This window comes from Erithacus rubecula (assembly GCF_903797595.1).
Source record: "Erithacus rubecula genome assembly, chromosome: 11".
Lineage (NCBI taxonomy): Eukaryota > Metazoa > Chordata > Aves > Passeriformes > Muscicapidae > Erithacus > Erithacus rubecula.
This window is the reverse complement of record NC_136663.1, coordinates 2,315,377-2,387,273: the sequence shown is the minus strand read 5'-3', so window position 1 is coordinate 2,387,273 and position 71,897 is coordinate 2,315,377. Positions and strand designations below refer to the sequence as shown.

At 40.4% G+C, this 71,897-nt stretch overlaps 1 protein-coding gene across 1 annotated transcript; it reads left to right on the top strand.

Annotated features, from left to right (window-relative positions):
* The first annotated feature begins 17,513 nt into the window (after positions 1–17,513).
* Positions 17,514–60,226, top strand: SI (sucrase-isomaltase). The gene is made up of 48 exons (XM_079315309.1): positions 17,514–17,590; positions 19,017–19,137; positions 20,319–20,392; positions 24,309–24,429; positions 24,891–25,000; positions 25,944–26,095; positions 27,342–27,513; positions 28,825–28,924; positions 29,543–29,655; positions 30,595–30,720; positions 31,086–31,217; positions 31,393–31,512; positions 32,148–32,261; positions 32,507–32,591; positions 33,169–33,286; positions 33,655–33,826; positions 34,360–34,476; positions 34,928–35,082; positions 35,350–35,434; positions 36,109–36,165; positions 36,558–36,682; positions 37,036–37,124; positions 38,328–38,377; positions 39,668–39,838; positions 40,277–40,420; positions 41,486–41,692; positions 42,470–42,621; positions 44,220–44,388; positions 45,256–45,352; positions 45,755–45,867; positions 45,955–46,080; positions 46,780–46,908; positions 47,013–47,120; positions 47,218–47,280; positions 47,517–47,648; positions 48,259–48,343; positions 49,246–49,384; positions 52,369–52,502; positions 53,310–53,344; positions 53,436–53,552; positions 54,758–54,906; positions 55,427–55,511; positions 55,602–55,658; positions 56,264–56,388; positions 56,577–56,665; positions 57,338–57,387; positions 58,514–58,684; positions 59,600–60,226. The coding sequence occupies exons 2-48, from the start codon at positions 19,017–19,019 to the stop codon at positions 59,660–59,662; spliced, it is 5,418 nt and encodes a 1,805-aa protein (XP_079171435.1). The 5' UTR covers positions 17,514–17,590; the 3' UTR covers positions 59,663–60,226.
* Positions 60,227–71,897: the final 11,671 nt, after the last annotated feature.

The following is a 71,897-nucleotide window of genomic DNA, read 5'->3' as shown; positions in this document are numbered from 1 at the left end:
AAAGAATTCTGATTGCTTTTCCAGGGCATGGTTTCTCCCATGACTTTGTGTGGGCACATCCCTGTGGACACACAGAGCCCAGGAAAGCGAGCTGGCTGCTGCAAGAAATTCATGGAAACAGAAAGATCCTTTCAATGAAAGAAGTTTCTTTCCAGCTACTAAAGCAGTTTGCAATGCTCAGAAAAAGCACTGAAATGATTTCCTGGTGGACTCCTTCACCATTTTATCATGTTGTGTCAGATTGTGCATGTTGCTGATGAAAAGCAAAAAAGCTCCCAAAAGTTATGTAGGCAAAAAATCCTCCAAATTCCTCATTGTCTTTTAAAGGCTAAAGGTCTGAAAAGTCAGGTTGCAGTTGGGTTTGTCTCTTTTGTAAGAGTATTTAGTATTATTCAATAGACTTTCCCATCTGCTGGGCTGGAAAATCTCAGTAGAGGAGGTGGATTTGGGTCTGATCAGAAATCTGAAATTCCAATGAGGGTAACTACAGTCAGAGGAAGGGCTGATGCTGCATCCATCTTGAAGGTTTTATTTCTGCAGCTAGAATAGAAAATATGTTGTGATTCAAGGCATGCATTCAACAGAAAAATGTATAAACATATACAAAATAGGGGGGAAAAAATAAAAATTTGCTTTATGCAAAATCCCTACATTTGTTGATATTTTTGTCTGAGTTTAAACAATAAATTGAGACAACTTGATTGACTTGACCTTGACTTGAAAAACCAGAAAGCTTCCAAGAAAATAATATCAAATGTAAAATCTGTGAAGTTCTTTGGAAGCTCTAACTGTGTACAAGTTGTTGGATGTCACGAGTTTGTGCATTATTAATAAAAGTTGGAGCTTTGCATCTTCCCAGTTATAATTACTTCTCTAAATATCTCCAGGAAACAGAAGCATAAACTAGCAAGCATTTAAAAACCCTGGGTAAGCATCTTTTGGAGAAAGTGCCTATAAAATGACTCATGCTTCTGTTTACAGTTTGAAATTGGTTTTGGAATCATAAAATAAGCACAAGGTTCCAAAAATGGCCAAATCAAGGCTGTGACTGGGAGGTCACAAATCTGAGTGGAGAGGATCTTGCTGACCTAGGGATGAGAATTTCCAGCAGGTTTGTGGATAACTCTTGGTTATTGGTGAAACTCAACAAAAAAATAAAGTAAGGAAAATTTCAGGAAAAAAACCCGCATAAACTCCACACCATATCACAGCAGCTTTAAAATAAAATGTCACCTCTCCAAAGTCACTCATTTTAACATGTGAACAGTGTATCCAAACCCCAGTAATTTCATTTATGTGCACATGACTATTATTAGATGTAAAACACACAGACTGCAATCATCTGTGAGATGTCCTCAGGACTCCCAGAGATCTGTGGCTCTTGAACTCTTCTCCAGGATGATCAAAATCTGTTAAAAATATCGTTGGGCTCATCGTAGCCACAGAGACACAAATTCTGCTTGTTGGCCTCTGATGAGATTTGTCATTGTTACATGAACTCCCTGACTGAGGATTTTGTCTCCCTAAATAAAATCCTGTCTAGGGCTGATCATGTCCTATTTTATTGCCTTCAGAACCACACTGTGCACTCTGTATTTTCCTTAAAGGAAAATGCTTATGGTGGCTTTACTCTTTCTTAAATATCACAATAGGAAAGTCAAACCAAATCAATTTCTTTTAAAAATAGATTTATTTTTAAGTCCTTCTCTTCATTGGGTCGCATTCTATGGTATAGAATACTGACATAGTCAACATAGAATTGAAAACAGAAATTCCATTTTAATTTATAGAGATGTTGCAGCCTTTGCTGAAACACCACCCTAACGAGCTGAGTTACTTTGATGTTCATTTTCAGGAGGTGTGACTTGGATGCAGAGCTCTGAACTGTCAGGAGAAAATTCCCAATGTACAGGTCTGGTTATAAACAAGAATTTGTTCCATCAGATGCTCACTCCTTTTACAACCTTGCGTTGCTGTTGAACATTTTTCCTGGGAAATAAACAGATGTTCAGCTGTGGTTAGCCAGAAACAGACAGGAGTTGGGAGAAAATCTGATCCCCAACATGAAAATTATACTGAGGAACCCCCCTCACAAAAGCTCTACCTTTTATGCAAGATAAGCATGCCTAGAACATACCAGAAAAAAAACCAACAGATTTTAAATTAAAAATTGGACTTAAAAGGTGGCAGGGCTTTAGCCTTGAATTTGGGCACAGGGATTTTAGTGCACTTCGTGGAGATATCTTAGGTTTAATTATACGTTTAAAAAGCATATTCTGTATTTAAGTACCAACAGTCATTTGCTTGAGAACTCTCTGAATTTTGTGTAAGTGCCACACAAGCACAAAAGTGAATGTAAATGAGGTGCTAAAGCACAAGGATCAGATATTTCATTCAATAAAACACTCCTGGGGTGCAGGAGTTGTGCAAGCACAGATGGACTGAGACAGGGATCTGTGTGGGGCTTTTCCAGCTGCAGTGATGATTTTTGGGGGACCCCAAAAACAACACACAGAAGTTAAGCCTGAAAGATTTCTACAGTTCTCAGTTTCAGACTGAAGGTGTGGATCTGGACAGGGAACTGTCAAATGTCAGGGCAGACAGTGAAATTGTGCCAAAAGTTGGATCTCCAGTGTCTGTCAGGGCTGGTTGTGCAGGGAGGACACAGGGAATGCTCCTGGCAACAATAACTGAATATTTATGATATTTCCATATTACAAACTTCCTTCTTCTTCCCTTTTAATCAGAAGATGAAATATGTAGGATTTTTGAAGAAATATCAAGAACTTAATCCTTTTAGAGATGACAATATTTTTTTTTTTTTACTAACATAAGACCCAACTACTTACATTTTTTCTCAATTAATTTATTCATTCTGGCAGGTCCAAACCTCCCTAATAGACACCCAGGAGTTATGGCAATTTACAGAGTAGATCTCCAGCAATGTTCCAGCTAAACTTCAGATGATTTTCTGAACATTAACAACACCCACCTGAAAAATGGAACTGGCTCCTCATTTAGAGCAGGAGCTGACCAAGCATCCTCTTATTAAATCAACAGAAATAACTCTCCCACCCCGGGCTGCAGACTGTGCTGCTCTGTTTATATCTGCTGTTTCCCTGATTTCCAAATACCTCAAATCCCAGCTGGAGCAGCCTTGATCGTGCTCCAGGCAGGGCTGGGCTCCTCCTCTGGCTCCAGCAGGGATTCCCGCGGGGAAGAGCCGGGATCCTGTCCCGAGGCACAGGAACAGAGCTGCTGCTGGCTGTGCCTGGAGAGGCTCCCTGGGCAGAGTTACAGGAATAAAGGGGATTTATTAAAATCCTTCCAAGGATTCACCTTGGGCACTGCAAGAGCCCAGGACCCAGGTCAGGAGTTTTCACACTTTTATCAGTTTTGTTCCATTTCCATCTTGAGGTTCACTGTCCCATCCCAGCTCCAGATTATCTCAGTTCTCTCTGTTTGCACTTTTTGGGGCTGGAAAAGGATTGTTGTGTGTGACTGAGCTTGTGACACTTTGTGTGGAGCTCAGAGTCACACACCAATGCAGTGCAGAGTCTGGAAATTATAAAAACTCAGCTTAAAGCATCAGTGCCACCAGAGCTGGGTGAGCCAGGACAGGCAGCTCCTGGGTGTTGTGACAGCCACCACCCTTGGGGAGGTCCTGGCATATTCCTGATTATGGAGAATAGACACAATTTCAAAATATGGGATTGGCAGGTGCAGATCTGGAGGATAAAAATCCCACCCTGCCCTATGTGGGTGACAGTGGCTGCTTTAGTCAGGTGATGGAAACTTCAAAAGCAAAGTGAAGGAACAATGGCAAATTGAAAAGTTTTGTTGCTGCTTCCTGAATGACACGTGAAAAAAACAAAGAGTTTTTTTCCATCATCCTGGTGATTCTCCACCTCAGCTCTTGGTACATGGAGGGTAAATGAAATTCATTTAAATGAATCAGGCTTGGTCCCTCACCTCCCTGACAGTGCATCTAACCAGCTTTGACTTTCACTCTTGGGGTAGGATTTATTTTAGAAAACTAGAAAAAAAGTGTCTTTGTTATTCTTCAGACAGGAAAAATTATATGTTAAGAACCAACAGTTCATTGTCTAAAAATAATTTACAATTACATAATGCTTTCCTCTTTCAGAGCAAGATTCATGTTAATTAGGCTTGTTAGCAGTTTGGGGTTTTTTAGTTTAAATTTAGTTTAGGATTGGTCAAAAAGTTGTTCTGGTTCTTTGTCTGTGCAATTTGAAGAGGTGGCCTGGATCAAATTCCTTCTATCCCAGTGCCTGGAATGTCATCATCCCTTGGAGGCAGCTGATGCCTTTGGGGAGGGATTGCCCAGCTGGAGGTGAAACAGCTCCTGAACTTTCCCTGCATTTCCCAACCAGGCAGGGGACAGGCATGTGGTCCCTCTGCTGTGCTCTCTGTCACATGTACATCCATTTGTTTCATTAAAGTGGTTTTGGGAGAAATTGCTGAATATTCAGATATTTTAAAATGTTTGTCATTCCCTTTGGAACAGCTGAGATTCCCCCAGCAGCCAGAGTGCTCAGGAAGGATGTCAGGACAAGCTGTGAATCCTTTTAGTCCCAGGGCTGGACAGAGTGTGGGGTTTGAGCTGAGCAAACCAGCAGGAAATTCCATGTGCTGATTCCCCCTCACCCTGAGGAAGCCACTTTTTCACTTGTTCCCTTGTCAGAGGATGGAAGAAAAGGAAGAGAAAGCAGCAAAAGAAGAGATCCATCAATGTCACCGTGGCAGGGCCAGGTCACTGCACTCAGTGTGGCTCTACAAAGTGGGGCAGTGAAAAGCAGCTTTGTGAAAGGTGTCAGCCAGCTGGGAGCTGCAGCTGAGAGCTGAACAGGGGAGAAAGGCTGAACCCTCACCTGGAGCTAATAGGAAATGGGCTGAGCCTGTGTGTGAGGCAGGGACAGGGACAGGGACAGGGACAGGGGCAGGGACAGGGACAGGGACAGGGACAGGAGGTTTTGACATCTCTCATTTATCTGAAGCACAGCAGGAGGGTTCTGACAATGGGCTGTGGCTGCACAGGCTCAGCAGAAAGGCCACAGCAAGCTGTGACAGCAGCCCTGGAAGTCAAGAAATCAGGAATCCATGGAGCAAGGGCACGGTGTGGCAGCACAGGTGACAGGAACCACTTAGCTTCTCCCCTTCCCAGAAACATGAGACATCCAAGCACAGGAGCACAAGAAATAATCTTATTTCTGATGTGATTTCCACTCCTGGTTGCTGCCTTGAATGGAGCATTTTTAACTCCCAATAGTTTTGTACCAACAGCTCAGAAAGTAGCCAAAAGAAATATTATTTTTTTTTTCTCCTGTTTCTTAAGAAGATCATGGAACAGTTTGGGTTGGAAAAGGGACCTTAAAACTCACCTTTTTCTGCCCCCAACACTTCCCCATGTTCTCCCAGCCCCATCCAGCCTGGCCTTGGACACTTCCAGGGATGCCACAGCTGCTCTGGGCACAGAGACTCCCACCCTCCCTTAACTAAACAGAGCCAATTTCTCTGTGTTTAACTCTCTTTTATGAGGTTAAATGCTTTTCACCACAAGCTAAATGCAGTGGTAGCTGCCAGTGTGTATTGATCTGGCTGCTGAGATTAGTTTTAATTAGTTTTAATTAGTTTTAATCAGTTTGATTGCTGGTGCACAGTTCAGAGTTGATGGTTCAGGGCTGTTCTCTGAGCCAGCACAGCCCCCTTGACTCAACACTCATTGCTCCACTCTGCCTCACTGGGAAAAAAAGAAAAAAAACAAAAAAAGGAAATTTTTTTTTACCACATTAATTTTTAACAAATCAACAAGCTTAGCTGGACATTACTTCTAAAAGAAAAAAAAAATTAAAAAAATAAAAGCCTGCAACATAATTTTGTTTCTTTTCCTTTTCAGGAATTTTAGAAACCTGTAAGAAACTCTGTAGTTCATCTCAGGAGAAAATTGTTCTCTGTGTGTAAAGTGCTTTGCAAGGAATAAAATACATTTCTCAGTGCTTGCCCACTGGTGTAATAATGCTGTAATCTGTGCTGGGTGAACTCTTCTGAATTGGAGATTTATTTCACAGAGTCCTTAAAGAGTGTTTGATTTAAACCCTGAGATTGGGATGCAGGATTTAAAACCTGGATTGTTTATTTATGTATTATTTATTGCTAATAAATAATAATAATGATTTATAATAATGATTTATTATATATAATAATTCATAGAGCTTTCAAAGCTGTCACTTGTGTTTTCCTTTTGCCAGTGGGGTTTCTCTGGGGCTGGATGGGCAAGAGGAATTTAGGGGGCTGGAGTTCACCCTGATCATCCTCTTCTGCCTGGTGACAGTCACAGGATGTGTCCTCACTGGATTTTAGCACTGGGACACCCTGGTCAGGGATCAGGAGACTGTGGGAGCAGAAAAACTGTGTGGAAAAAACCCCTGTAAGCACAAAACCATTTCCTGGTACCTCAGACACCTCTGCACCCCAGGGATGGATGCAGAGCACCTGCTTTACTTCCAGCCCCATCTGGTGTAATTCCACTCATACACAGGCACTGAAGCAAAAAGCTTGGAGGTGAAAATGGCAGAAAAATTAAAATTCTTGCTTATACAAGGCAAACACCTGGGTGTTTTAGTAAAACTGCCCATCCAGACTCATATCTGCATATTTTTTTCCTGTTTCCTGTCAAGAGCTGGAGTTTCCCTGAGCAAAAAGCACAAGTGCAGATGATGCAAAGAGGCAAATCTGGGGGTGTGTGACCATCCCAGCCCAGGGCACATCCCTGCACTGCACAGCTCCAGACTTAAACAATTCCCAAATACTGAAAGTAGCTTTCATTCTGAGTGGCTCTGTATGTAAAATATCCAATGAATTGAACATTAAAAAATTATTTCACCACATTTAGGGTCTAAAGATAAATAATTAAAACCAAACCCACCAACCCACAGGTGTGGGTGCCCTCAGAGAGGGGCAGTGCCAGGATGAAGGTGCTCATTAAATCAGCCAGGAATGATTCCCTGTCACAGGGCTGGGCCATTGGATTAGCAAGGCTTGAGTTTCATTAATTAAGGGTTGGTTTTTGCTCTTACAAGTGTTGTTTCCTTGCTTGGAATGCTCTGTAATGATTGATTTGCAATTAGAGAGGGCACAGGAGATGGACCTGGCAGCCAGCAGTGCCTGACTGATTAAACAGGTGCAGGGAGGGGGATCAGACACCTGTGGGGCCACATTTCTCTGAATTATTGTCTAAATTTCCTTAGGCCTTTGTTTAATTTCATAAAAGCACATTGTGGTCTCTAAAGAAAAAATTACAATGCTGCACCAAACCTCTTTATTATCCAGGTAATTAGAAAATCTTCCATCATTATTTGTCACACTTGAGCCCCCAAAAGAGAGTCAGTGTAATTCTCTGTGTGTTTATTTGCTTAAGGCATAAAAATTTTTGTGGTGATGAGATGATGTAGTGATTAATATTTCTATAAGGAACAAAGAACTTATATAATCATATATTAAAAGTTATCTGCAGTTACATCACCTGAAGGGATAAAGACCCTTAAAATTAATGTCTGTGTAAAGTTGAGAAAAAGTTGTGCTATTCTCTCTATGTGAGTTTCATGTCTGTTAAATGTCACAAATACTACACATAAATAAGGCAAAAAAAAGAGTTTCTACTTAAAACTCCATCGAGTGAGTGGATAAAATGCTATTCCTTGGAAACTGTGTGTGGTGTTTATAAACACTGAGGTATTTTGGCATCTCAAAGTAAGCAATTTTCTGTGCTTTCAGGGCAAGGCTGAATTCCTGCAGATCCCTGTAAGCTCTGGGTTTAATGAAGCTGAAAATAACCTTCAAATCTGAGGATCAGCCTCATTGCAGTTGCTCCCTGCTTTAAATCTGCTTTAACTCACAATTGCATCCTATTTAGGATTGTTTCATTCTAAAAGTGATGGTTGATGGAAACTCGAGCCACTTCCAAGTCTGATGCCTTTGCCAAATAGAAAAAAAAAATCAAAATCTAAGAGGAAAATGAACATTATTAACTACAAAAGGAGTGAAGTGCTGTGTTTTGATTGGAAAGTTTGTGCTGGAAGAGCAGAAATAGGATAAAAATTGCTGTGCTCAGCCTCCCCCTCTGGAAAATGGATATTCCTGGCTCTGCTGGTGGACTCTCCACAGGATCTGAGCTCCTGGTTCTTGTCTAGATCCAGCTGGAGTCAGGAAAACTGTGCTGCTAAATTAGTCCCATGTGTGACTGCACTAAACACACACATCCCACACACCCCACTCCTCGTGTCTCCTTCTACCTGGGCCTTGTTTTATTTTTTATTTTCTTTGCACATTTTGATAGCTGTGGGGGAATTCAACTTGAGACACTAATTATGCACTGTCAGGATATAATTACTAAAGAAGGCAATGCAGAGCATGATGTGGCCCAGTGAAACATCATGAAGTTTAATTTGGTTTTCAGGACTAAAATCTGAATTAGCTCACATTTTTTTCTCACGATAAACAAGTTGTAGAAATAATCACATTTATTTCCTGCCTTTACTGATTATTCCTCCTATCAACCGCCTCATCTTAACAATGAGTACACTAAAGTTTGAAGACTTTTTAAAATGCAAAGTGTGAGTGCAAAGCTTTGCTTAGAAGCATTTCTTTTCCCAGTTCCAAGGCCAATGCCATTATCTGTCCCTCTGAATTGTCCCCAGGCTGCTTCAGATAACGCCCGATCTGATGATAACAGAGCTGGGCTCCTCATTTGCAATTCAGCAGTGAGCAAGGAGCAGATTTCCTGGACAGGGCTGAAACGACCCTAAAGCCCTTGGCAACTTTGATATTGCCATAAAGAGAGAAAATATCAGGGCTGTTTGCATTTGTGAGAGGGGGCTCCATTGGCAGTGGAGTCAAGGCAGGTGAGATTGTGACAGGGCAGGAGGGAATGGCTGATCCCTGTGCTGCCAGCCCAGTCTGGGCATTTCAAGTGGGAAATAATTTAACACTAAGAGGAATATTACTACCTTTGCTGCATGTTATGTGTGAAGTGAAATGCAGGGAAAAACCTCCTGCTTGCAGAGGTACCCTAGGAGAAATCACTGTGATGAATTACACAGCTTGTACAGATATCCCTGCACTTAAATTTTCTAGAAAAATGTGAGTTTTGAATAAATGACTGTGTGTCAGCTCCCAAGTTATTCTTTGCTGCCAGCTGAAGAAGCACTTGTGCAAATGAAGACATGCTGTAATAATAATTTATTCTGGTAGTAAACCTTCCAAGCAGGGAGACCTTTTGTATGCAAAACACATAAAACCCTGCAACTGAAAAGTGAGCATCAATATTTTATGTAACCTGGTGTCACTTCATTCCTCCATCCTTTAGGTACAGAAACTTTGGGATATTGCCTTGATGCTGTTCTTTTGTAATGAGGTTTTTGCATGGCCAGAACTTTGAATACAGGAACCATTTGGAGGTAAATGGAAATGCTGGATGGAATCTTACACAGGAATCAAGGATCCTAGAAAAGTTCCTGTTTGTCTTGGAGGAAATAATTGTGGCACATTAGTCTGGTTTAATTGCTGCAGCAATTGAAGTGACTTGTGTGTCTTTGCTGTAATTGTGGTGTCACTAAAGCTGCAAATCCTATAGAAAAATGAGGAAATAGTGTCTTATTGAAGCAGCAGTTTAGGCAATTATGGTGATGATCACACTGGAGAGCAGTGGGATTTAATCAGGGCAAGTTTCTGACATGTTTTGTGCTTGGTTTTTGCTGCAGTGATTCAGGGTGCAAAGGGATTCTTCTGAGGATCCACACCAGTCAGAAAAAGGTGTTTGTATCCCTGGTGGAGCAACTGGGAAACATTAACTGCCATGAATTGAGTGATATATGTAATAATTTGAGAAATTTGAGTTAATTGTTGAATGTGCTTTATCTATGTGACCATCAGCACACCAAAGGGAGGGAAATATAGGGAATTATTTTTCCTTCCAGGTGTGGGACAGTTCAGTCTCTCTGGAATAATGAGTTATTACCTTCCACTGATTTACCTTGATTCTGCACCTGATTTTATTTCAATCAGAAAGTTTTAAAACTTTCACAGAGGAATTGATATCTTGGCTTCTTTAAAGACTCAGAGTATGAGCTGTGTCTTCCCTGGATGTGTTTTACCCATTTTCCAGGAATCACAACCAGAAAGGAACAAGGGTGAGTCCAAATTAAGGGTTTGTGCCCACAGAGCTCTGTGCTCTGAGATTTGGACACTTGAAGGAAGCAAGTTCTAACTTTGCTTTCACTGAATCAAACTCGACATATTTTCCTCTCTGTGCCATTTGGATTTCAATGAGCTGCAGCAGGGCTGAAATGGAGATTTTGTGGCAAAGACACTTCAAGAAACAGAACTGACCTCGGTGCTCTCAGCCCTAATTGCCCATAATTATACAACAAATGAGAAAATGGGCCAGTGTAATAAGATGCTGGAGTGAGACTCAGGAATTTCTGTGCTCTGCACATTTGTCACCATCAGATATTGTATTTCTGCTAAAAGGAAAGGGAAATAATTGCCTAAATGTAGGCTAAGGACTGGAGTGGAGAAAGCTGTAAAACAAGATAACTGGGAAAATTTAAAAGAGGCAAACAGCACTTCTGTGGCAGGGAAAGCTTCAGGTCTAGCAGAGTGGAGCTATTTAGATGGCAAATATCTAATGGATTAAAGTCTCCTTTTCAAAGGCAGCTGCTTTATCTCCCAGCACACACCTTCCACAGGCTGTGAAAGCCTCCAAAATGCAGATTCAGGGTTATCATGGTGCTCCCAGTCTCACCCAATTTGCCAAGGTATTGTTCCATCCATTTAATAAAGATTTGAGGCTCTCCTGCCACCAGTCCTGGGCACCTCGGGCTCCTGCAGAGTCTGGGAGCAGAGGCTGATGGTGATGGACCCTGGATGTGCCACACCTTGGGGACACTGCATTCAACAGTTTTACTTTTCCCTTTTTAGTTCCTTTCTTATTGTTTTCAGTGCTGCTCTCTCCATGATGGAAGAACCATCAATAAATGGAGGTGCTTCAATAATTTGTTGAAGTGACATTTCTGTGATTTCAGTTCCAAATCTCTGCATGGATTTCCACCCTCATGGTTTGAGCTTCAGCAGGGCATCTCCATGATCAAGGATTCCTAAAGGCAGCTGAAATAAATGTATATAACTGGTTTTATATAAATAAATGTGTACAGATATTAAGGAGGTATCACTCCTATGGAGAATCTTCCAGTTAGGAACAGTTCCAGTTAGGAACTTGCCTCAAGACTTTGTTCAGTCTGGCACTGTTTGCTGCTTTCATTCCCACTCCCACTTGTATTACAAGTAAAAAACATCATTAAAATCCCCCAAACAAATACATTTTACAGCTGTTGTGGTTGGAGAGAAAAGCTTGGAACCACTGTGGTCAGAATCTGGGAGGATTTGTGCAAAACAGAGGCATCTAATGACACAGTTTAACACTTTTTCATGAAGGATTGGAATCCTTCATCCCAGTGATACAAAAATTACCCCTGGGTGCAAGTTCAGAGGTTTTCCCACATTTTGGATGGTTTTGGGATGAGCTGCTGGGTTCTGCCCCAGGAGTGTCCTTACCCAGAGCAGCCTCCTGGGCAGTGCTCCCTGAATTACCACACACAAACAGGTGTAAGCAAACTCCTTTCTTGGCACTGATGCTCTTTGCATCTCTCAGTTGTTATTACAAATATCTGAATATTAAACATGCACCCAAAGCTCCTAAGCTTTTAATCCTTTTGTTTCCCTACAATAACCACCTATTTTTATTTTTATTTTTTTGCTGGTAAGAAATGCAAAGCTGAATAATATCTAGCAGTATCATGTCTAAATAAGCAAAAAAGCTGGCAAGGAATCAAGAGATGATAACAGTGGCTTTGTTTTGTTTCCTGCTCAGGAGCAGCAAGGAGCACAGGAATTGGCTGTTGGACCATCTGCAGCAAGGACAGGCAAAGTCATGGGAGAAGCAGAAAAGCTCTGACAAAAAAAAAAAAAAAAACCCAAAAAAAAACCTGCAAAGGGTCAAAACCCTGATTTCATTAAGCAGCTCCTTTCAGAATTATCTTTTCCTCTCTCCAAAAGCTGGGGCATAGTCTGTCATTTCAGCTTTTGTTCAGTAAAAACATGAAAAATCCCAGTGGAATAGGGTAGGAATGGTGGATAATGAAGTTAGGACTTCATAAGGTGCATTTTGAGTGTTATTTATTAACTGGAGGTTTTTATGCCTTTTAGGTACTTGTCAGTATTGCAGATCTGTAATTTCACCTTAAAATACTTCTTTAAAATTATCATTATTATTTTAATTATTAACCTAGATATTAACCTTCATTAAAAAAACCCAACTACTAAAATTTCTGTTTTTCCTGGTTGCAAAAATACTCATTTTACAAGCCAAGAAAGTAACAGTCCCAAATTTATAATTTTTTTAAAATTAGCTAGCAGTACTAAATCCATCCAAGGCTATTTTGGACGTGGCTGATGTATGACTCAAGGATCTTTGGAGCTGGCAGACTCCTGGGTGTCCTGGTGGTCTGTGCATATGTGTCTCCAAACTGGCATGAAGAGGTGCTTGTGTCAATATTTATTTTATGTTAAGGAGTCTTTGACCAGCCTAAATACAGAGGGGTGATTTGGGCTCTTAAATCAATTTGTCCATATTTGGATTATTGCAAAGTATCTGCTTTACTTAAGCACAGCACATTTGAATTTATCCTTTTCTAGAAGGCACAAAATTAATGATGTGCCTTGGGAAATTTAAGAGTTTCCCCTGTTTTTAAGGAATCAAAGGACATTTTTTTAAGGGATTTAAAAGCTGATACATCCTTTCTTAACCAGTTCTTCAACTTTTCACCAGTTAGATTTCATAGGAAGTAATACCCAATTTTTTATTCAAAACTTCATTCAATTTTAACTTGCATATTAACCTTGATGTGTCCCCATGAAGAAAACATCTCTGATGTTTCTAGATCTGCCAGCAGGAGTAAAAATTCTTTCTGTTGGCACGTTCCAGGTAGGAAAGGATATGGAAAAAAAAAATCACATAAAGTTGAAGAAGCTGAGAAAAGGAAGATTTGAGAGTAAAACCTGACAGTTGTTCCCATCAACCAGCACCCATAGCAGGCTTGGTCTGAAAAATCAACAAATTGTGAGTTCAGATATTTGAGGAGGAAGTTTAATGGATTAAACTTCTTGTTTGGGTTTTTTTTTCAGCTTTTGTGTGATTGATGTTTTCATCCAACTGCAAATGAAGAATTCCTTTCTCTCCATTTTGTCCAAAGCAGAGCTGGGGGGATGCAGCTGAGAGTCACTTTCAACTTAGTGCATCATTTGGAGGCTGCAATTAGCTGGAGGAAAATATTAATTGTCCTTTTCCCCTTAATTTACAGGCAGTGAACTCAATTCTGGAGTGAAGATTGTCAGCTACAAATGTCAGGTTCAAATCTCTTGCTCGTAGGATATTTCCATTTCGGAATATCCCTGATGTTCTCTTATTGCAGCTTAAAAAAAATCAAAAAGCAGTTGATAGATTTCAATCAAGTCATAATGTCAGGCACATTTTGATATTTCCACATATTTATGCATGAATAGCCAAAGGAAAAATATTCTCTTTTTTCGTGCAGTCTTGTAATTTCTTTGTCAGTTGAGAAGGTAGATAATAAATACTGACAATACATAAGACTTGGCTCTACTAAGAGCTCCCCTTTGCTGTCTTGAGCAGCAGCAGTTATTAATTTTCAGACATAATCAAGTGATTTATATTCATGATTATGGTTCAAACCATCCTGACACTTGTTCCTTGTGCATCTGACGCCTTCTCGCTTCGTGCTCCTTGTGTTCAGCAGCGATTAAAATAAGAATGAGAGGGTTTGGGGTTTTTCAGGAGTATTGTTATAACATTTCTCTGATTTCAGGTCTTACCCACTGAGTCATCACCTGAGCAGTGTGTTCTGCACAGACTCTCTGTAATTATTTTTGTGTTGTAGAGACTCCCAGCAAGTCATTTCCTCATTTGCACTGAGAATTGCAAAATGTATTCCTCTTTCCACAGATCCATTGGAATTCTCATCTTTGTCATCATTATCATGATCTCTGATCTCTAATTATCACTGGTCTCTAATTTGACCTAATAAAAATTCATAAATAACACTGGCATTCAATTTGGATGTTCATTGCCTCTGCCATACTTTGTTGGATCCAAAGAAGTATTGGAATGAGGATAAAGATCCATTGTTAGAATGTAGAGAAACATATTTATCTAGAAAAATAGTTTCTATAAATGTCTATTTGCATTTCTTAGAGAACTGCATATACTTCAAAAATGAACTTCAAATATGTTCTGCTTTTCCACTGCAACGAAATGACTCAGTTGATATTATTTCTCCGTCTGTTTGGTAAACAAAATCAAAATATTTTGGTTGTCAATTACTATAAAATGAAAACTGCTTTTGTCTGAGACGGAGCTCACAGCATCTGATCTTGAATTGTGATGTGCTTTGGGAAAATGACACAACATGGGATGAATCCAAATTCGTTCTCTCCAGAGTCTCTTTGGGGGAAAATCTGTTTTCAATGCATTGGTGAGGCTTTCACAGCTCCTTGCCTGGCTCGGTTGAGTGTCTGGAGGAGACTGAAAGCAGCTCAGCCTCTTTCCTTGGATGTGGCCACGGGTACCTTGGAGAGCTCCCAGTTTGCAGTGCTGGGATTGCAGGGCGGTCCAGCCACGCAAAGGAGGAATTTTGTGGGGATTGCAGGAGTGTGTTCCCACTGGATCTGCACCAGACATCCTTCCATAACGACAATTCTGTTCCTGGCTGGACTGGTAATGTGCCAAAATATTTTAACAGAAATTAAGGGCTGTAATTCTAACTTATATTAAAAGTGTGACACCCAAACAGTGAAAAAACAAATGTTATCAAACTGTAGACAAAGCATAATCCATTTCTATTTCCTAGCATGGTCTTGTAGCTGAAACCCCAATTTTTACCCAGCTGACTGAAGGAATGCCAGGGTGCTCACCCTGCCCAGCTAACGAGCTTTGCAAGTTGTGTGTGATTTAATTAAAGATGAACCTGTTCAAAGCAAAGAGAGAAATGTCTCTTTTCAATTGCTGCATTTTTAACAGTACCTCATTTCCTAGATTGCTTTCCTGTGCCATTCTCTCCAGCCTAGCCTGTACCCCTGGGGTTCTAACAATTCTTTTTCCCAGCTTTTAGTCAGAAAGGAATCAGCTCTGAATTCCTGGAAACCAAAGCAGGAGCCAGCAGAGACCACGCTGCTCCAGCTCTTCCCTTAATGGAATTCTTGTTGTTTTTATGGCCTCTCAGTGTCCCTGATGAGGAGCCTTACCCTTTCCTCCTCCTTGGAGTTTGATCTCACCCCTTGCCCTGGGAGCTCTGATCTTTGTGGGGCAATGAAAGCACACTCAGCTGGGAATGCTGCTGGGAAAGCCTCCCTGGAGAGCTTTGTGCTGCTGCTTTTGTGCTCTGGAGCAGAGGAAAGCGTTCCCTGGGTGATGGATAACAGAGCTCTGTGGCACTGCCAGCTCAGGGAAGCACTTAAGCAAATGGTTTTATTGATGGCTGGGAGATTGTTAAATGGAACCCATGGAATACACTGTGCTGGGCCCAGGGCTTTCCTGGAACAGTCAAATGAAAGAAATAAACTTTGGAAAACAAAAAAGCCTTCAGGCTTCCCCAGCCATTGCCATCCGCAGAATCCACACTAAACCATTCTGGTGTTTAATAGACACTTATAAAGAAGCATTTTTTTAGAATTTTTAGCAAATTTTCCAGAGTTTTTTTTGGACATGGGCGTTGTTCCCATGGAAATGAGGGGTGAGGTTTGTTTGGAAACTTTGCCTCTTGTTCACCTGAGTCCAGGGGAGATGGAGGGATGGATGGATGGATGGATGGATGGATGGATGGATGGATGGATGGATGGATGGATGGATGGATGGATGGATGGACAGGCAGGGATGGATAAAGGAAAAGGAAGGAAGGAAGGAAGGAAGGAAGGAAGGAAGGAAGGAAGGAAGGAAGGAAGGAAGGAAGGAAGGAAGGGAAGGAAGGAAGGAAGGAAGGAAGGAATGGCAGGAAGGAAGGAAGCGAAGGAGAAGGAAGGAAGGATAGGACGGAAGGACGGAAGGAAGGAAGGAAGGAAGGAAGGAAGGAAGGAAGGAAGGAAGGAAGGAAGGAAGGAAGGAAGGAGGAAGGAAGGAAGGAAGGGAAGGAAGGGAAAGGAAGGAAGAAGGAGGAAGGAAGGAAGGAAGGAAGGAAGGGCAAGGAAGGAAGGAAGGCAAGGAAGGAAGGAAGGAAGGAAGGAAGGGAAGGAAGGAAGGAAGGAAGGAAAGGAAGGCAAGGAACGGAAGGAAGGAAGGACAAGGAAGAAGGAAGGAAGGAAGGACGGAAGGAAGGAAGGATAGGAAGGCAGGAAGGACAGGAAGGAAGGAAGGAAGGGAAGAAGGAAGGACAGGAAGGCAAGGAAGGAAGGAAGAAGAAGGAAGGAAGGACGGAAGGAGAAGGAAGAAGGAAGGAAGGAAGGAAGGAAGGAAGGAGACAGGACAGGAGGAAGGAAGGAGGAAGGAAGGAAGGAAGTGCCCAAGTGTTCTGTGTGTGCATTGATTTTCTTTCCTTAAAGTGCTGACTGAGGAAAGGGGCCCATCCCCTCTGTGATTCATCTGACAAATTATTCCAGATTTCTCATTCCTGGGGCTCCACAGGCAGAGCTGAGGGATGGAGGAATTGCAGTAAATTCATGAGCATTACAAAAAAATACAAGTGGCACTTCTCAGCCATTTCTTTATTATTGAAAAACACTTATAAATGCTTTAATAATATGAACTGAAAGCTGTCCTTTGGAAATACAGATTTACAGATTTTGTGAGAAAAAGACAAAAACCAGCTGGGTGTGAAGGATTCATATAAACGTTATGTTTGAAGCCTCTTTGCTATAAAATTTTAACATTTCTGTGTTAATCATTCATCTTTTTTATCTGCTTTTGACATTTATTAGTAATATCCCCTGAAATCTGTTTATATTGATTTAAGATTAATATTTTATAGTTAATTCCAATAAAAATGTTAATGGTCATCAATTTGATTCTCCTCTGCGATGTGTTCAACAGCTCTTTCTCTCATTTGGGAGTGTTTAATGACTTCTTGTGATGATTAATAATACAGAAATAATACACGAGGAATGTGAGTGTTCCACGAAGGTTAAAGTAACAGAGATATGGAAAAAGCAGAGATTAAAAAAACCCCAGTCATGCAACTGATTGGCATTTCATAGCTGCTTTTCTCTCATTTGCAGAACCTGATGCTTTATATTGAAGCAAAATATTATCAATGAACCAGCAATCCCTGGACTGCAATAATCCCAGTGTTTAGTCCAAAGAGTGTCTGTAATCTGCCTGCACTTCTGCCATTGGCCCAGGGCTTTGCAAACACAGCTGAGAACTGATAACAGCAGCTCATAAAGCCCCAGGTTTGATGTTGAACTTCAGGTCAGGAGCAGCAGATGAAGGAGCCACAGAAATTTTAAGGTAAGGTTTTCATTTTATTGCTTTTGAGGTTCTGGAGAGCTTTGCCTCGCTGGTGGATGCTCATCACGCAGCAGAATTTAGATTTATAAATTATAAGGATTTGTTTCCAATGTTTTAGGGTTTGGAGGAAAACCAGGAGAAGAAAGAACAGAAATTCAGTGAGATATGAGGCTTTAATGACAAGAACTTGAATAAAATCCTACTTTTTGGGAAAATGAATATTAGCTTTTCAAAGTTTTAGGATAATAGAATTTGGGGCAACATAGCAAAAGGAGATTTTAGATTATGATGGGTTAAAAATGGCAGCAGGAGCATACAACAACTTAAACTGTTATTTCCCACACAGAATAGTTTGTTCTAAAATAATTTTCACTCCTGTGGATCATCACTAAAACAAAACATGCAGAAGTGTTCTGATGTGCACACGTGCTCCCACCCTTCCTTAACTAAACAGAACCAATTTCTGTGTTTAATTCTCTTTTATGAGGTGAAATGCCCTTCACCACAAGTTAAATGCAGTGGTGGCTGCCAGTGTGTATTGATCTGGCTGCTGAGATTAGTTTTAATTAGTTTAAAATAGTTTTAATCAGTTTGATTGCTGGTGCACAGTTCAGTGCTGTTCTCTGAGCCAGCACAGTGTGCCTTTTTCACAAAAAAAAAAATCAAAAGGAATTTGGGAAAACCTCGTGTTTTTCACAGGTTTTGAAGGCACTGACTCCATGGAGTTATTTCCCATATTTCAGCTGTGATTCCAGCAGCAGCCACTGTGCCAGGAGCTTGTACACAACCTGTTCTTTCTTTGTACAAATAGATAATTTATCTCTGCTTTGCCTTCCCCCACGTGTCCTGGACACCCTCAGCTTTTCTTAGTTATATATTTGACAAATCAATTTCCTCCTTTTTAAATGAATAGACTTGTGTTTGCTCTAAAGGAGAAAAGCCAGTTTAGAAAAGAAAAAAAAAAAAAAAAAAAAAAAAAAGGGGAGAAAATTTTATTGGTTTTCTGTATCAGGAATTTTAATAATCTGTGGGAAACCCCATGGTTAATCACAGGAGTAAATTTTTCTGTGTTTAGTGATTTTCAAGGAGAAAACTACATTTCTCATTAATAGTAGCATATCTACACTACTATTATACTACTGTAGTACTAGTACTATACTATATATACTACTATTATACTATATTATATATACTACTGTTATAATAGTACAATAATTTCATAATCTGCACTGGGTGAATTATCCTGAACTGGAGATTTATTGCTTGTAGTCTTTAAGGAGCATTTTATTTAAGCCTCAGGATTAGGTGATACATCTTAAAACCAGAATAATTCATAAAGATTGCTAATTTAATAAACCGAAAATGTAATTTATAGCTGGTTTTTTTGTGTTTTACTCTGCCTGATGGAGTTTCTCTGGGTTTCCAGATGGGCAGGAAGTTCAGTGGGCTGGAGCTCAGCCTGATTGCCCTGGTCACTCTGCTGACAGTGGTGGCTTGTGTCCTCATTGGGCTGCTGGCCACGGGAGAGCCCGGAGTGAAATCTCCAGGTGAGTGTTTCCCACTCTGCTCAGCTCTGGCTCTGCTCTTATCTGAATGCTCTTATCATTATCCAAAGGTGAATCGTGGCCAGCCCTTCCTCTGGAAGTTATGAAGAAATGGCATCAATTGGGGTTTATTGTTGTGGAAAATCTTTTATCTCTCCCTTCTCCCGATTGGACTTTCTTTAGGAACATAGAGCTCAGATAATTTCCATTTTCTGTGTATAAAAAATGATAACATTGAAAAAAATCTCCTTGATCCCTAAGTGGGAGTGGTTAAATTGTGTGGAATGTTATAATCCTAAAATCCCAGAGTGTTTCTTGCAAATGCACTGATAAATCAGGAAACCTTGTGTTCCAAGGATGTGATTCAGAGCACCTGCTTTACTTCTATTTTGTCTAAGTAATTCCTTTACTGAAGGAAGCAAAAAAGCTTAGAGGTAAAAATGGCAGAAAAATAAAAATTCTTGCTTATACAAGGCAAATACCTCATTATTTTAGTAGAACTGCCCATCCAGACTCATATCTGCAATTTTTTTCCTATTTCAGTTAAGAGAAGGAGTTTTCTTGAGCAAAAAGCACAAGAGCAGATGATGTAAAGAGGCAAATCTGGGGGTGTGTGACCATCCCAGCCCAGGGCACATCCCTGCACTGCACAGTCCTTGTTCCAGACATAAAAAATGTTCCCAAAAATAGAAATTAACCTGCACTGTTCCTTTAATCAGCTAAAGCTGCCCACCTTAAATTCTGTCCCACAAACCTGAAATTGAAAAGGTCATTTTAATAATTTTAAGATGCTTTTCCCTGATACTCCAGTTCCAGCTCCTGTGGAAAGCTCTGGCTCAGGGGGAGGAACACCATGACAGCCCAGTTTAGGAAAAGAAAAGTTCTTCCAATTTTAATTTTTCACTTATTTTCAATGAAGCATTGAACTACAGGAATCACTGAAAAATGAACTAATGAAATAAAATTATGGAAATTTCACTGCAAATTTTTGAACATCTAGGTAATTCTGGTATCTGAAATAATTGTCATTTTCCATAGGTAAAAATAAATTTCAGAAGCAATGATTGCTGGTGATTTGAATCCCTGTAATTGTTAGGGAAGCAGGTGCTGAGTTCAGAGGGAATCAAGTTATTCCTGCAGTTTAGAGATCCTGGTGCTCACCCATTCCTTTATTTCCCTGACAGACTTTTACCCACAATGTCAGAGGATACCAACAGCAGAGAGAATTGACTGCATCCCAGATAAATTAGCAACAAAGGTAACATTCTGGAAAATGTTAGAAAATAGATTTCAACCTCCTGCTTATTTATAAAAGTGTAATTTGTCTCTACTAGATCAGGTATTTCCTCAACTGTTTAAATCTGTGATTGCCCCAAAGTCTGCAGGGAGTTCAACTCCTGCACAACCATTTCAGAGTTGGCAAATCAATCAGTTAAAAGAGTCACTCTTGGTTTTTAACAACTTTTTTTTTCTGGTTTCATTTGGTGTGAAGGACAAAAACGGGTGTTTATAATAATTCAGAAATGATGGGCTTCACTGAGATGTGCAATTTTACAATGTACAAGATGTGGTCAGAGTTTCCTTTCAAACCCAGTTTGGATCTCACCCCTGGCTGAGGTGTCTGAGATAGCAAAGTATGGAAAAAACCTTTTGGTTTAAGAATCTCTGAGTTAAAATTCCCAGTGAAAAGCATCATGTCAGGCTTGGAGCAGCCTGGGCTGGTGGAAGGTTCCCTGCCCATGGAAGGAATGGAATGAGAGGAGCTTTGAGATCCCTTCCAACCCAGACCCCTCCATGATTTTATGTTGTTCTTTATTTTTCAGTGCTTTCACATTGAGAACCTTCCTTTAATAGTCACTCTTAAAAGACTATTTCTATTATATTTTTTTTATCTTTATGATGGATTTTATTGTTTTCTGGTGGAAGCTGGTGGATGTTTGGTATTTTCTTTGATCTAGGGAGGGGCAGCTTAGGAGGAAAACAAAAAAGCCAGTGTGATGTGGGTTACTTCTGTCTTTTACAGAGGTATAAAGATTGTGAAGCAGCTGTCTGAACCTCGGAGGAAATTCCCACCTAATTCCAGAGCTGGCTGTTGTTAAAGCCTCTCAGGCCATGGGATTTGTTATGATTTGTAGTTCAATAAAGTCCTGCAGGGGATGGGTTAGGAAAGGTTCAGCTCACAGCCTGTTCCTCCACTCCTCAGGTTCCTTCCCTGCCCCAGGAACAGGCAGAGCACTGCAGGAGAAGCCATGCAGACCATTTCCATCTGTAATTGCTTCCTTTGAACCATCACCCCACCTGAAGGGAGGGGAGCAGTGCTGCTCTGGAATTAAAAACAATCAAACCATAGCTCCCAGCAGAAAAGCAAATGCAGCTTGCAACACTGAGAGTTCCTGATCTGGAATTAGAGGTTAAAGAAATGGTTCTGGAATATTAGTGTAGACCAGGCAGCAGATTTGACAGGGTCAGAGATAAATATCACCTTTAATCCATGAGGAAAGCCAGAATCCCACCCCAGTGATTCCATCACTCCTGTGCACATTTCTCCCTGAAGTGATTTTGGTTGTGTCAGGCTAATGCAGCAACCTGTAAAATAGCAGGTACCTGCATCACTCTTCTGCAGTGGTTTGTGTTAAAGGTTTTCAGAACAAACAGCAGCTGGGAAACATGATTTGGCTAAGCTGGTCTAGAAGGTTTAGTATCTGCCTTGATTAATCACTGAAGATGTTCAGGGTGGAGCCAGAAAATGAGTAGAATTGCAGAAAATAGAAGTAAATGGAAGAAAGCAAATGAAAGAAAAAGGAGGATATAACTGAAAAAAAAAAGAGGAAGGCATGAAGAAATGAAAAGAGAAAAGGTGAAGGAAGAAAGGAAGAAAAAGGAGAGGAAGGAAGGAAGGAAGAAATATATGAAAGAGAAAGGAAGAAAATAGATATATTGGTATCTAATCATGTGGTTGGTGAGGACAGAGATAATGAAAAAAAGATATTTAGGAATTATTCACTGCTGTAGAAAATTGCAAGGAGGTCTGATCAGACAAGCAGAACACCCCAGTAAAACCAGAATTTCACTGAGCAGAGCCCAAGCTGGGACCTCTGGAAGCTCAGGGAGGGGGAATTGTTGGCTTGGGTTTGGTTTCTGTGCTTTTCTTCCCAAATTGGTGGAGGCCTGTGTGGATGCACAGGGCAGCAGATTTCAGTTCAGCACCTGGCCATGCTCCTCTTGGAGCCCCTGGTGCTCAGCTCATGCTGTGCCCAGTGTAAAGCTCATATCCAGCCTCATTCCTAATTAAGCTTTGGGTGCTGGTATCTGTTGTGCTGCTTTTACAGCTGGCATCACATCTTTCTTTATAGCAGATGATTGCTTTTACAACAGGCTCCCCAGTGTCTCTGGTGAACTCTGAACTTCCCCTGTGCCAGGAGCAACCAACCCTCAACTCCTGTGTTTACTTCCTTGTGCAGAAAGCTCAATATGCCACAAAACCACAAATCTGCCAGGATAAGATCCAGCTGGAAAAAATATCACTGGACTGTGAAGGGACTGCTGAAAATAGTAGAGAAGTATTCAGGAGAAATAGCTGGGGAAAAGAAAAAGGAAGCTGGGAATGTGGGTGCCAGAGCTGCCAGGTTTTGGGAAAATCAGTTCAGTTTATTCTGTTTCTATGGGATGGTCACTGATCTGGGAAGGGATAAGAAGATGGAAGTAGCAGATCTGTTCTTATATTTAGGATGTTCCCCTATATGTGAAGGAAATGAAGTAAAGGACTCAAGCTGTGATCTCTGCAGCCTTGGAGGGCTTGGTGCTCCCTCTCCTTTACTCCCCAGTAGTTCCTAAATGGGAAATGGGGAGTTCTGCTGGGATCTGGAGAGGTGGGAAGTGAGCCTGAGCTTTTCACAGCCTTACAAAGCTTTTTGTGTCAAAGGGGGGAAATGAATCCCTACATCTCTCCTCCAACCCTTTTTTTGGCTTGGAACCTGATGGAAATGACAGCAAGTGTTTTCTGATGGGATGGATCCACGACAGAGAGAAAAACCTTTCTGTGTGTGTTGAATCTGGGGTTGATTTTGGGTGGTTTTGAGTGATTTCTGTAAAACCACTATCAAATGATTCCCCAGTGGCTTTGTGAGCTCTCTTCAGCACCTGCCTGATTGCTGGGCTGCAGCTGCTTTATCTTTCATCAGTCCAGAGCCTCTGAAAAGAATTTGACCTGCACTGACCAGTTTGGGCTCCCTGACCCCAAAACAAGAACAGCAGCAATGAAGGTCTTGGGTCATGTCCACCTATTTCAGCAGCAGAATATTTTAAATATATATTACCAACACCAAAAGCATTTGAGCACAATGAGATGAAGGCAGAAAGAGCTTCTGGTGGTGGACAGGTGGAAAGTGAGGTTTTGAAGGTGTCCCTTTTGGAATTGGATGCCTGAGATCACTGATGGACTCTTTGCCCTCAGTGAGAGTTGTTTTGCCACTGTCCTTTGCCCTAAGTAATGAATGGGGGTTTAGGAAGAGAAAATGGGTGGAAGCTTAGTGATTAATTGCTCCAATCTTATCTCCCAACATAAAACTCACACACACAGCATGTGTACAAGTTAGTTTCTAACAGCAAAGCAAAGGGATTTCAGCTTTTTAGTGAATGTGTGTGTAAAGGTTGATGCCACTACATTGCAGCAGTGGCTTGAAACAATAGTTGTTTTGGTTTTTTAAAAAATTGCCTCAATTTGACGTCCTGCAGAAGCAATATGGATATTTCTGGTACTGGAAAATTGCATTAAAATCATTATACACAATGTTCAATTATGTATATATGGATGTTTATTAGATGTCAATCCCACAATAATTTCACACCTTCCCCAGTGTGTGGCTTTTGGTCAGACTCTGCTGTATCTGTCACAGCTCAAAAGTTTCAATAATCCTTTTAAAATGTCTATTTTACCTGTGGATCTTGGGGTCTTAAGAAAGAATGCACATCCCGTATCAATTCATTCTAAATCCAGAAAAAATCCTCTTTAGTGCTTCCTGTGCCACTCAGAGTTTTCCAAGTGAGGACTTGACCTGAGAGGCAAAAATTCCCAAGGTTTTTGGTGTTTGGGGTGAAATGTGCACTCTCACTGGTGCAGGGTGGATTGATTTGTGTCAGCCCAGCTGATCTGTGTCCCTCCTGTCCTTGTCCAGAGCATCTGCTCCCTCCGTGGCTGCTGCTGGAGCCCTCAGAATGACACCAGCGTGCCCTGGTGCTACTTCTCTGCCAAGCATGGCTACAGAGTGAAGGGTTCCAAGAGACCCACCCAGGCAGGTGAGCTCTCAATGGGGGGGACATCATATTCTCTGATGTAAAAATGGGCACCTTAACACCAAGTATGTACTGTGCTCATTATGGTCCAAATTGCTGGGAAATCTTGCTGGTGTGTATAACTTTGTGAAGAGGCAGGCAGGCTCTTTTCAGTGGTGTCCACTTCATCAGGATTTTGGGGGGCAGGTTGTTTAGGATTTTTGGGGAGAATTTTTGGGAGGATGGGAATGGGAAAAGTGGGATTGGAAAACTGGGAATTTTGTTGTATTTAGGCAGGGGGTTTGGGGAATTAGGGGATTTTTGAGGGGGAGAGGAATAAGGGACAGGGACTTTTATCCATCTCCCTTTTTCATCTCTCTGTCCATGTCACTAATTCCTGACCCTGTCCCTCACCCCTGGACCCCCCATTCCCACCTCCTGGTGTCCCATTCATGCCACACAACACCTCCTGCTTGTCTCCAAAGGGTTTGAGGCCACCTTGAAGAGGCTGCCATCCCCTTCCCTCTTTGGGAACGACCTGCAGACCGTGCTGCTCACGGCAGAGTACCAGACACGGAACCGCTTCCGATTCAAGGTCAGAGTTTGTGTCCCCTGCCCCAGCTCTGGTTTCTCTGGGAGGTGTGGGAAATGATCTCTAGAGAGTTCTCAGGGCCTGACAAAAGCTCACACATCTGTATGCAGTGGAGGTAAGAAATGCTGGCTTAGGAATGCCATGGGATAGGACAGATGTTGTTGAGAGAGAAATGGAGCTGGGAGAAAAGTTTCAAAGGATGGACTTGCAAATCAGACTGGATACCTTAGAGAAATAGAATTATGAAAGATGCATTGTCATGGAACCCACCAGGGGTGATTTTAGATGATTGGCTTTAAGGCATTTACAGCATGATGTGACAAAAGCTGATAGGCCAAGAAATACTTATATTATAATTAGGAAATAATTGGCTTCTGATTGTGATGGTGATTGTGATGTTATAATTCACATCTGTATTGTCTCACCCTTCATATCAGGCTGAAAATGGAATAAATGGTTTTTTTTTAAATGCCTCTCATTGCCCCATCTCTGGGTCAGAAAAAGGCAAAACCTGAGAGGCTGTGCAGGATTGGTGCCTCTGGAGCAATCTCCTGATTCCCACTAAAGTTCTTTCATTGTCCTGCCTGCTGTTGCAATGCCTCAGGTTAACAGGCACGGTGGGAATTCTGCAGGAAAAATGAGTGAGACCTTTGAAAAGCTCAGCTTTTCTTCTATCTACCATTTGTCCTCATCACAGGAAGATTTGAGGGATAAGTATATTTACTTATTTTTTTGTTTATGGCCCAGTCAGATCTCTCAATCATTTTGACAGACAGCATTAGCTTTTCCAACGGTTTGTGTTTTCTGTGGAGAGCTCAGGAGCCTGTGCCATGGATGTGGGGAAGTGAATAACCCTAAAAGCAGCAGAGGAGACTGGCACAGAGCTGAGCCAGCAGCATGGATGATGCTGGGAAATGGGACTGAGCTGCATTGTGTCCCTGTGCAGATCACTGACCCCAAGGCTCGGCGCTTCGAGGTGCCCCACGAGCACGTGCAGCCGTTCCGGGGCTCGCAGGCCCCCGAGCCCAGCTACAGGGTGCAGCTGCAGCAGGACCCCTTCAGCCTCCTGGTGACCAGGAGCAGCAATGGCAGAGTGCTGTAAGTCCTGCTGGGCTCCCCATTGTCCCTAAAGCCTCACCTGGTGCCAGCTGTGAGCTGTGTCCCCTTGGGTGTAGCTCTGCTTTGCTCTTCTGCGCTGGTGGGTGTCCCTTGGGATGATTTTGGAAGCAAAGTCTGGGGTGGGGAGCTGTGCCTGAAAGGTTTCAGGTGTGGCTCTCTGATCACGTTTTCCCACTGCTGAGGAAATCTCAATGCCAGGATTTTTTTATTATCTGAGAGACTCTTTGTCAGTGCTTCAAACCATGTGGGAAAAACTCCTGATTGCACCTTTTATCTTCTTTACTACACTGGTGCTAAACCACCAGAACCAGGCTGCACTTTGGACCTGTGATATCCAAGGACAGCTGGTTGTGTGAGGCTGTGTGTGAAACATTCAATGGACTTGAACATTGAATTCTCTTACCCATTTATGTTCTAAAAATAAATAAAACCAAACCCACCAACCCACAGGTGTGGGTGCCCTCAGAGAGGGGCAGTGCCAGGATGAAGGTGCTCATTAAATCAGCCAGGAATGATTCCCTGTCACAGGGCTGGGCCATTGGATTAGCAAGGCTTGAGTTTCATTAATTAAGGGTTGCTTTTTGCTCTTACAAGTGTTGTTTCCTTGCTTGGAATGCTCTGTAATGATTGATTTGCAATTAGAGAGGGCACAGGAGATGGACCTGGCAGCCAGCAGTGCCTGACTGATTAAACAAGTACAGGGAGGGGGATCAGACACCTGTGGGGTCACATTGAAACCATTCTCTGGAATATTGTCTAAATTTCCTTAGGCCTTTGTTTAATTTCATAAAAGTGTTTGCATTTAGGTCCCTAAAGAAAAAGTGTCAGTGATGTTGGACTCCGAGATCTCAAAGGAAGCTGTTGCTACTATGGGATAAGGGCAGCCCCTCAGAGATAATCCCTGATAAATTTATTTGCACAAGACTATAATTTCCCCCACTCTTAAACAGTCCAACAAAACAGAGACCTCTTTATGAAAGGGCAATGTATTACAGTTCATTACTAAAATCCTGATTATTCTGATCAAGTTCACCATCATTTGTTCTACTTGAGATCCTAAAAGAGAGTTCTGATCCCAACAACAATTGGAAGAAAACCTGAGATATCTGGGTGCAGACCTGACTGTGCCATCCAGCTCCAGCTGAAAGGAGCAGAAACAGTCCTTGTGACAACTCTTGCTAAAAATCTTCCTTTTCTCTCTTTTTTTTTGGCACTTTTTCACCAGGTTTGACACCAGCATAGGGCCCCTGCAGTATGCTGAGCAGTTCCTGCAGCTCTCCATCAGACTGCCCAGCAGCAACATCTACGGCGTGGGGGAGCACGTGCACAAGCAGTACAGGCACGATGTCAACTGGAAAACCTGGCCCATCTTCAGCAGGGACACTGGCCCCTCTGCTGTGAGTTTGGGCTGATTTCCCCTCATTCTTGGCATTTCTGTCACCCCAAACCTCTGGGGCAGTGAGCACGTTGGTGTATCTGCTGAGTTTTGCTTTTCCAGGCATTGCAGGTTGTTGCTGGAAGCTCCATGGTATTGGTGGTGCTCTCTGATTTTTGTGTTGGTGGGCACTGGAAAGCCAGGGGATAAACCTTAATTAGATGAGTCTTCAGCTTCTACTGATAATGAGAATAAACAACATCCTGATAATAACAACGTGCTCTGCTGCATGCAGGGTTCAGTTCACGTGACCCAGGCTACTCCAGCAACATCCTTGGAGGTCAAATTTTGGACAAATTCTCCTTAATTACTGTTTCTTTCCAAGATAAAAATATGTCTGTCAGCTGTTATTTGTTTCTAGAGTTTTCTGGCTGTCCCTTTATGAGACAATTTCTGTGACACTCATCTTCGGATAAGATTATTTTCACCATTACATCACCTTCATAAAGCAACTCCCTCCTTTGAGAGAGAACTTTTGTTCTGCTGCAATAGGAGATATATGAACTGAAACCTGGGGGTGAGCTGGCTACATGTGGTTAATTAATAATTTGGAATTTGTACCCATTGCCTTGAGATTCCTTCTCACCATTTTCTCTGGTTTGAAGATAGTGGAACCATTCAGTTAAAAACTGAGTGTAGACTCGTGAAGATAAAATAACATTGAGCAGCACCAAGTTAGGCTGGTTTCAAATTGCTCAGGTTCTGGTTCTTGCTCATTTGAGCTGAATTTGCTTTTTCAGGACAGAAAGCACAACTGCTGCAACAATTGTTAGCATTTCTGAGGGGTCATGTTGCTAATAATAACAACAGAAATAAAAAAGGAATCAGAAAGGAAATTAAAAGGCAGAAAGGCACTCTCCTATTTCCATAGATTAGACAACAAAATTATTGCCTTGTAGGGTGAATAGAAATATAGATCAGATGTAAAAATCTAATCTATGGTGAAAGGGAATGGAAGCATCTCTCCAGTTCTCCTTGATGAGCACATTTATTCCCCAGAAATAGATCTGTAATAGCTGCCAGCTTTCCTGGAGATCCATCAAATCTGTTACCTATTTATTGGGGAAATTCTTGTTTTAATGGAAAATAAAGGAAAATAACACCAGGAAAAACAGAACATATAAAACAGGGAAGTGGTTTCAAGGACTTACATTTCTGCTGTTTGCTCCATTTTGAGAGGTTTTGAGTTCTACCTGTGATATATTTTGAAATATTCCAGAACTGATCCTGTCATTAGTTATTAATCAGCTTGCTTGTTCCCTTTATTTTTTAGGCAATGGATAACTTATATGGAGCCCAAACTTTTTTCCTGTGTTTGGAAGACAACACTGGAGCCTCCTTTGGTGTGTTCCTGATGAACAGCAATGCCATGGGTAAGAAATCTCTGTGGCTCTGAGCAGTGGATTTCTTTTGAAATGATCTTTTGGATTGCAACAAAAACTGAGCTGATGTGAGTGTCCCTTCTTAAAAACACTCCCAGTACCTGAGGGCAGCCATTACCTTGTGTATAATATTTCAAATACAAGCAGTGAGTAGTTCCCAGTTAACTGGAGGATTTTGAGGGAAATCTGAGGGTCAGGAGCTTATTCAAAGGCTTTACAGATCTGCACTGGAAAAAGAGATTAAATTTGCATGAACAACACTTGGAAGTAAATGTCCTTTAGTCCCTTCAGATAAGTATATTTATATTCATGTTTACTGAGCTCTGCACCTCTTTGGGCTGGGAAGTTGTACTAAAAATTCAGAGATAAAAGGTGGAACCGTTGGATTTCTTCTGAGTCTTTTCTCTGTAGGATGTAATGGAATGGAATTAGGGACACACAACGAGTTGTCTGATTTCCCCTTCTTTGCAAGTTCAATTAATGATTTAGGGTTCTTTAGGCATTTTGTGGTTTTTACTACTGAAAATTCTCTGCTCTTCAATTAGAAAATGGCCAATTATTTTAGAATTTCCATCCTTCAGAACTGTTTTGTGCACTCTTGTCTGGCAGAGTTTGTGGTGCAGCCTGCTCCAGCAGTGACCTACAGAACCATTGGAGGCATCCTGGATTTCTACATCTTCCTGGGGGACACTCCAGAGCAAGTAGTCCAGGAGTACCTGCAGGTACCTTCCCCTACTGGGATTATGCATTCAACAGATTTTTTTTTTTTTTTAAATGCTGGGGATTTATTTTATAATATTCTTTTTCTCTGGTGCTGGAGAGGAAACCATGCACGAGACCCCAAGAGATCCAAAATTCATTAATCTGTGATTTCCACTGTTGTCATTAGGGCTGGAGATGGTCTTTAGAATAATTTATGTTTTCTTACTCCTGTCATGAGGAAAAATTCCTGTTCATATGGCAATATTATGGGATAGAGAATGTGTTTATAGGATGTGTGGATTTTGTGATCATAAGACATCACTGAGTGTCTTTTGACTTCTTGAGATCTGCCTTGGTTCCAGGGACACCTCAAAGAATGGACCTTGTCCAAAAATACCAGAATTTATTAAAATCAATAAGTCATATGGGAAAAAAAAAGATTGTATTTAGGAATGGGCTGCAATTTACTCGGTGCTGTTGGATAGATTTGAGAAATGTGATGATGCCTTATTGGGACAACCTGAAAACAGAGGCTAGACAGAATTAAGGGAATAAAAAGCAGTTCTATTTATTTAATTATTCAGGTACATTCAGGGCAGACAAAGCCCCCAGGGGCTGCACCCAAAATGGACCAGGGGTCAGGGGGTTCCACACTTTTATAAGTTTGGTCCATTTGCACATTGGGGGTTAATCTCCCAATTACAGCTCCAGGTAATGAAGTCATTTACCCCAAGTTTGCTCCCCCAACTCACTTTTGTTCCCATCTCTGGGTCTGAGGCAGTGAGGTGTCCTTGATTCCCCTGGAGAGGAATTGTTGTGTGTGAGCAAAATGGGAGAGCAGCAGCTGAACTGCAGGGTTACAAATGGATGAAAACATAAAAATGTATGGATGCAGGGGAAGGGGCTGAGGTAGCACAGGCTGTCCAACATCACTTGGGGGTTTTTCTTTTCCCTGGCAGCTCGTGGGACTGCCAGCACTGCCCTCCTACTGGAGCCTGGGCTTCCAGCTGAGCCGCTACGGGTACAGCTCCCTGCAGGAGGTGAAGGAGGTGGTGGAGAGGAACAGAGCCATTGGGCTGCCCTATGTGAGTATGGCCTGGGGACACACCCTGCACCCCCTCCTCAGCCCCAGGAACTCTGCTTTTGTGCATTTTGATGTCTGACCCGTTATCAGAATGTTGGGTGGGTTAACGGCGCTTGGATTGATTCAAATTTTTCATCTCTTGAAACTTTTTTTTTTGTCCTATGGGCAGTTATGGAACCATATATTATTCTTAATTGACAGTCAAATTACAATTAACTTTTAAAACTAGGTTTTAGAAGACATGAACCCGATGTCTTCAATAGAAAAAAAAAAATAATATTAAGGTAATATTTGGGAAGGAAACAGACTAATAAAAATCTTTACCTATCACTTCTCATGGAAAAGCTGAACTCCCTTCTCTTTCAGGATGCCCAAGTCATTGATATTGATTGTATGGAGCAAAGGAAAGATTTCACTTATGACCAAGAGAAGTTCAAAGATCTCCCTGATTTTGCAGCTTATTTGCATGAATACGAAAAAAAATATATCATCATATTGGTAAGCATTTCATTACTCCTTCTTTTCCCTTGTGAACACTTTGATTACAGTTATTTATTATTATTCTTTACTTATTCCAGGTAATTATTGCACTTACTATAATAATGGATGGAATATCCTGATTTTGTTTGTTTGTTTATTTGTTTATTTGTTTGTTGTTTTCTAATTTCTTTAGGATGCTGCTATTAGCACCCAAAAAATGCTTGATGGAAGTGACTATGGAACCTACATCAGGGGATCAGAGAAAAACATCTGGGTGAATGAGTCAGATGGAATAACACCACTGCATGGGGAGGTAAGTGAGGATTTCCACATTTAAATTTGATCTGCTGGCACTGTTATGGTTTAATTCAGCTCAGGGGATTTAATTACCAGGGAGAGCAAAGTTTGTAAGGTCTTCTGTAGGTTATGGTAATTCTCAACCTTGCTTACCTTTTTTCCCCCAATTTTTATATCAAAAAGGGTTTTTTTAAATTAATTCTACATCAAAATGAATATTTTAAAAAAATTTTATTTTGTAAAGAAATATAGAACTAGAATAGCAGTTAAAATTACACTTGTTCACATTAACCCTATTTTTTTTTGCATCAACATTAATTTATTTTTTTTTACATTAAAGGGCAGTTTGAAGGCTCAAGGGACATTTCATGAGCCAGCTCCTATTTATTCCAGTAGCAACTGAAGAGTCAGATCCCACATTCTCTCTTTAATTTATAATCTTAACTTCTGTTGAGAATTTTCTCAGCCATGCATTGTTCCTTGTAGGACTCACAAAAAAAAAAAAAAAAACAATTGAAAAATTCAAAGCTAAAAAATTCATACTCTTTGTGTTCTTGAAGCTCCCATCCAACCTGAGCAGGTCTGTGATCCTGTGAACTCTTTTTAATCTTATTCAAAGTTTCATTCATTATTTTCCTTTGAATATTCCAGGTGTGGCCAGGGGAAACTGTGTTCCCAGACTTCACCAGCTCCGAGGGCACAGACTGGTGGGCAGAGGAGTGCAAATTGTTTTATGATATGGTGCCCTATGATGGAATATGGATTGTGAGTAATCCAGGATTTATATTTTAATTTTTATTTTAAAGTTTAATTTTTAATTTTAATTTTTAAAATACAGGTGATAGCAGATGTTTATTAAGTTGAATTTTAAGATATTTTTGCAATCAGAAAGGAGATGCTGAAGAATAGCTACTAATGATTCCTTAAAGGATGATAGAATAAAGTGGAAGACTTTTTTAGAAAAATGTACTTTAGGCAACTTTATTACAACCTGCACCTTTCCTTTCCAGGATATGAATGAAGTGTGCAACTTTGTTCAAGGCTCAAAAAGTGGCTGTGCACAGAATGATTTAAATTACCCTCCTTACACTCCCAGTAAGTCCAGCTACTTTAATCAGAATAAAATTTAATTTCCTTCAAGGACACAACGTGATTTTAGAGCAGTTCTTATGGGTGGGGTTTGGACATTCTTATTGACAGAAAATAATATTTATGTGCTTGTACTTGTATAGTTCAGATGTGGTTTATGGAACTGCCTCTTTTATCTTGTCAAATAATTTCTGGAAATTGTCATTGCCTTAATTATGTTTGATAATGTAACAATCCTCTTGCACTGTCAGTAGTTTTTCAGCTATTTGCAGAACCAAAATGTTCCTAGTTTCCATTAATAGCAGATTTAAGTAACCTTTGTCAGCTGGTGATTCAGGAATTAGAGCACAGCTCCTTGGATGGGTGCAAAGCTCAGGGGTGGAAATATCCCAAAGATGAACCAAACCAACAGCCAAGAGCAGCATTTTGGCTGTGGAGTGATTAAACTGCCTGAGTGAAAGAATAAAGAGAAAAAAAAAAAAAAAAAAAAAGGAGCTTGGATATCATAAATGTGCATTAATGATTGGAAATATGAATAACAAAAATGTGCCTTACCAGTGCTGTTTGTATTCCACTCTCCAAGGGATTCTGGACAGTCTCATGTATTCCAAGACACTTTGCCTGGATGCAGTGCAGGCCTGGGGCAAGCAATATGATGTCCACAACCTTTATGGATATTCCATGACCATCTCCAGTAGGAAGTAAGGAATGCATCCTAAAATCCTGCAGGAAGCTTCCAGGGCAGTGCATGAGCTCTATTTTCCAAAGCACCCCAAGACTTGGCTGCTAAAGGAATGAGATTTCTGGAAAATGCTGTGTTAGTGTTTGAGCCAATGTAGCCAAGGCAAAATCCTGGGGTTGGTAGGAAAAGCCACAGATTTGTTGTTAGAGCTTTGTGAAGAGATTATTTCAAATTAATATCTTGAACTTGGCTAAAACACAGCTGCAAAGTGGTCCCCATCCTTGGGATGAGTAATTAGTGGAAATCAGTATAAATCTGCTTTGTTCAGAATTATCAACATCTGAGTTGCCTTTTCCTCTGTGTAATTCCAGTCTCATTCCTTTCCAGAGCCATTGAGAAGGTGTTTCCAGGAAAGAGAAGCTTCCTCATCTCCAGGTCTACCTTTGCAGGATCAGGAAAGCACGGGGGCCACTGGCTGGGGGATAATGCAGCCACCTGGGACCAGCTGAGATGGGCAATCCCTGGAATGCTGGAGTTTAACCTCTTTGGAATTCCTTATGTAGGACATCAGTTCCTGCCATCTTTCCAAACCAGATTATCAAGCACTCTCTGAATAACCACTTACATTGGCACCTCAAAATTAACCCTTTCTAGGAATCTCCTTTGAACGTTTCTTTTCAATTATTGATTTTTGATTTAGGCCATTTATTTTGATTTTGGTGGCTGTGGTGACATAAAAGTGGGTAACAAACTTATCATCTTATATATCCTGATCTACCTCTTATTGTAGTCATTTTAAACTAATGAGGCACGTGAAACAATTCCTAGCTTTCTTATTTCAAAAATCCACTTAGAAGGGAAATAGCCAAAATCCTTTTTGTGATTTAAATTTTTCCCATTCTGTGCATATGATCACCAAACAGGAAAGCAAAATTTGGAAGAAGCAGAATGATGGGCAGTGTTGGTGAGGGCTGTTTAATTTTTTGGACAGCATAGCTGGATTTGGGAAAGTTACAAATGTGTTGTACCTTTGGAGGTGCAGAATGCTGTACATTCAACACATTCTGATTTTTAAATTTTTTGTCCCTAAAGGTTGGAGCAGATATTTGTGGTTTCAGTGAAAACACCACAGAAGAGCTTTGCAGACGATGGATGCAAGTGGGAGCATTTTACCCATTTTCCAGGAACCATAATGGTGAATTTGTCATTGTAAGTTGTGCTTTCTGTTTAAAACTACTTTGTTCCACAACTACACTTCCTTTAATATCACTTCTACCCATCAGTTTGGAAACAGAGCCTTAAGCTGAATTTGTGAAATTATAGGTGGGAGAGGCTGGGTTTCATTTGATTCATTGAGAATACAGTTATTTGGCAGCAGTTTTAGGAATATTGGTTGCTCCTACCACCAAGGGACACTGAGGTCTGTGTGAGGCACCAGGCTGAGCCCTGGGAGCTCCTTGGCATGAACCAGGATGAATCCTGGGATAACCCTGATGGACAGGGAGGGATGGGCAGTGCAAACAGCACAGAGGGACAGGACACCAGGTGACAGCACCAGAAAGGATAACCCAGAACCCCAACCTCCCCAAAACATCTTCTCACACATTTGCAAAGCATTCCTGAGAACCAGGAAACAGCAACAGGGGGTATTTTTTTCCAGCATCAAGATCCTGCTGCCTTTGGACCTGACTCCTTGCTGGTGAACAGCTCCAAGCACTACCTGAGCATTCGCTACACCTTGCTGCCCTACCTGTACACGCTGCTCTACAAGGCTCACAGCCAGGGGGACACCGTGGTGAGGCCACTGCTGCACGAGTGAGTTTGGCACTGTTGGCACCAACAACAGCATCTGACTCCTTCCACAGGCTTAGGGGGCTTTCTAAACCTCTGTCCTGTGGAAATGCACGTTGGGGTATCTGTAGGTGGCTTGCCAATCTGTGAAACCCCGTTTTGGTGTCATAAGGAGGTGATTTTTTATGTGGCATTCTTTAGTTGTGATTGTGGGGTTGAAACCTTGGGGTTACTGCTGATATAAATCACAAAAAAACCCCAATTTCTGCTCTATCCTTCACACTTATTCAGGTTCTACTCTGATGAAACAACGTGGGACATTGACAGGCAGTTCCTGTGGGGGCCTGGGCTGCTGATTTCCCCTGCTCTTGAGCCGGTAGGTCTGGCTGGTTTGGGATCTATCTGAGTCACCAGTTCCCTCTCCTTCCTTTATTGCTACCAGGGAGAGAGCCCACAGCACATTTTTACCCCTGCTGATGTGGAAAATGTTGCAGTTCAATCCTATTTCTGATTTCCAGTCTTTGGAGGCAAGGATATCTTGTCTGATATTCTGCTTTACCTCATCTTCACATCATCTCTGAATTTCCTTTGGAGTCATCTTCTCTTGCTGCATTTCAGCTTCTCTGTGGTACAACAAGAAAACAAAAGGTTGTGGCTTTTTCTGTGGCAGAATCTTGTAAATAAAGATTTCTCCTGCCAGCAACACATTTGCCACAGAGAATTGTAAAATATTTGTTAAATACACAAAGGGAAAACGAGAGTCTGAAAGGTGCCAGCCCCAAAATACATGGAAATAAAGAGGATGGAGAGATACCTGTGGGAGGGATCAGGTTCACTGGGTTTGAAGCATGGTGGCTTTGGGTACCTTTCAATGAGCTGCAAATTGCAGAGCTGAAATTGTGCTTGGATTTCCCTTCCTGTCTGGACACCATCCTGAACACCAGGAAACAGCAAAGTGTAGAAATATCAATGATTTTCTCAGTTTTATTGGAAAATTGAGTTTATCTGATTAAGTTGAAGTATAAAAGTTGTTTGTTTACTCCCTCTTAGGGTGTGGAGTCCACTCGTGTGTACTTTCCTGATGCAGAGTGGTATGACTATGACACGGTGAGGAAATGCAGGGATATTATGGGATATCACATCATTTTCTAAATGGGAATGAGATTAAATAATATAAATTAATATATGTATTAATATATATGAATGTGATTTGGGGACAGAGACCAGAAGGAAAAATTTTGGGGCTACTTGGGAGACAAGGGATGAAGGGTGGTGGGATAAGCACAAGAACTGATGCCTCAAGAAATTTCTCAGATTATGACATTAAATCATTATGATATTAAACTATTTTATTTTATGCACCCATTAACCCACAGATATTCACATAACTTAAGCATTTTTTCCTAAGGAACAATTTGATGAATCTCACCACTGTAGAACACACTGCCAGCAGTGGGTAATACCAAATTCTTCTTCTCTTTTCCATCCCTGTCCACAAGGGTGCACCAACCTCTGTTAGGAAAATGTGGCACGATTTAGACACCCCAGCAGATAAAATGGGGGTGCACCTGAGAGGAGGATACATTTTCCCTACTCAGAAGCCAAACACCACCACAGTGGCAAGGTAGGATCCCAAGTGGAATACTTTTAACATTTATTTTTTTTTCCCCCCCATGATAGGACTGAGGACTTCTAGTTTAATAATAGCAGCCCATTGTATTTAAGATTTTTCACCTTGAAGTGTGAGCCAAACCTCACTTCCACACCTTCACTGATGAATTATTGGCATAGAAACTTGTAAACTCACCGGGTATTTGAATCCATTTGCACGAAAATAAAATGAAACCAAGGATGAAACTTAATTAAGGCAGTTCTCCAAGGATTGTGACCCTGCTGGGTGTTTCACCTTTCCGTGGACATGGAGGGTGCACCAAGAATGTTCAGATGTTTGTTGCACACACAAATCTCTTTCCACAGCCGCAGGAATCCAATGGGACTCATAATTGCCCTGGATCTCAACAAGGAAGCTTCTGGGGATTTGTTCTGGGATGATGGAGAATCTACAGGTGAGCAGTCACCAACAGTGAAATAAATACAGTTAACCAAGATTTAATATGCTCCAATTTCACTGCTCCTGCTGAAAAGAAGATGTTGTAACACACTGCTGCTGCTTGCTCGTAAATCAATTGGTTTTCATCACTATTAAGGAGAAAACTGTGACTGTTATTAATGTAGGCTTGAAGTCACAACTTAATTCAACACAAGTAAAGAAAAAAGATCCAAGGCTCTACATAAAGGTCAAAGCTCTGGTTTTCAGGAAAATCTTTAGATTGTCAGGAGGTGACAGGGTTTAGGCAAACAGTGTCCATCAGGGAGGTATCTGAGCATCAATATTGGAAAACTTCCTACATTCCACCCAGACAACTCCTTTCTCTCGTGGGCTATGCCAATCAGGAAAAACTCCCAAACCTCTGCTTTCTGGAATTTAGTGAAAGTTTTGGATGCTTTTAAGAAAATAGAGTAGTGATTCAGCTGATTATTGCTGCCATAAATCCAGCAGGTTTTGGGTGGCTGCTGTGCACAGGGGTGAAGCTCCGTGTGCTCCTCTGGACTAAAATAACAAAGCCATTGCTGCCAAAATAAGCAATAAAACATTTCACCATTTTATGGCCTGCCCAAAATTTACAGGTTGCAGTTTTATTGGGGAACTATTTGCTATTTCCTTGTGATGGCAGGATTTGTCCTTTTGTTTGTGGAAAATAATTAAAATTAAAAAAAAAAAAAAAAAAAGCCAGACTGACCACACTTTGTTTTTTTTTTCTTGGTCATGTTTAATTCAGGCTTTTTGGTTTGATATTTATTTCCTCTCTTATGGAATTTATCATTATTATTATCATCCTCATCACAATTATTTTTATATGAAGAATCTGTATTTAGGTTATGTTAAAAGATTAGCTTTGATCAAAACTTTTATATTTAAGACAAACTAAGAAGAAATTTCAGTAGAATTTAAAAAGCACTGCATTTTTGATGAGCTGATTTCAATGAATTTTTGTGGAAAAATTAGATCTCCTGGGAGACTGGCCAAAGGAAAAAGAAAAAATGATATTTCAGTTCCTCGAAGAAACATTAGTAAATATTTGAGTTGCTTAGTGCAGCTTTGAATGCAGTCCTGAGAATTAACAGTTTATTGGTCTCTAGCAGTGGTACCTTTAATTTTATTATTTTCTGCACTCTAGGTGTAACTTTGTTTTTTCTTTACCTTTTAGGTACAATTGAGAATAAAGCCTACATTTACTATGAGTTTAAAGTTTTCAATGTAAGTATTTGATTTTAAATGATCTTGTTTTCATTTCTGCTTTTTATCCAGTATCTTTCAAGAGTGTTCTTTTCTTTTCTTATTCTCCTGTAATATTTGCTGGAAAACAAAATATTTGCCAAAGCCAAGGGGAATCATGTTCAAAATACTCTCATTTAACTGGGATGAAATCTGTTGGGTTTGTTACTCCTAGTTAATACAAATATTTAAATAACTCATATTTCCTTCCATATAATAAACTCAGCAGAAATATTTACTGAGCAAGAGAACTCTAAAGCATAAGAGACATTTAAAACAAAGTCAAAAATGAGAAGCACAGAGTGTTTGTGATTCTCTAAATAGTGACACTGTAAAAAAAAATATATTTTTATACTGTAAAAATACAGCTGAATGTCTCCAAAGAGTGAGGGAGACCCACACCTTGCCTGAACCCTCAGAAACTACTTCAGAATTAGGTTTTATTGTGTTATTTTAAACTAAAAGTGCCTTTGCAGGGTCAATTGACATCAGGGTGGAGTCCTGATAGTGTTTCTATCCAATATTTACAGTAACTATTATATAACAAGGATTGCAAAGAGCCTGATAACAAATTATTTGTACAATAATAATAATAACGACGACAATAATAACTTTAATACCGGGTAAAGGTATTCATTCCTTTGCCATGATGAAAGAGCATAAACCAAGGGAGAGAATGCAGAGGAGCACCAGTGAAGAACATGAATTAGTGATTTTTTTAAAACCATAATTAATCAAAGAATCATTTGTAGCTAAGAAACCCTGGCTGCTGTTGGAATTTGAAACCCCAGTAGCCAAATCATGAGTTGACTGTGATGACATTTGGATTAACAATTAACTCAACGCTCCCATGGAGGGCAATAAGGAAATTCTACACTTGTGTGACAGCAGTGGTGCAGTTCCTCTGCCTGGACTCTTAATCTAAAAATAATAAATTAGGAATGCAATAAGAAGTGGTGTTTTTATATCAAGAGAAGTGAGAACCTTTGGTTGTTGGAACCCAGTGAGATCCCAGTCAGGTGGAGTTTATCTGCCCTGTCACAGACCCACCCCAGCAAGGAGAAAAAAGCTGAAACACAACTCAAGATTATTTTATATATGTTAGAAAAGTTTAATTGTGATAATAACAAGCAAAGCAATAATTAATATGTGTGGGAAAATGCATTGGGTTTTTTATGCCACAACATGAAAAATCTTCATAGAAAAAAAATTTTTAAATCAGGAGGATTTTTGACAGATCTTTTAAATGAGAATATAACCACTGTTTTTCAGAATACTCTACAAATGACTGCTACACACAGCAATTACACTGATCCAAACAACCTGAAATTTGAGGAAATCAAGATATTGGGATTGTCCCAGGCAATAACATCAGTCACTGTGTATCAGAACAATGTTGTGCAAGGATATGTCTCTAACACTACCTATGATCTTGTGACAAAGGTAAAGCAAAAACAGGAAAATGGAAAGTAAACATATTTAAAAACACATCACCTTTATTTTATGGATTGCAAAGGACAGTACTCAGTGCCAATGAAATACAATGTGAATTTTATTACAGAATAAAAGTACAATTGCATTCGGCTCTGCTGATAAAAGTGTATCTAAGTTATGTTCACAGCTTATTTCATGTATTTATTCTTGTTTGCTTCCAAGAAAGCTGTGGGATTAACTCTGTATTTTTAGAGTCTTAATTCTTCAGATTTTATCTGGAAAAATATCAGTGTGTGTTTGTGAGACTGTATCATATCTTACTAGATGGGATTTTGTGAATTTTCAGTTTTTAAGTGTATTATTCTTAAGGACCAGCACCTCTTCTGACTGAAGGAAAGCTGATGGGATGTGACATTTAATAACTGTTTATTGTTTCATATTTATAAGGTTGGTGTTATAAGAGGACTTCAGCTTGAACTGGGAAAATCTTACACAATCACATGGATTCCAGATGTCAATGAAAGATTTGATTGCTATCCCGGCCAAGATGCAACAAAAGAAAAATGTGAACAACTTGGCTGCACCTGGGAAGTAAGTCATTATTTCTCTAAATTAATTAGACCAAAAAAAAAAATAATCCAGAATAAATGATTTTCCTTCATGGTTGTCACAGAATAAAAGTGATCTGGGAGATTTGTAAGGTTCAAATAAATAAAAATGGGAGCACGGGTCTCAGCTGGCCTGATGGATTTATTTACCACAGTAGCTGACAACCATTTAAATTCTACCAAATTATAGCAGGAATTGAGGAAAAATTAGGTATTTTTTGAAAGATGAACAGAGCTATTTCCAAACCTTAAACTCCAACATGAAGTTCTTTAACACATGGTTTTATTTATTAGTATTATTAATTATTAATAAACATGTGGGAGCAACAAGGCCTGGCAGGGTTGAACTTCAAAGGGTGCCTCCAACTAAATTATTCCCTGTTCTTCTAAATCTAAAATGCCCATTTTTGGGCTTTTCCTATAGGAATGAAATCCAAAATTCTCTGCTGGCTGCTCCTGCACCAGCACCTGCTGAAGCAGTTTATGGACTGCTCTGGTTTTGTTGCACTACTAAAAGAATTCCTTGTGATTTCAGGCACTTGGAAATGTCAGGAGATCTCAGATTAGTAGGATGTAATTTTCACTGGATCCATTGAGGATAATTTGTGTGAATAAAGCCAGTGGAAAGATCTGCTCTGATGTTGCCCGAGTGTGAAATGGATTTTGGGTACATCTCCTTGAAGGTGGCCAGAGATCAATGGGATTAAAAGGGACAAGGTTTTAGGAATTTCCACAAGCCAAGATTAAACCATGTTGAGGGATTGATCTGGAGATCAGAGCGATGAGGGAATTAAATCCTTGTTCATTGCACGAGGATTCATTTTCCTGACTGAACTATTTGTACAACCTTCACTGGATGGCTTTATTACACCTGAGTCAGTGGAGAGATTATTCTGCATTAGTCCTTTATTCAGGATTCCATTAATTTCCTTCCCCCCCCCCCAAATTCTACATTTGACACAGACCTGATAAAAACAGGATTCCATGCTAATACCTAATAAAAATTCCAGCTGACTCCTAACCTGAAACTCCTTTCTGTTTGCACCAGCTGGCAGAAAATTCGGCAGTTCCTGCCTGCTACTACAACTCCAGCAATCCTTACTCCACAGAGAATATCACTTATTCCTCCTCTGGAATCTCAGCCATCCTCAGGGTGGACAGCTCCAAGGTCAGAGCTAACGAGAATTTCACTGCCCCCATCAGCACCCTGCGCCTGGAGGTGAAATATCATCTCAACAACATGCTGCAGTTTAAGGTAACTCCATCCCAGAATTCCTCAAATGTTTTATTTATGGAAATTCAAAGAGCTTTTTATAGCCAAATTTATATTTCATAGACAGAAGCAGCCTCGTGCAAATATGTTTCTCCTTCTAGCCAATTATTGTTGCTCCTAGCTTGCATCTTTTTTTTTGTCCCAGAATCCTAGCAATCAATTTTACAAAGAAATTACATGAATCAAAGGTTTAATGTCAATGTATGTGTGTAATGTCAACCAGGAACTTTGAAACTGAAAGTATTTTGTTAATATTCAGGTAAATTTATCTGTAAGTGCTCTCACGACTCTAGTTTATTTTTACATTCATCATTGCACTTCTGTTCTAAAATTCTCTATGTACTGTTGTTTAAGTGTAATTTATTGCCATGTGTTTAATAATATTGAGCTAAGTTGTCAGACATCAAAAACTAACTTCTACCAGCTTTCACAAGGAAAACCTGAAAAAGAATCCTAAAGCTTGAGTAAAAGATGAGCTAGAAAATTATTTATCACCCTTGCAAAGTATATACACCTGTGTATTTTAAATATAAGTATGTTCTTTAAATTTATGTAGATAATTAGACGAGACATCACTGATTCAAAATTAATTTTAAGGTTCATTGGTTGGGATTCTCTTTTTCCAAAACAAATCCTGTGAAAAAATACGCGCTTGAATGAAAAATACCATAGTGAGCGTTTTAAAACTTTCAGATTCAGATTTCAAACAGCTGCCTTGTTTCAACAAACTGTTTTTTTTTTTTTTTTTTTGCCCCACAGATCTATGATGAGCAGAACCCACGTTACGAGGTGCCAGTGCCCCTGAACCTGCCCAGCTCCCCCAGCTCGAGCGAGGAGCGGCTCTACGAGGTCGTGATCCAGGAACGGCCCTTTGGGATCCAAATCCGCCGCAGGAGCACGGGCACAGTCATGTGAGCACTGCCTCTCCTGGGCACTTTGTGAAAATGGTTAACTGCACCACCCTTCAGGGCCTTCTCTTCATTTTTTTTCTGTCTTTGGTTAGAGTCAGGATTAAAAACACGAAGGAGATGAATTTTTCGTGTTCGGGCTTGGTTGTTTATTAAATCTTATCTAAAGTACAGAGGGTTTTGCAACACTTCAAGCTACCAGCTAAAAGTGAGCAAAATGGAGGCAAGTCTAGTTAGTACAAGGTCTTTTAAAGCTAAACAGTCCAATAGAGAACTAACACCTATATTATTTATACTTTTGACCCAATAATGAAATCTTTGTGACCTGCAGTGTAGCACTAACTGTGCAACCAAAAACTACTATCTGAAATCATAAAGAATGAAGAAGACAGAAAGAGAAAACACCCAAGAACTTCTATCTTGTCCCATACCTGTAACTAGATTGTAAAAATCTCAAATTACAAACCTTTCACCATGTGAAATTACACATTTCTATTCTAACTGCACACTCATGACTCTATTACTCAAATTTGGGATCCTTCTCCAAGGTCTCAAATCAAAAGCAGTGTTCTCCTGGGGATCAGTGTCACAAAGCACAGAAAGCTCAAAACTTCCACGTTTTCTGGGTTCCAACAATTTTATTTCATGCATTTTTGGTAGCTTTTTTTTTTATATCAAACTTTCTCTCTGTGCACGTGTTGGAGTGAACAACACTGACAGTTCTGAAGGCTGCCCACATTTCTGGGAGGCACAATGATTTTCCATGTTTCCTAAAAATATTCTTTAGGTGGCCACAGCACTGCTCATTAATGATTTGGCCATTTGGGTCAGTTTTGGAGAATGGTTAGGTGAAATAATAATAGAAGGAAGTAGTGTCCCAACTAACATGAGATGGGTTTTGGTAACACAACAGATGAGTCTGGCAGGAACTTAATTTTTCCTTGATTAAGTCAGAGTTAGAAAACAGAGAACAGTTGAGTGTGTTATGTTTTTTATTCAAAAATTTTATTTAATGTTTTAAAGTACTCAAGACTTAATTGCAAGTTGAGTTCCCTTTTGCTAAGCAGAATAACAATTCAACTTGCAATTGAAGCTCCTGGAACAATGAAATTCTCTGGCAGAGCCCACCAGGCTGAAGTTTGATTTCTAACTGGAAAGATGCTGATTTATAATAAATGTGACCTGTGAATGCAATTTTAGTGTAATCTGCAGAGAAAGTTCAGTGAACTGTAAAAGGCACTTTATTTACTCCATTCCATGTGGCTCCAGTGCTCGGTCTGAGAGGAAAATAGGATTGTAGTGTGCTGAAATGCATTTTCTCACTAAATTGCTAAAATACGACTCCACTTGCAGTGCATGGTGCCTGCGTGCAATTCCTCTCTGAGAGACACAGAGGACTTGGTGTCCTTAAACCCTTCAACAATTCTTCCACACTCCCATTCCATGTCCTTTAACTTTCCTTGGCAACCCCAACAGTTTTCATCCACTTTTACTGAAGAGTGATCTTTCCAGAGAAAAAGTGACCCAAAAGAAAATATCTGCCAGAAACACAGCCCTGAGGCTGCTGTATTCTTATTTTCCCTTTCCTCTTCCCACTTCAGCTGGAATTCAGGCCTGCCCACCTTCACCTTCAGTGACATGTTCATTCAGATTTCCACCCGTTTGCCATCCCAGTACGTCTATGGGTTTGGGGAAGTGGAGCACCCCACGTTCCGACAGGACATGAACTGGCACACCTGGGGAATGTTCACCAGGGACCAGCCTCCAGGTGTAAGTAGGAAAAAGAAGACAAAAATCTGATTTTTTTTTTTTTTTTAACCAATGGCTGCAGAAATGGATGAAAGTATGTTAAAATATTAAAATCCAATGGATGTCTGCTGGTATTGGACATTGATTCTGACCATAATTATCATAGTTTAAATTTAAATGGTGTCTCCATGGCAAAGGTCTTCTGTAAATCCTTTATTTGTGACCTGAAAGAACAATATGAGGAGCTCAGGCCCTCAGCCAGAGGTTGGAAGGTGACACATGGCTTAGGACTAACAGCAAGTTCCTCCTTTTTTTTAATTCTACTAAGCTCATTGTTTTGAAAATTAGACATGAGTCAGAACAATTCCTGTTGCTTGGGGATTAATTTAGTACTTACACAGGTAAAGCAGAAATCTTATCACTGTTTATTTGTCTTATTTCCTACAAGAGAGCAAATTTCCAATTATCAGGGAATGGCCAACAAAATAGCAGCAGCTAATTATAACTCTAACTTCCAGTTCAGGCTGGAACAGATTTTGAGAAAATGAAATATAATGTCACCAGCACCTCCTGAGCACGTAGACACCTGGTTCTGCTGGCAAAGAAGGAAATTTTTGTCCTGAGGAGGCATCTTCTCATTAGTGACATTTAAGTGCAGCAATACCTTTGCTTTCCTTCCTGCCTGAGCATCCTGGACAAGCCTGGCAAATTGTGAAGTTCCAAGTGTCCTTCTCCAGATCTGTACTGGGGTTAAGTAGGTTTTAGGTGTACAAAGTTTATTTGCTATGTTTGGCAATTGTCTCGCCTTCTATTAAATTTATTACTAAATGTTAATAAGCAAACGTGTGCAACGTTTCCCCAGTAAAAAGTATTTTATTTTATTTGCAGTACAAGATGAATTCCTATGGTTTTCAGCCATTTTATATGGCCCTTGAAGAAGATGGCAATGCCCACGGGGTTCTCTTGCTTAACAGCAATGCGATGGGTGAGAAAAACTTCACTTAAATATCTTTGCTTAGACCTCATGAAATCATTAAATGGTTTGGAAGGGTCATTAAAGCCCGTCCTTTTACAGTCCCCTGCAGGGACACCTTCCACTGTCCCAGGCTGCTCCAAACCCCATCCAACCTGGCCATGGACACTTCCAGGGATCCAGGGGCAGCCACAGCTTCTCTGGGAATCCCATCCCCACCCTCACAGAGAACAATTCCTTCCCAATATCCCATCTGAGACTTCTCTCTCTGTTTGAAGCCATTCCCCCTTGTCCGGTTCCTCTAGCCCTTTGTAAATTGTCTCCATCCTCCACCTGTTCCATTTTTACAGCCAGTGTTTTGCACTGGTGGCAAATCCAGGCCTCCTTTCCTCATTTCCTTCCCTCCCCTTCCAGATGTGACTTTCCAGCCCACCCCTGCCCTGACCTACCGCACCACCGGAGGAATCCTCGACTTCTACATGGTCTTGGGCCCGACGCCCGAACTCGTGGTTCAGGAATACACCCAAGTAGGAGCCTGACTAACGCTGGGCTTTGCTGGGCTGGGTTGGTTTCTCTTCCCCTCCTCACCACCAGCACCTTTTCCCTTTTTGCAGCTGGTTGGGCGCCCAGTCATGCCAGCCTACTGGTCCTTGGGGTTCCAGCTGTGCCGCTACGGATACGCCAACGACTCGGAGATCGCCCAGCTGGTGGAGGAAATGAAGGCAGCTCAGATTCCCTATGTATGTTGGGAGCAAACAACATCTGAGCTTTTTGGCTTCCTGGCACTGACTTAAATCCATTAAACACTAAAGCAGCAGCCAAGCAAAAAAAAAAAAAAAATCACTGTGGTAGAGAAGGTTTTGTGCCACGGACTCTGGGCTACTTAATTTTCTTTATTATTCACGCCGAAGGATGACAGGAAGGAGCAGTGGTTAAGAAAAACCAGTAGGGGGAAAAGAATGAAGCAGCTTAATTTCATTGCCATAATGCTCTGTGTCAAATCAGCTGTGATTTGGCCCAGGTTGTTGTTGGGATAGTAGGAATAGCACCAAGATCTAACAAAATTATGCTATAAATCAAATGTGGCTTCATTTTAAATATAATAATATCCATGTTTAAATAGAGAGCAACTATTTCCATTGTTTCCTTACAGCTGTGAAAATATAGGTGCAGTACATACCTATGGAAAAGTTTATTTTTTTTCTCTATTTTGTTTCAATTTCTCCCCTCAGTTTAGATACAGCAATGAAAGGTTTATTTTGATTTTGACATGCTCATGGATTGTGTAATATTCATTTAACAACTTCAGCCTGAAGTTATCAATCCTTCCAATTTTACATATCAAATGTTCCCGATTTTAGTTATTTTGGCCAATTGTCAATACTTGGCAAAAAGGGGGAGGAAATAACTTAAAACTAATTGAGTTTTTTTAACTGCAGGATGTCCAATATTCAGATATTGACTACATGGAAAGGAACCTGGACTTCACCCTTTCCCCACATTTTGCTGGATTACCGGCTCTTATCAACAAAATCAAAGCAGAAGGAATGAGATTTATCATCATCCTGGTCAGTTTGGAATATTGCTTTTAAATTTCCATATAGCATGGCAAAATAGAAAATACATTCATTGTGAGTTTTGAGCATAAGAATAAAAGTGTTTCTAACTGTAGGATCCAGCCATTTCTGGGAATGAAACCAATTATCCTGCCTTCTCCAGAGGTGTGGAAAATGATGTCTTCATAAAATGGCCTAATAGCAACGAAATTTTGTATAACAAGGTACTGTCCAGGGCTGAGTATTTAAACCTGGGTGTTGTTGATGCTCAGTTTGTATTTACTGAAGTTTGATTATTTTAAATATTCTTTGTCCTATTAGGTCTGGCCATTTCTTCCCAATGTTGAAGTTGATGAGTCACTGCCTTTTGATGAACTAGTAGAGGTAAATACTGCCATGGTTTGCTTCTGGACTCAAATATAGACATGAATCAATTAAATAGCATCAAACTCACTGATAAATCTCATGGCAGGAATGTTTCAGAAACTAGTTAAACCTTCCTAAAAGCAAAAAACTTAAGTGAACAAGCAATTTTTTTTTTATTTATTTTAAATTCCAGAATTTTAACTATTGAATACCTTCAATCCCCTTATCTGTCTGTTTTCCTTCCCTTTTTACAGAAATTTGGAGCACATTGTGCTTTCCCAGACTTCTTCCGCAATTCCACAGCGGAGTGGTGGAAGAATGAAATCCTGGAGGTCTACAACAATCCCAATGCCTCAAAAAGCCTCAAGTTTGATGGCCTGTGGATTGTAAGTGTGGAAATGCATCTGATTTCTAGCCTGTTTTTCTCTTTCTGACACTCTGCTAATTCCCAGTAGCTGCACTGTTCTGGCAGAAGTATCCCATGTTAAATTCCCATCAAGGAAATGTTGGACTTGATGATCTTGGAGGTTGTTCCCTTGAAACAAAGAATTGCTGAATAACAAAATAGTCTGGGTTGGAAGAGATCTTAATCTTTTATTCCCATCCTCTGCCATAGGCAAGGACATTTTCCACTATCCCAGGTTGCTCCAAGTCCCAATGTCCAGCCTGGCCTTGGACACTTGCAGGGATCCAGGGGCAGCCACAGCTTCTCTGGGCACCCTGTGCCAGGACCTCCCCACCCTCCCAGGGAAAAATTCCTTCCCAAAATCCCATCCAATCTTGCCTTCCCTCAGCTCAAAGCCATCCCCCCTTTTTCATCCTCATGGAAAATCCTTTTCCTGCCTTTTTGTCAGTCCCTTTATGGAGGAACATGGGATGTTCAACTGAGAATGCAGCTGCCGGGGCTCCTGAGGAACCCTGCAACACTGCTTGTGTGTAATTCAGAATTTGTGGTGTTCTGTAGCAACCTAAGGGTTTTTTTTGCTCTGTTTTTAGGACATGAATGAACCAGCATCTTTTGTAAATGGTGCCATGGGTGGCTGTAAGAACGACCTCCTAAATAATCCCCCCTACATGCCTCGTAAGTCTGATCCCTCCTTAAAACAGTTTCAGGTTTTTCTGGTTCCTACATAAATTCTTATCTGGTATATGGGGTATAAAAGCCAAAACAAAGATGGGTTTATAAACCCACAGCTCCTCACTGAACATGGCCCTTTATTCCTGAGATTATGGACACACTGCAAGTCCAGATATTCCAGAAGCTGTGCAGCACTTTGTAAAAATAAAGTTCTTTCCAACTCCTTGCTGCATATGGATTTTGATCCCTATTTTGTGTCTAAGTGCCTTGCTTGAGGCACAGCAGAGAATTGAGCTCTCTGTTTTGCAGTTTTCTCAGATGAATAATGCAATTAATTAAATATTTAGAAAATATCCATGTGTCTCCTCTCATTACCATTTATGTGAGCAGTTAAATGCTTGAAATGCTTCGCTTTCTTAGCTCAGCTTTCCTGAAGTACTGGTGTAATGTAGTACTAATTAGGAATTATTTATTAATGGTTTATTAGCATACTCTCACTGCTTACTGTTATATTCAGGTTTCATGAGCAGTTTCTCAGGAATTTCCAGGAAATTAATATTCAGACACAGATCATACCCCCACCACACCCATTTTTTCTGTTTATGTGGTTAGTGTGACAGCATTTAAAAATATTTGAGATATTTTCTGATATACTCTGTTTATTCTTTGAGCCTCTGTAGTAAAAGCATCTGTAACTGAACTATTAAAACCTTCACAGATACCTGCATAGGAATATTGGAAATATTCTAATTTGGAAATGTTATTTTTATTATTATAAATAAATAAGTGACAGTATAAAGAGACTGAATGCCTAACAGATTATGAAAATTAAGAAAAAAAAAAGTAACTCAAGTGATTAATACATGCTTATTATGAATAATAAATATTTCTTCCCTTTCCACAAGAATTGGCAGATAGGTCAGAAGGATTAGCCTACAAAGCTCCATGCATGGAAGCCCAACAGTACCTTGCAGATGGGACCCCAGTCAGACACTACGACGTCCACAACCTTTATGGATGGTCCCAAACCAAAATGACCCTGGAGTAAGTGCTTTGCACATTCCATGCTGCCTCCAAAATGCATTCCAAATGGATATTCCATGTTTACACTCCTAGGGCCAAAACTTCCACTGGTTAATTTGAGATGCTTGAGTGATCTTTCTCTTCACTCTGACCAATCTGTTTTTTTCAATCCAGCTCCAAGAGGAGTTGGATGCTCCAAGGGCTGGGCAGCTGCTGGAGTTATTCCAGTCAGGGATCTCCTGTGGTGCAGGAAGGGTGGTGGGAGCAGAGCTGCAGAAAGTGAGGGAGGGTCTGTGCAGGGCTGAGCTGAGCCTGTGCTTCCATGGTTCCACAGCAATAAATCCCTTCTGCACATAATTACTGCCATTAAAACATCACTCACTTCTTGTTTCTGGGTGTTGCTGGGCTTGCCTGGCTTACTCTGGTTTTCCTCACACTCCACATTCAGTGAGGGAAAATGAAGAGAGTTTTTCAATCATATGAATTTCAGAAGAACTGCATTATGTTCTCTATTTAAAATGAAGTGAAAAGGGGGAATGGTAACTTTTAAAATGCAAAGTGTGAGTGCAAAGCTTTGCTTAGAAGCATTTCTTTTCCCAGTTCCAAGGCCAATGCCATTATCTGTCCCTCTGAATTGTCCCCAGGCTGCTTCAGATAACGCCCGATCTGATGATAACAGAGCTGGGCTCCTCATTTACAATTCAGCAGTGAGCAAGGAGCAGATTTCCTGGACAGGGCTGAACGACCCTAAAGCCCTTGGCAACTTTGATATTGCCATAAAGAGAGAAAATACCAGGGCTGTTTGCATTTGTGAGAGGGGGCTCCATTGGCAGTGGAGTCAAGGCAGGTGAGATTGTGACAGGGCAGGAGGGAATGGCTGATCCCTGTGCTGCCAGCCCAGCCTGATGGGATCTGGGCATCACACAATGTGGTGGGTTGGGCCCTGGCTGAGCTCCATGTGCCATCACAGCCCCTCCAACTCTCCCCTCCTCAGCTGGGAAGAGGAGAGAAAGTACAAAGGAAGATTCATGGATTGAGATGAGGACAGGGAGAGACCACTCACCAATTACTGCCACGGGCAAAACAGCTCAGTTGTGGAGATCAGTTTAATTTACAATGAAATCAGAGAGGATAATGACAATTAAACCCAAATCTTAGTTCCCCCAAGTCTCAGCTGGGGGCTCCTCTGGGGGCTGCAGGTGGATCTCTGCTCCCTGTGCTGCAGAGAAACCCCATTCCCAGAGCCTGGAGCATCTCCTGACCCCCCTGCACTGACCTGGGGCTCTGCAGGGCTGCTGCTCCCACCTTCCTCACCCCTCCCTCCAACTCCAGCTGCTGTTGGATTTACATTTTCCCTTTCTTATTCCTGTTATCCCCAAGTCACTCAGTGCTGCTGGTGGGCTCAGCCAGGGGCAGGCTCCTCTGGGCTCTATCAGAAAGGAGGAAGCTTCACAAGTTTCTCACTGAAGCCACCCCTGCCAAAACCTTTCAGTGCAAACCCAATGGAGCAGACAAGAATTTGATAGGAAAAGGAGTATCACCATCATTTCTGTGTTTTAAGCACGAACTGAAATATTCTCCTCTCTTTTGGGAGGCACTGCAACAGAAATCACTGCAATAAATCTCACAGCTCACACAGATATTCTCACACTGGAAATTTAGAGCAAATGTTATCTACAAAATATATATACACATATATTTCAGTATCAAATTTATTTTTTGGCAGTAACTGAAGGGGTACTTGTGAAACTGAAGAAATGCAATAATTTATTTTGATACTAAACCATCCAAACAGAAAGATTATTTGCACACAAAACACACAAAAGGCTGTAACTGAAAAGTGAACATCAACATTTTATGTAACCTGGTGTCATTTTAGTTCTCCATCCATTAGACACAGAAACTTTAGGATATTGCCTTGATGCTGTTCTTTTGTAATGAGGTTTCTGCATAGCCAGAGCCCTTATTAGTGAATACAGGAACTGTTTGGAGGTAAATTAAGCCTTTGTGACCTGAATAATTGTTTTTCATGGATAGAGCTATGGAGCTGCAGGCCTGAGCCTCCAGCACACTCAGGTCCTGAGCAGTTCTACACGTGACATTCACTGTCTGCACTTCTGAAATTTGAGCTGCCACTTTGAGCTGCCACTTCCAAAGCATTACTGACAAAGGAAAACCAAACAGAGGCTGGAAATACTGCATGGAATCTTACACAGGAATCAGGGATCCTAGAAAAGTTACTGTTTGTCTTGGAGGAAATAATTGTGGCACATTAGTGTGGTTTAATTGCTGCAGTAATTGAAGTGACTAGTGTGTCTTTGCTGTAATTGTGGTGTCACTAAAGCTGCAAATCCCATAGAAAAATAAGGAAATAGTGTCTTATTGAAGCAGCAGTTTAGGCAATTATGGGGCTCTCATTGGAGAGCAGTGGGATTTAATCAGGGTGATTTCTGACTAATATTCATATTGATATCCTGTCACCTTGGCCTTTTGGAAGGGACTACAAAATCCCTGACTTTTTTTAGTACTATTATTATTATTATTATTATTATTATTATTATTATTATTATTATTTCAGCCCCTTTAGTCAACTAAACTTATCCTGAGAGGTCCAAAGATTCATTCTTGTGAGCCTTTTGCTTTGATTTTTGTTTAATTATTTCCAACTGGTTTTGGGTACTTTAATTAAGGAATGACATACCCTCACACACATTGTGGACCCCTTAGAAAATGGGCTTAGGAAAGTTTTGCTATGTTCCTGAGTTAGCTTGAGCTGCAAAACTCCTTTTTAATCCCTCATTGTTTGCCAGCTTTCTTTGCAGCTGCTTTGCTGGTATTGTGCCTGGATCACATTGAACTGCCATAAAAAGCACAATTGGACGTATATGATGCAGCCCTTCACTGTGACAATACAAACCCATAGATTTCTTTGCAGAGGCTCTTTTGCAATAAATCCAGGTGCAGTACTTCCCCTGTGACTGTTTCTGTGCCTGTCCCCAACGCAGGGCTCTGCAGGCTGCCACCAAGGAGCGCGGCATCGTCATCACCCGCTCCACCTACCCCAGCAGCGGCAGATGGGCAGGGCACTGGCTGGGGGACAACACTGCAGCCTGGAACCAGCTGCACAAATCCATTATTGGTAGGTGCCAGGCACAGGGTTTGCACTCCTGGGACCGTCAAATTATGGGATGGCTTGGGTTGGGAGCACTTGACCAGAGTAACAACGGCGAATCTTTATTCCGTCATTCTCCAGTTTATATACTCTTGATAAAGCATGATCCTAAGTCATTGACTACATCACAATAAGTTGTTATACCCATTAGTGCAAAGCAATTAGCCTCAAGATACTTGGCAAAAATTTTGCAAAAGTTAATAAGACACACACATGTTTGCATAGTCACATAGTCTAGCTACAAAAATCCTTCATGTATCTTTTAAAATCAGTTTCCATGCTAATGGCCATGTCTTCTGCCTTGCTATGGATACATTTGGAATTCAACAATTGCTGTTTCTTGTACTCAGTCTGGTTTACAGGCTGTCAAGCCCCTCCACCCAGGTTCCTCCAAGCATTGTCCAACCTGGCTTTGCTTCTCTTCCACCTCCTGCTTTTTCTATTCCTGTGATTTTTAGCTGAAAAAACTGGTTCAGCAGTCAGAATTTGGGGTCAATTCTTCTTTTTTCTTCTTATTTCCTTCTGTACCAGGTGCTGGGAACTCCTTTAGGAACAAATCCTTCCATGCCCTGTGTCCTGCCACTCAATTTTTTCTTTGTTCTTGTCCACCCACATCCCATCCCCTTCTGTAGCAGAAAACATGTCACATTAGAAAAACCACGGGGCTTGTATTTGTTTTTTTCTCTTCTGATTCAGTAGTATAACAAACATTGTCTATGTAACCATAATGTAAAAAAATTCCAGACAGTAATTCCAATTTATTTCTCTTTTCAGGCATGATGGAGTTCAGTCTCTTTGGAGTATCTTATGTAAGCTAATGAGTTATTAACTTATATTTAATTACCGTGATGATGTACACGATAATACAGTTTTTCATTTGGGTTATTCTGAAAATTTCAGACAGGAGCTGATATCTGTGGCTTCTTGCAAGATGCAGAGTATGAGATGTGTGCCCGCTGGATGCAGCTGGGTGCATTTTACCCATTTTCAAGGAATCACAATGGGAAAGGAACAGTGGTGAGTTGCAATTTTTTTAATAGTTCTTAGCAGCTAAGTCTTTGCAACACATAGGCAAAACCAGCCAGAGCAAGGCACAATTGCCCTGGCTCAAAATAAAAAAAAACTCAAAGTACATTCCAAGTAAAATGGAAAAGAAAAGAAAGCTTTTGGCTCTTTAGCAAATGAAAATCGTCATTATTTCTATACTGGCTCTGCTGTGAGCCTCCCCATTACCTGTGAGATTTTGTGCCCACAGAGCTCTGTGCTCTGAGATTTGGACACTTGAAGGAAGCAAGTTTTAACTTTGCTTTCACTGAATCAAACTCGACATATTTTCCTCTCTGTGCCATTTGGATTTCAATGAGCTGCAGCAGGGCTGAAATGGAGATTTTGTGGCAAAGACACTTCAAGAAACAGAACTGACCTCGGTGCTCTCAGCCCTAATTGCCCATAATTATACAACAAATGAGAAAATGAGCCAGTGTAATAAGATGCTGGAGTGAGACTCAGGAATTTCTGTGCTCTGCACGTTTGTCACCATCAGATATTGTATTTCTGCTAAAAGGAAAGGGAAATAATTGCCTAAATGTAGGCTAAGGACTGGAGTGGAGAAAGCTGTAAAACAAGATAACTGGGAAAATTTAAAAGAGGCAAACAGCACTTCTGTGGCAGGGAAAGCTTCAGGTCTAGCAGAGTGGAGCTATTTAGATGGCAAATATCTAATGGATTAAAGTCTCCTTTTCAAAGGCAGCTGCTTTATCTCCCAGCACACACCTTCCACAGGCTGTGAAAGCCTCCAAAATGCAGATTCAGGGTTATCATGGTGCTCCCAGTCTCACCCAATTTGCCAAGGTATTGTTCCATCCATTTAATAAAGATTTGAGGCTCTCCTGCCACCAGTCCTGGGCACCTCGGGCTCCTGCAGAGTCTGGGAGCAGAGGCTGATGGTGATGGACCCTGGATGTGCCACACCTTGGGGACACTGCATTCAACAGTTTTACTGTGTTCCCCTGGGTTTTTATCAGCTTTCCTCATTATAGTTCCACTCCTGGGGCTGTCAGTCACAAGTTTTCACTTACCCCTGAGTTGAAGAATAAATAAATGAAGATGCTCTGCTTCAGAGCAGAAATTTCCTTGGTTTGTTTCGCTATGTTGATTTTGTGTTTTTACCTTTCTCAGGCAGTCCAACCCAGCTTCTCTAACAACACTCTCTTCTCTTTCAGAGGCAAGATCCTGCTTTCTGGAATTCAACTTTTCATAGCATTTCCAGGAATGTGCTGAACATCAGATACACCCTGTTACCTTATCTCTACACCTTGCTGCATGATGCCCACGCCCACGGCAGCACCGTGGTTCGCCCCCTTCTCCACGAGTAAGTGCAATTCCCTGCTCTCCCCACCAAGAATTCCCAAATAAAACTTCTCCAGCTAAAAAAAACCTCCTCCCTTAACAACAGAGTTCACTCTTTGTTGAAGCATTTCCCCATTCAATAAAATAAATTTTAAGAAACAAGTCTTGGCCAGGGGAAAACAAGTTTTTTGCAAGTCGTGATTTGCTTTTTTCAAAGAAATTCATAAAGCAGTGGCTCAAATTAAAAAGTCTGTCCAAAATTTTATTATTGTAAATATTAAACATAAGACCTTCAGAGTTTTGCTGTCCCAATGTACTGAAAAGCAAAAGCAAAGGACAAAATGCCCTAAAGCTAAGCAGCAACATGCATTTCTCTAACGAGCGTCAAATCAGGGTTTTTGCGCAACCATTAATTGATCTGTGAATAATTAACAGCAATAACGAGGAAATAGAGACTAGATGGAGTGGGTGAAATTAGTGACAGCAGGGTCTTCAAGAAGGAACTTTTTGGGAGAGTTCAGCTCTGGTTCTCATCCTGCCAGGTTTGTGGAAGACAGAGTAACGTGGGATATCGACGAGCAGTTCCTCTGGGGTCCTGCCCTGCTCATCAGCCCTGTGTTGAAACAGGTGAGCTTTGAAGCATTTATTGCTAAAGTCAGTTTAAATAAACTTCATTTTTTGACTCGAGGTGCCTGAAATTTGTGTGTTTAATTGCAGAGTGATCGGATTGTGAGGGCTTATTTCCCCAATGCCAGATGGTATGATTACCACACAGTAAGTCATCCTAAAAAATTGTATTTTAAAACTTGTGTTTTCTGCCTTTTTACAGACAGGGAGGTGGGAACATTCTCCTGCCTCATTTGCATTTAATATAATTTCTTAGAAACATAAAATCTACTCAGCTGATTAAAGAAATAATAAAAATCCTCGATTCCTTTCTAATAATGAATAATAACATGAGCAGAGTTATAATAAATGAAAAGGTGAAGTAATACCTTTAATTTAGACTTCTTTTCATTTTTTGTAACCCTCAAATGATACACAGAAGGTTTTTTCAATGGAATGCTCTAATAAAGAGAGAAAAAAAAACAGGTCTAGCTGCATAATTTAGCCTGGAAAATAATAAAAGATTTGGAACTAGGAAGAGCAGGATCACAACTCCCTTCATCCATCACAGGTTTGTGTTTCACCCTCTTGGCCCCTTTGGTTCTGCTGCCATCACCCATCAGGCCAGGCTTTCATGGAGCTAAAATTAAGAGCTTCTCTTAATTAATAGTTATTCCTGCAATAACAACTCCTAATTAACCTGTCTAGAGAAATATTTGCATTTCATTCTGAAGGAAAACCCTGTAAAAATCCATATTTTTTTTTGTACATAGGACACAGACACTGGCTTTAGGGGACAATTCCAAAATTTATCAGCTCCTTTGGACCACATCAACCTGCACATCCGAGGTGGATACATCCTGCCTTGGCAAAGACCTGCTAACACAACTGTCTACAGGTAGGAAGAAGTGAAAATTTTAAATTTAATTTGGCTTTTCAGTGTTTTTTTGGGGTCTTTAGTAATATGGGATGGGAAGACGACTATTCACTTGGGAGGTACACAACTTTTCTGTGAAGGAATTACAATCTGGGGGATGTGGAATGTGATTAGCTGAGGGAATTGAGAGAAAATTGTGTTTTCCACAGCCGAAAAAACCCGATGGGCCTGACGGTGGCCCTGGATGATGCTCTGATGGCAGAGGGACACCTGTACTGGGATGATGGGGTTCGCATTGGTACGTCCAGGGCTTCCCCCCTTCCTCAAAACCTCTTATCTTTTGCTGTCAGAATGGTTGGATATTGCCAAGTGAGGCTCCATCCCAAAATATTCAAAGCCCAAATTCAAGCAGCCAAAACCGAACCCAAGGATGTGAACTGAGGAGAGAAGGAACAAACTCTGGGGTGTCCGAGGTGGAATTGTGCCAAAGCCACCCCATTTCTGGGGGACAGATCTGAACTCACCTTCACAAGCAAAACTGAAATTAAACCTGCACACCAACACTACTAAACACAATTCTTCCTGATGGAAGGCACACCAAGCTGTGATTTATAGAATTAATGCATTGTATACATGAAATCCTGCCCTGGGCCAGAGGCAAGGCAGGTAACAAAGATTCCTCCTCAAACCTGTGGGAACCATGAGCAGACATCCTGTGAAAACTTTCACTAATCCCCTCGAACATGGCTAAATGTAAATTGTCTGCAGACAAGAGACACGGAGCTGGCATTTCTCCTCCCCACCCAGAGTGCACTACCCTGGTACTTCTCTTTATTTACATATAAATACATCTCTTATATTTGTAAGTTGTCCATAGACACAACCCTTGAGCAGAAATTTTGATAATGTGTTGTATAAGGTGGATAGCAAAGACATTTTATTCAATTTCATTCTTTTTTTTTTTTAACAGATGCATATGAAGATGGTGTTTACCTGCTGACATCATTTACTGCTAATCAGGTAATCACATTAGCTCATATTTATTTAATAGTTACTTCAGGTGATTTTTTTTTTTTTTTTGTATTTAGGTGTTTTAATTTATCTACATATCCCAACCTTACATTAAATTGTGCTCACAGATTATTAGGTCACCCAGAATGTGATTAAACTGTGTTAAGAATGAATTTAGGAGTGAATCTGAAGAGTATTGTTAAGTACAATAGTCAGATTTCACTTCTTACCATAACCAGTGGAATATATGGAAATAAATTAGTCTTTAATTATAGGGACTTTTGGCTTAAAAGAAAAGCTCTTTCTATTGTAGGTGAAAACACACTTTCTTATTTCATTATTTTCCAGTGTGCCACAATGTCTTCTAATTTTATCCACACTGTTCTTTCTTCTCATTTAATTCTGTCTTTGTCAAATAAAAGGGTGTTAATTGCTAAGGAAGGGAGTTTGTTTTGCTAACTCTCAATATTTGCAGTTGTAAGGAGATTATAAAATAAAAGCACCTTTCCCTGCTCTTACAAAAACCGAGTAAGGAAAAGCCTAATTAAAGAGGTCTTGAATCAACCAACAATGAGAAACACTCACCCTGGGAGCACTGAATACATGGAATTATGCCACAGCACATTTGTGGGGGAACATCCTAAAGAAATCCAAAAATCTACTTAAAACCAGAATGAGAGGGGGGCTGTGAGTGCAGAGGGGGGATGGGGAGGCAGGAGATGTTCTGGGAGGGCAAAAAGCAGGAGGAGAAGAGCCTGGAGCAGCTCTGACAGCACCAGGGGCTGAGAATTGTTGCTTCAATCCTCACATCAAGCAACTGAGTGGCACAGCAGAGCCCAGGATAAAAAGTGGAGAAAAGCTTTCAGCATTTGAAAAATAAATAGCAACACACTGGTATTAGGAAAAAAAAAACAAGCTGAAGAGAGCAAATGAAAAGCTCACGTGGATTTCAGAGAATTACAGAATGGTTTGGGTTAAATATAATTAAAAATTATTAAAAATGATCTCATTCCATGGCAGGGACACATGCCCAGGTGCTCCCAGCCCTGCCCAGGGATCCAGGGGCAGCCACAGCTCTGGATTTGCAGCAGTCCAACCCCAATCTCTGATATTTGTCTTTCCCTCTTCCTTTCAGACTGTTTTGGAGATCACAACTACTCACCAGAATTACAGCGACCCAAACAACCTGATGTTTACTGAAATCAAAGTCCTGGGGGTGCCCACTGGGTACACTCAGGTGACAGTGAAAGAGAATGGGCAAACAGTCCAACCAAACCCCATCCCACAATATGACCCTAACAAGAAGGTGAGATGCTGCTTGGAGAGTTAAAAAAAACCAAAAAGACAAAGGTTTCCCACCATATTTGTGCTCTTAAACCTGTGGTGATTCAGCTGTGATACAGTATTTAAAATAATTCTGTTTTTAGAATATTTGAAATATGTAGATATTTATCATATTTTAAATATGTGTAGATTTACCACGTTTAAAATAAATATTTAATATATTTAAAAATTTTATATTGGCATATTTTAAATATTTGTATATTTACCATATATGAAGTATCCATATATTTAGTATATTAAAAATATATTAGTGTATTTACAGTATTTTATATATTTACCATATTTTAACTATACCATACTTCAGAAAGATGCCACAGGCATCATCAGGTAATGATTCTTTAATTTAAAATCTGGTATTTAATGCCACTTTTTGTTCCCTAAGAGCAATCTTGGAGGTGTGAGAGGAGAAAAACATCTCTGAGCATTCTGAGATTCTGCTGTTGATTTTTTGATGGGAAAAAAAATTCATATCCACTGTTGAATTGTATTCCAAATTTTGCTGCCCTTTAAAAATTCCTTTATTTTTGAAACTAAATTTTGCTCTAAAAGATCCTGTGGATGGAGGAAGGGATCAGAGCCATGGTCAGACTCCCAAATTTTGCTGCCTTTTAAAAATTCCTTTATTTTGGAAACTAAATTTTGCTCTAAAAGATCCTGTGGATGGAGGAAGGGATCAGAGCCATGGTCAGACTCCCAAATCTGGTGAAATGCTGGTGAAACTCTTTGGAGTGATACAAACACAAACTTAGGGAAAAAAAAAAAAAAAAAAAGGGATCAATTCTTGCAATTTAAAACCAGAAGGCAGTTTCTCCCAAGGAACACAGGAAACCCTGGGAATCTTTAGTTACTAAATGTGCATTTTGTGTTTTATTCCCAGCTCCTGACAATCACCAGCCTCCAGCTGAAACTGGGCCAGAACTACACCGTGCAATGGAGCTGAAATGGAACCAGCACCAGCCACTCCACTGCATTTTCTCCTGGTTTTATAACGAGTTTTTCCATTTTCAAAGGGCTTTTTTTGTCACCTTGAATGCTTTTTCCCTTCCAGCCACACCAGTACAGTCAGTTCACAGCCAGGTATTTTGTACAGAGCAGTTCCAGCAATGGCACTTTAGGATAAATTCATCTTTCAAAGCTGAGAACTGCAGTGGAAAACTCTTTTTTCAGAGTAGAATTCCTGTCTGACTTGATATCTGATGAATTTTGTAAAAAAAAGATGCACTGAAGTGGATTTGAAGCCATTATTTTGCCTATGTTTAACTTCCATTTTAATTTTAATTACAACCATACAAACTTTTATTATGGAGAAGAATTTAAGGCCAGATAAAATAGAAGCAAATGTTTTCAGATGACTGATTTAGCATGAAATAATGTTTCAAACTGTTGGTCTATAAAATATTCAGATACTTGAAAAAATAATTTGAAGTTGGGGGGGGGTTGTATGACTTCAGCCAGATTTATGTTTGTTGAGTTTTAACCTGAAGTTGTGAAATTAAACCTGAAATTTAAAGGTTAATTAATGAAGTTGGTCTCTGTTTCTTTCACTGAAAGAAATGTTGTTGTTGTTGTGTGTTTGCCATAATAATAATAATTCATGTTAAAATCTCTTTTTATCCCAAGAGTGTATTAAGAGGCTGGGAAAACATATTTACAATTAAATTTGATGGGAATAAGCTGCTGCAGGAGGAAGTGTCAATCTCCAGTGACTGTGCTTTACTTTCATTTGAAGGATTGTTCTTTGCTTTTAAATTTTGGGGTACAAAACTCAATAACCAACATTTCACAGGTGGGTTAATGCAATTATGGGGTGAATTTATTGAGATTTCACTGTGAAATGATAATGGAGTTGGCAAAGAAAAACAATTTTTCCTTATTTATTTGGGGAACCTTAGTATTGGGTTTTTTTCATCTGTTTCAAAAACCTCAAAAAAATTATTTTTCCTTATTAATTTGGGGACTTAATTCCTGTTTTTCAGCATTGAGAGTCCCATGTTTCAGCCCCAGGAGAAAGTTTTAGTGAGTCCCCAGGACAAGAATTCCTGAGGAAATCACCCAGGCTGAGAAATTCCAGCTTCAAACTCACTCAGCCACTCCAGGGGTTGTTCCCTTGGGGTCTGTCCCACCCCACATTCCCTGGATCCAGCCAGGAAATCCCATTAAAAACCATCACTCTGAGCAGTGGGGAAGTTTCCAACAGAATTAAACATCCTGCTTGTGCTGGGATGGGATTTTTAAACTTTCCTCGTGGTTTGACTTTCTATTTTAAAATAATAACACCCAGAGGTTTGACACAGTCCTGCTGTGCATCTCACCACAAAATCCTCACTGAGAACCATAAAATTCTTCATTCCCAATATTTTTTTTTCTGAGCTTAACTCTTTGGAACTCTTGGAAATTCATTGGAACTCTTGTGATTCTCAGCTGAAGAGAAATACCCACTTGTGGCAGCTAATTGGTGTGGGGAGAAAAAATGAAAAATCAGCTCTCATTCCATCAGTGACATTCCAAAAACTTCCCAAATTCTCCCTGCCCTGAAAAGGCTCCTCCTGGACTCAAATTTTGGGAGTGACTGGGTGGGGTAGCTGTGCAGAACAGGAGCAGATATTGCTGAATTACAATTCCACTCATGGAAAAAATAAAACTGTGTCACACTTGGCTGTGCTTCTCCTAATGAAGCTGCCACACGTGCACAGATAATTGGATTTTTCCTTGGAGCTGGAAGGAGCAGCTGGATGGCAACATCTGGCAGCACAGCTGGAGAATGGTGGGATAAGAGAGGCTTTGGCACCTCTGGGGATTTTTTTCTTTCCTTTCCCCTTTTCCTTTCCACATAAAAAAATCACTTTTGTGATTTTTGCCCTCTCAGCTGAGGAATTTTTGGTGTTTTTTTTTTTTTTTTCAGCTAAACCAGGAAATCTTTGATAAATGATGCAGAGCTGGAAATTCCTCTTTACATTTCCTGGAAATACCAATCTCCTGTCATTCCAAGGATTCAGCCAAGTTTGGTGGTGTTTTCAATCACCAATATAAATCCATTATAATGTGAATTTTTGAATTATGATTATTTGCAAGTAAAATGTTAAAAATTAATCCAATGCAATGCACTTCAAATTAGCCCATGCGGAAAGTTTAAGCGTTTAAATACACTTTTGGTATATTTACATATATAATTCATAACTGCATGGTTAAATGTACACACTTACATACACTATGCATATTACTTACATTATTAATATTTTAAATTCTGTTATGTAAAATAAGGGCTTTTTTTTCCCTTTATTATATGGTTGTTCTCACATTCAGAGTCATTTCAGTTGAATGTTTAATGCATATGAGGCATTATGCACATTATAATAATTATGGAATAAGAGATTCAGAAATGCTCCCTGACCAGGGGGTCCTTTTCAATAATCTCAGGAGACCTTTTGGGTGGATGCAGAGCCCCATTTCCTCCCCCTGATAGAAAACCCACACTCAGGGTCAGCCCAGAAAGCAGCTGATACTGAAATATTCCAGCTCTTTTTAAAAATGAATATAATTTGCATTGAGTACCCAGTGCACTACAGGCAAATAAAAGTGACATTTAAGCAGAATGTACCAAAAAGTAGCTGTTAAAAACATTATTTGCCATTAACTGAGTCTTAAAAGTACCACAGGGATGGAGAAGAGCAAAGAATCTGGTGAGAGGATCCCTCCAGATCTGTTCTCTCTGCCTGCATGGGAACAACTGGAAGAATCTTCTGTGCAAAAGAGAAAATATTCAGAAATCCAAACTACCTGATCAGGACACAGCCAGTAGAATTAAATTCCAGCAGCTGGAATTAAATCAGGTGTGCCCAGGAGTTGAGATAACAGCTTTCCAATGGATTTCCTGTATTCTAATGGTTTTGTAGAATCATGGAATTGTTTGGGTTGGGAGGGAATTTAGAGCTCATTTTGTTCCATCTTCCACCATCCCTGGGTGCTCCAAGCCCTGCCCAGCCTTGGGATTTTAGTTTTGATAATTGGATAAAAATCTAGGACTGGGGAGTTTTGGCTTTGGGTGGAATCCAAAAGAGCTGCAGCCTAAAAATGACAGAACTTGGCAGCTTTGTGTTGCTTTCTCCTGAATTTGAAGGTACTGGAGATAATAAACTGGGATGTGTTTGAATAAAGTTACCAAAGGGAAACCTGCAGAGAATTGGGCTCTGCTTCAAGTCTAACTTCTTGTTATTGCTTTCACTAATAGATTTCATTCTATTTGTTATTACTTTGAACAAATTAATGAGAAACTAAAAGTAGTTTTATCAGTGTTTACACTGCCAGATAAATAATGAATGTTCTGTGTAGTGACACCAAAGGTCTTGAAGACAACAGCCACAAAATCTCCTCTCCTCTCTGTTTTGATCCACACAAAAAATACGTGGATCAAATGTCTCCATTTTTGACCCACACAAAATTCCTTCCACATTTTTCTTATATTCAGTAATGAAGAAAAGCAGAATTTCCTGCCCTGCACAGCCACCCTCTCCAGTTACTCTGTGCCCACCCAAGTTCCAGTGCAGGGATGCTGGGAAGGGAATTTTGCTCTTTTCAATCCAGGCAGCTCCTCCCTCCTCAATATTCCTTTCCTGGAATCCTTTTCCCCTCATCTCTCCCTTTCCCATTTTTCCTGCCCCCTTTAGCTGCAGAAAATGTTTTTCCAGCTCTGCTATTCCATCCCTACATCAGAACAGAGAATATTTCCATGCCAATTCTGCACCCTGCAATCCTAAATGGATCTCATTGGTTCTGCCCTCTGCCCCTCATAACCAGAAATGTTTTGCAGTGAAAATGGAAATATCTCATCCTTTGGAGGGCCTAATCTCTTCCCACACATCTTTCCAAGCAAGAAAAACAAAGTTTGCCTGACTTTGAGAACTTCCCCTGAGCACAAAAGCTTTTTCCAAGGGTTTTAATTGAAGCCAAGCACCTATTTGGGTTACAATGTCCTATATTTAACTTGAATGGAATAATTTCTTTTCTTGTATTTAACCTTTGATCAGCTGCCTACCTTTGAACTCTGGATATCGATCCCCTCCTTGTTATCCTTGTCCCACTTCTCCTGCAGCTCTTGCATAACCTCAGAAATCAAAATAAAATTCTCTCTTTGCTGAAATAACTTTTTTTTTTTTTTCTTTTTTAACCAGGAATGGCTTCACTTTGTTCTTTTGTTTTTTTAATGTAAGCACCACAGAGATCTGGAATACAATAATGAAGATGTTTGTATAGCTTTCAATCAAATTCAGCACTGGGGAATGTGTTGTTGCACAAACAATTAACATTAAAGAAAAACTCAAAACTCAACATAAATTTAAAAAATAACATTGAACATCCTGGCATGGTCTGAATTTTATTCTTTTTTTTTTTGTTTGTATGACTTAGAATGTTCTAAATTATGTAATTACCTCGTTTCAAGTGCTTGCATTAAATGATTTGGTGCTTCAGAGTGATGCAGAGAAAAAAATCTACCTTATTGGTACTTGTTTCTAAATGAATTCCAGAGAGAGAAGTGAATTTCTGCACTCAGAGTGCACAGATAAACAAACTCTCATCAACCCCTTGTCCCCAGATCATTTCACTTTTCATTTTTCTTTCCTCTTCCTTTTCTCTCGTTTCTTTTGTCAATGAAAAAAAAAATATATAATGCATATTCAATAAAATATATTTTAGTATTAATTTCTGCGTCTTTGAAGGATGTAATCTGCATACTGTGGAGACTCTGTAAAAAGTCAGAGATTGGTTTTTTTAGTATTTCTTTTAATTATATTTATGCTTCATCTACATGCCCTGTATTCACATGTGTTCATCTGTGCAGGATGGATAAAAGCAGCCTGCTCCCTCCATTTTTCTGAGATTATTTTAAATAATAATGGAAATTCCTAAATAAAATAGCATATAAGACATCTAAATATAAAATGAAATAAATAAAATGGAGAAGAGAGAAGAGAAGAGAAGAGAAGAGAAGAGAAGAGAAGAGAAGAGAAGAGAAGAGAAGAGAAGAGAAGAGAAAAGAAAAGAAAAGAAAAGAAAAGAAAAGAAAAGAAAAGAAAAGAAAAGAAAAGAAAAGAAAAGAAAAGAAAAGAAAAGAAAAGAAAAGAAAAGAAAGAGAAAAGTAACACACCTGCAGTAGCAAGGTTAAAAATCCTACATTCTGAATATCTGGGTAATTACCTTTAAGAATGAGGACAAAATAAGTTCTTAATTTCCTGCAGTGTGATTTTTTTATAATTTTTTAAAAACATTTTTGATTTTTTTAATATTAAAAAAACCCTGAAAGAGCTCAGTTGTTTTCAGTATCCTGGAAAAGTAAAAGTAGCAGCTGTGGACTTATTAAAAAATGAATATGAGAGGCAATTACAAATGTTCTTTTTACAAACTGAGTCTGAGAACATCTTCAGGTGCTCACCAGAGGCTGCACTGAGTATCTGCTGTAACTGCAAATGTGATTGTGCTGCAGCAAATCCACAGAATTTTCCAGCCAAAGAGCAGCAAGAAATGTTTCACATGGAGAGGAAAATCCAGGTGAGTCCCTCAGTCCCTCTCCTGCAAGGATCACACTCCTGTTCTTAGTTTCTTTGTAGGTACCTGATAAATATTTAATTGGAGCAGGAACACAATGAACTCAGAGCACAAAGTGGCTTTTTTTTAATTGCAGGGACAATGAAAGGTTTATTGTCATCCTGCTGGAAGAGCAGGGACAGGGAAATGTTGGTAATGTTGGAAAAGACTTTTAAAATCATCAGGGTGAACCATGGTGGCACCACCACCATGCACATCCACAGATTTTCTGAACAATTCCAGGGATGGAGACCCCAACACTGCCCTGAGAAGCCCCTTCCAATTCTTTACAAGAATTTTCCCCAGTATCCAATCTAAACCCCCTCTTGTCCCTTGAATAAGATCCCAAATCTCCCCTGGCTGTCCCCTCCTGTCAGGGAGTTGTGCAGAGCCAAAAATTCCCCCTGATCCCCCTTTTCTCCAGGCTGAGCCCCTTCCCAGCTCCCTCAGGAATTCTCCAAACCCTTCCCAGTTCCATCAGGAATTCTCCAAACCCTTTCCAGTTCCATCAGGAATTCTCCAAACCCTTTCCCAGCTCTCTCAGGAATTCTCCAAACCATTTTCCAACCCCATTCCCTTCCCTGGACACGCTCCACCACGAGAGATAAAGAGGGATATTCCAGGTGGAGCCTCCCAAAATCCCAAACTCTAAATCCCTGAATCCCAAATCCCTGCAGCTCCTCAGCAGAGGGGAGGGATGATGCTGGGAGCCACGAGCACCAAGGGAGCTGCAAATAAGGAGGAAAAAAGTTTTCCTGTAGTATGTGAAAAACATAAAACTGGGAAAACTTCTCCCTTATTGTTTTTTTTTCTTCTTTTTTAAATGCTAAGTCACAGATTTTAACAAGAAGGGAGGGGGGGGAAAAAAAAAAAAAAAGAACATTGTTGTTGAAACCAAAGAATTTCAACTTCCCAGCCTTCTTTATTGTTGTCAAGTTCAGAAATTTCCAAAGCCTAACAACATCACTTCAAAAGCACTTGGTCTAAACGAACAGCAGATAATGAAAGAACATCTTTTAAGGATATTTCCAGAGACATAAAAACCCCCAGAAAGCTTCCACGAGCGACACTTTGACAAACGCCGCTCCCGAAAAAAAAAAAAATTGCAAAAAAAATCCAGGCACAGAACTGAAGCTGCTGGCAAGAGTGACACTTTCCCTCCTGCTAATTGACAACTTGAGGAAACAAAGCCACAAAAAAAAGCGACGTTGTGCTGTTGCTGTGGTGCCTGGAGCCTGTCAGGAGCTGGGATCTGCTCTGGTTTGATCAGCAGTGTGCAGAGCTGAAAACGCAGCACAGGGGATCTGAGTGCCAGGGCTGGAGGCACAAAGAGCTCACAGGCAACACATGAAGGCCCATGAGGAGCAGCCAGGGAGGCTGAAAAGGCAGAATTTTTTCAATATTTTTAGTGGTCTGTGGTTGGTTGTTTAGCAGCTTAGTGGGTTGTGGCTGTTATAGCTGAGTGGGGAATAAATTCAAGGTGAGGAGTTGGGAGGGTGAGATGTTGGAGAATCACTCAGCCACTCTGGATTCAGGATGGAGAATCACATCCAGGAGTTCTGCTTGGAGAAAAATCCAGAGATTTTGGTTAAAAAAGTGCTTGAGGTCAGATTGGATGGAGCCCTGAGCAAGCTGGTCCACGGGAAGTGTCCCTGTCCATGGGTGAAACAAGAGCAGCTTCCAGGTCCCTTTCCAGCCCAAACCATCCCATGATCTCTTTGGTTTTAAATAAATCCTAAATTGGTTTTAGCAATAAATGCTGAATTTCCTCCTAAAAATGGGGATTTTCCTTCTCAGTGTTCTGAGATCAGTAATTGTTTGATATGTTGCTACAGAGCTCTCTATGGATAACACAGATTTATAGATACAAATCCCACTATTGTAGCTGCCAATAGTTTTTGTCTTGTGCAAAAAAACCTGAAAACCAGCAAGCATTTTATTAACCCTTTTAAAATTCATTCTCCATGCAATCATGAAGCAGCCTTAGGTTTTATACTGGCAATTTCAGCTGAAATGATTACAAATCACATGAAAAGAAATACAGGATTTAACAGTCTCTTATCAGATATTTTTATTATAATCAGAGATCCTACAGCATCCAGATTAGATGCTCTGTTGCTTTTTTCCTCTTTAACTCAGTAATAATTGTGTTTATCTGTACCAAGAGGGCTCTTAAAATTCTACCTTTACATGCAAGAGCACTGCTTCAGTGGCTCTTTTCCCCCCACATTTTTATTTCTGTCTCACACAAAAACCAACCCTCCATGAACTTACCACCAGTGAGGCCAATAATAGAAAACAAAATGCACTGATGGAGATTTTACTGCTCAGTTTCATGCTACAACCCACCCTAAAGGATTGGTTAGAGTGGCAATAAATTCTGGGCTTTTTGGGGGGAAAGCTGACACTTCCTTTTTATCTCTGAATCTCCAAAGGCTGGGCTGAAGAGTTTGGATGATTTTGCCACAAGAATGATGAGAAATTTTAAGGAAAAAGGCTGGCAGGCATCACATTTTGCATCATAAAAATAATGTATGGACTATTCAGGTTTGTTATTTGGAATAGTGATGCTGCAATTTAGCAAATTATTAAAAATAATGACAACTGCACACCAAATTCTGGGCATTTCCTCTGCAGGCTCAGCTGTGCTGTATTTTATTCCACTTTGCAGAGAATTGTGTTTGGTCTCCTGCAGAAAGATTAACATCAAATATTAATAGTTTTTCCCTATGCAGAGTCAGAAGATGGGAAGTGTTTGACTGTTTTCCATCATTCTAATAAACTGTTCTGAAGAGAAAGAATTATGGAGTGTCTGAGGTGGTGAAAACGTTGCTCTGGCAGTTAAAAAATGAGTCCCAATTCTGAGAATCACAGCAGAGAGCAAGGCCAGAGGCCTGATGGGGCTCTCCAGGTACAAATGCACCTTGTCAATCTGCATTTTCCTTAATATCAGAACACTCCAGACATTTTTTTTTTTTTTGGCCCTTTCACCCATTTCAGAAGTTCTGTGGGAGGCAATTCACAGGAATAAAAGATACCTTGAGGTTCAAGCACTTTGTTTTGAAACACCACCCACAGAAGTTCATGTAGATCTCCAATAAATGAGGTGAATAAAAAAATGGGCAGAGCCTCTCATTCACCAGGAACTTGTTTGCCTTCCCTACAAATTCAACATGTTGCTTTTTTGGCAGGAATTATTGACTTGGAGAAAGTGAACACACCAGGTACAGACTCATTTCTCCTGCATAATGTGGGAAGGAAGGAACTCAGTCCCCAGATCCTCCTGGAATTCTGGGGATAACTCTGTGCCACCTCTAGATCTCATCACCTCTTTCCTTCTTTGGATGCATTTAAAAGCAACCAGAACAAAGTTCAGACAGCTCAAATTCCTCAGAAATGTGCATTTCCTTCCTGACAGGCTTTTAAACAAGAGCTGACTGCAGGAAAACAAGACAACAGCACTGTTAAAAACGAAGCCATTCCTTCCACAACATTTTAGATCAAATTAATGATTTAGTGAGTACAAGTATTGCTGCTATCAGGCTTCCAAAAATGAAGTGGATGGCTGGAAAAATCCTGTGGAGAATTATTGCTCCCACAGACGTGGCAGAGCACAGTTACAGCGACGAGAGCAATAAAGTCTGACGAAGATAATGCAACAAACATAATGGTTTGCTTTGCATCTTAAATAGATAATGAAGCAACCAGAGGCAATAGATCCAGCAGTTATTGTGCTCAGGGCTCCATAAATAACAGCTCAGAGCAGGAGGATTTACTGTGCTAATAAAGTGAACAGATGAGTGAATTCCAGTGTTTTTACTCACCCCACTGGTGATGTTCTCCTGAGAAGTTGGGGGGGTCACTCCCAGGAGAAAGGCAGCAGCAAAGGCTGGAAGAGTGAAGAAAATATGAGTTAAAATGATGTTTTGGAAGAGGTTATCCTTAGGATTGTGAATTAAATGTTCCCAGAGCAGGTCCCTTGGGAGTGTTCCTTGTCCCTCCACAGCTCCAGCCCACAGGAGACTCCAGACCCTTCTCCCTGTCCTGATCCACATCAGCCTCAGTGATTCCATGATTCCATTCTGGGTTTCTGCTGAAATGAACAATTCTGTGGTTCCCCTCACCTCCTTTTAGCTGCTCACACAGCTCCAAGCTGAACCAAGCTGCCCAGTTCCTCCAGCTGCAAGAAATCAGCAGGAATTAGAGCATTTACAGCATTAGAGCAAAAATCATTTCTCCCAATTTAGGCAAGTGTCTGAGGAGGAGAAGGGAAGCAGAAGGGTTGGCCAGAAGTTGAAGATTCATTATTCCAAGTGTCCCAGCCAGGCTGGATGGGGCTGGGCTCATGGAAGGTGTCCCTGCCCATGGGACTGGAGCATCCTTGGGATCCCTTCCAACCCAAACCACCCTGGGATTGAGTTTGGAGAGGGATGAGCCCTCACAACAAGGAGGAGGAGATAAACAATCACCCAACAGCAGCTGAGGCTCAGGCTGAAATTAAACAATCTTGTACCTAAACGTTCCCTTTCTATTCCCACCAAGAAAATCCTCTTGACATAATTTAATTACACCTAGGAGGACATTACACCTCAGCAGAGGCAGGGAATTCTGAGAACTCTGTGTCACAGCTGAAGACTTTATCTGAGCCCCTTTTGATGGGATTAATGTTGTTTAAGGGAGCTGAGGAGAATTTTTGCTGCATGAGATAGAACAGCAACAGAACAACAGGTCCAGAGGGTGAACACGACTCTTCCAGGCTGTGGTGGATAATTATGAAATGTAATTATCCTTGGAGTTTCTCAGGGAAAAGAGCAAGGCTTGATAAACATTTTAGCACATTCTTGCTGTTAGGAGGGAAAGAAAGAGGGAAAAAAAAAAAAAAGGACATTTCAAGGAAATTAAAAACCTAAGGCAGCAGGTTTGAGGTGCTGAATGCTGGGATTTGACAGGTCATTTAAATAAGTGAGAATGTTATTTAATTCATGTAACCTAAAACTGTACAAATAAAAGTAAATAAGAGGGAAGAGGATTACCTTACAGATGTGTGGGTGTGCATGTAGGATGGTTATTTTAAAATCTAGATCTAATCAGTGGGTAAATCCAACACAGAGCCCCCCTATTCTTGTTTCTCTTCTCCCCATCCCTCAGATCCATTCCAGCAGCTCCAGTATGGGGTGAATCCAACCTGGGTGCAATTTCCTAAAATTTTATAATATTCTGAATAAAACTATATAAAAAACCCCACATGGGAAAGGAATAATACAAAGAATCCTATTTATTCTCTTTCCTGTTACTTCTGCACTAAATAGTGAGCAGCTCACACTGACATTGCCCAAATGGATTTAAAATTCCTTTTCTATTATTAATTGTGAAAAAGAATAAAATAATAGGAGACAGTAGCTGTGGCTGCCAAAATCACCAAAGTGGATAAAGCAGCAAAATGTTTGTCCATTCCATACAATTCACTTTGAAATATATTTTTTGCACATAGCAAAGAATAAATAATAGGAACAATGTGCTCCCTCTCTGTCTTCTCCACTTTTACACACTGAAAAAATGGGATGGGCTTTGCTGAGAACCCTGAAAGCACAAAGAAAGCTGTAAAGGAAAATATTTTAAGGGAACTATTTTTTTAATAACCCAATATTTTATATATTTTTAAGCATTATTTTAAAATAACTACCATTTGGGATACAGTTCCATTACAGAAAAGGTGATTCCTCAAAATTGGTGCCAGACATGGTCTCAAATTCTAAAATTCTGCTCCTTGGTGTCATCCCAGGACTGTGACTCCACTTGATCCTTCTCCAATTTGGGGCAGGTGTTGTGGAGCCAGAGATGTGTGATGCTGCAGAAACAGATGTGCTCCAAAATCTGCAAATCTGGAGCTGCCTGAGCTGGAATCCCTCACCTTGTGTCACTTCAAATCAGCATTTTCACCTGTGGCTCTGCATGGTTGGGGCAATTCTGATGAATCTGTTTCTGACAGGATTTTGCATATATGGAAAAGAATATATGGAATTTTGATTCCTTATATCAAAATCCCTCCATGCAATCAAGGACAGATTAAAAAAACCCTTTGTGAGGTTCATCAGGAGTGACTGGGGGATAAATCCACGTGTGCATTTCTGTCCTTTGGTGTCCCTCTCAACAATAAAACCCTGCCAGGTGTCAGCTTGTCAAGGTGTGTTGCCTCCACAATGAGCAAAAAAAACCTTCTGGAGGGGCCCAGGAATAGAAATGCTGCAAGAGAAAAGAAAACTTTGGCTTACCAGACATTTTTCAACATTTACTCAGATCAAGTCTCTAAAAATAAAGATGTCTGCCTTTCCCACTAAATTAGCCTCAGCCAGGGATTCTTGTCAGATACATACATTGCATAAAGCCAAAAAAGATCCTTAAAAATAGAAGAAAAATAAATAAACCAAAAAAAAAGAGAGAAAGCCAGCAAATCTCTGGCTTTGAAAGGAGAGATTTGCTTTCATATACATAAATACAAATGAATCTTTTATCTTGGCATGTGTAGCCTTAATTAGAGCTGGAATTTCCAGACACTACAGAGGAAATGTCAATACAGATCACAAAGTACATCTGGA

Bases quoted from the DNA above. Each gene is read 5' to 3' on its own strand.
- SI (XM_079315309.1), top strand. From the start codon at position 19,017: ATGGGCAGGAAGTTCAGTGGGCTGGAGCTCAGCCTGATTGCCCTGGTC. The intron at 47,281-47,516 runs GTAAATACTGCC...CCCTTTTTACAG, and splicing joins CTTTTGATGAACTAGTAGAG to AAATTTGGAGCACATTGTGC. The intron at 56,666-57,337 runs GTACGTCCAGGG...TTTTTTTAACAG, and splicing joins GGATGATGGGGTTCGCATTG to ATGCATATGAAGATGGTGTT.